The sequence below is a fragment of the Syzygium oleosum genome, unplaced genomic scaffold (assembly GCF_021117445.2).
Source record: "Syzygium oleosum isolate NSW1041296 unplaced genomic scaffold, Sole_v2.1 Sole_v2.03, whole genome shotgun sequence".
In the NCBI taxonomy this organism is placed as follows: domain Eukaryota; kingdom Viridiplantae; phylum Streptophyta; class Magnoliopsida; order Myrtales; family Myrtaceae; genus Syzygium; species Syzygium oleosum.
The window spans coordinates 20606828-20674722 of record NW_026607487.1 but is presented as its reverse complement, the minus strand read 5'-3'; the positions used below and the strand labels follow the sequence as shown (position 1 = coordinate 20674722).

Sequence of the window (67895 nt, the reverse complement as noted above, 5' to 3'; positions counted from 1 at the left end):
AGCAAAAGTTCTTTTCCAATTATAGTTGGTTCCAAATAATATTAAAATTAAAGTTGCTTCCCAATACACTTTTAAATTACTTTTTTCCGAACACTATTTGCATTTCACAAAACCCATTTAATCTAAAATCCTTTGCATTTCCCAAAAGGCTTTCCCCAAAAGTATAACCAAATGCAGCCTTAGGTTTCGTTTGTTACGTGGAAAATGAATAATTTGAAAAACATTTTCTTAAAAACGATTGTTTATATTGTTGTCGATAATTAAATTATTTTATATCGGTTAATTATTTCAAGCGATAGAAACTATCATTTTTTAAAAATGTTTTCTAATTATTTATTTTTCGTGAAGCAAACGGAGCCTGAATCTCTTCGAGTTTCTTCGTCCAAGCAAATAGAACGTTAGAAAACACAGCAAGATTGATTCTTGCTTCTCTACAGTGTTGTGTAGAGGGCAAGAACATCATGTTTGCGGGCGGCAGACCCACTTAAATAAGACAATCATGCTTTTGATATAAGAAGTGAAACTTTGATATATAGGACCACTTACCACATCGATCCGTAACATGTTTGACATGAGTGTCCGGAGGAACTTTCCCGGATTGGAGAGATGTTAAGCCCCTTGTCCTAACGGATAGACAAAACTCATCGAACGAGCAACTTTAGATGAATTTATATTTACAAGCAGAATTCCTGAGTAAGGTTATGACATTGACCGTCGTAGTCGTTTGATCAAATGCGGGGGACTGTTTTCCGACCGCGAGAGTGCATTGGAGGACGTGACATTACGTTGCTTATAATTAGTTGCCTTCAATATGACTCACCCTCTCTCTCTCTCTCTCTCTCTCTCTCTCTCTCTCTCTCTCCATCCGTTCAAAGAAACGTTTCTCCTTCTCCAATCACTTCTGCAGATTTCTCAAACATTCCTAACATTTTTCCTCCCACCATTGTCGCCAGGAACATGATACGAAGGGAGTTTGGTAGGAGATTGGCGGTTCAATTCCTGGGAAAACTGGCTGACCAGCAAGATGGCGATGATGATCAGGACGACGATGGGGTATCTTACACGTGTCAAATTGTTGGTCAGATCAACTCCAGGGGAATTTGGTTTGGAGATGACCCTTTTGCATTCTCCGTCCCTCTCCTCATGATGCAGCTCTCTCTCATCTCCATCTTCACTCGTTCCCTCTATTGTCTTCTCAAGCCCTTTGGCCAACCCTCCATTGTTTCTCATATTCTCGTAAGCTTCCGTGTTTTCCCTTTATTATCATCTCATCCTGGATTTTTTCTTCTTTTAGCTTCTTAGCTTTGATTGGATGTTCCAGTCTCTTTTTTCTTTCTGCTCTTTGCCCAAGGACAAAAGAGAGGCAGAGAAGATCTGCGTCATTGTTTTGCCTCTTTAACTTTCCCTCTGTTAAGAATTACCTCGACCATAATGTCCTGCTTTGCTTTCTTGTTCTTTTTCACAAACGTCAGAAGTAGTACTTGCATTTACGCTATGATGAATGTACGCTCTGAATTTATTGTGATTGATGATTTACTTCCTCTAGGGTGGCGTCATCCTAGGTCCTTCAATTCTCGGGCGCAGCTCGATGTTTGCATCTAGCGTATTTCCAGCTAAAGGAAAAGGTGTCTTTGACACATTCGCGCTGTTCGGTTTCATGCTCTTCATCTTCCTAATCGGTGTTAAGACCGATCCTTCCATCGTGCTGAAATCAGGTAAAAGGACATTAGCCATTGGATTCCTAGGCTTCTTTCTTCCATACGCATTGAGTGGCTTCACAGCATTCATGCTCAACCATTTCCTGAGTTTGGATTACGACGTAGCCAAGGTGCTTCCCTCACTGGTATCTATGCATTCCATGGCGGCCTTTCCAGTTATTGCTTGCTTTCTCGCCGAGCTCAAGATACTCAACTCAGAAATCGGACGCCTAGCATCCGCATCTTCATTAATCTGTGATGTTTGTCATTGGTCCATTATGACAGTCAAGTATGTGGTGCACTTAGCCACCACAAAATCATTGAGAACCTCTTTTGGATCCTTCTTCTCAATGGTGCTGCTCGTGAGTTTCATTGTGTTTGGAATTCGTCCGGCTGCCTTGTGGGCAATCCAACGCACTCCAGAAGGCAAACCTGTGAAAGAGAGATATATTTCTGCAGTTGTTGTTGCCCTTCTTTCTTGTGGGTTCATTGCAGAAACAATTGGTTTAAGTGCCTTTCTGGCATCCTTTCTTCTGGGTCTGGTAATACCAGATGGACCACCCTTGGGAGCTACATTAGTGGAGAGGCTCGACTGTTTTGTTTCAATGCTGCTAATGCCCGCGTTCTTCACCACAAGTGGACTAAAAATGGATGTCTTTGCCATAAAATCTCTAAAGAATGTCGGCGTCATTCAATCAATTGTTCTTGTTGCTTTTGTTGGTAAGCTTGTAGGGACGGCATTGCCCCCACTCTTCTTGAGGATGCCAATTAGAGACGCCCTGTCTCTTGGTCTTATAATGAATTCGAAAGGCATTGTAGAACTTGCTATGTTGAATAACTGGAGGATGACCAATGTAAGTCCTTTTTTCCCTCCATATAAATAGGGACACCAATTGCTTCGCCTTCTTTATTGTTATAATGAACAGTAGTTTGCATATGGGACATAATCTTCACATTTTCCCGGCAGAAAAAGGCGTGCAGCTGTAATCATGTTCATTAGATGTTAATGAGACTTTGATATAGGCCATTGCCTTGTTTTCTTAAATGACAATCGGTGTGCAGGTCATGAATGAAGAATGCTTCGCCATCACGATTATCTCTGTGGTGGTTGTAACAGGAGTTATCTCTCCCATTGTTAAGCTTCTATATGATCCTTCAAGGAGATTTGTCGCCTACAAGAGGAGGACTATACTGCATAACAGGCATAATGAAGGATTGCGCATTCTAGCTTGCATCCACAACGAAGAGAACATGCAAGCGACTTTGAGCATCCTCTACACCTCGAACCCCACGAAAGAGAGCCCCATCAGTTTATGTGTCCTCCACCTTGTCAAACTTGTCGGTCGTGCTTCATCCCTTCTGATTGCACACCCGCCTCGTGAGAAGTCCTCCGATAGCCCTACTGAGTCTGAGCGCATCTTTGGCGTATTCAGGAATTTCGAGAAGAAAAATCAAGGCAGTCTAATGGTGCATTGCTACAAGGGAGTTTCGCCCTATTCAACAATGCACAACGATGTGTGTTCCCTAGCTTTAGAGAAGAGGATCACCCTTGTAATCATTCCTTTCCATAAGCAGTGGAAGCCTTGGGGAAGAGTAGAGACGAGTCATGCTTTTCGGCAACTGAACAAAAATGTACTGGAGAAGGCGCCTTGCTCAGTCGGCATTTTGATAGAGCACAGCAGTAGGAAGAAGTACTATGCGGAGTCTTCCTATTACAGAGTCGCCGTGCTCTTCTTCGGGGGTGCGGACGATAGAGAGGCACTAGCATATGCCGGACGAATGTCGCAACACCCAAGTGTACTACTTACTCTCATAAGATTTTCCAGCTCAATGGATATAGTAGGGGGCACAGCGAGGAGCAAAATGCTTGATGGTGATATCTTGAAGGATTTCAGGAGCAACGCCCAAAGATACGAACGGGTTTCTTACCAAGAGGAGGAGGTAATGGACGCGTCGGATGTGATTCAAGTGTTAAGATGTATGGAAAATGGTTATGACCTTGTTCTGGTCGGGAGACGCCATGGAGAGTCGACACTGATGCAAGAAGTAAGGAAGTGCAGCGAGAACGCAGATATGGGAATGATTGGGGACATTCTTGTGACCGCGAATTTTAGATGCGGATCTTTGATATTGGTAGTGCAACAGCAAACTAAAGTATGGGGACTGCGTGACCCTGAAGAGTCTACTCGGTTGAGAAGAATAAAGTTGTAGAGTTGGGGAGAGATAGAGGCGACGGAGATGAAATAGTAGATGTACAGTAAATGCATTTTTCAGATAATTTCAATAGGACTTTCTTTTGTTTTCGACCTGTCAAACACAATACAGAGATGATTCTCCAACTTCCCGTCTTGCTCCGTCCCCACAATCTTTCCACAAGAACATACTTATGCTATAATGCTCGCAAAAGAGATATCGCCAATGTAAAATGATTATGATGCGGCTACGGATACGGCGATGGTGTAAAAGATACCGCAAGTTGATAATGCATGAGCAATACTAGGGTTACAGAAACTGAAATGTGACCCAGGTAACATATGTACAGAGGCTCAGGTCTTTGTTGAAAACCCACTTAATTCAATGTGTGTGCATTGTTGTGAGGGTGGACATTTTCTCCCTTTCATGCTAAAAGCATCAGAGAATCACCTGTTCATGTTCCCTCAATATTCATCCATGCATGACTAATTACCAAATTGTTAATGGACATGGCCGCTCCTTCTAGACTGACGATGGCATTAGCTAATGGCAACCGTTGGAGTCCATCCATGTCTCTCATCCATCAAATGCCAAAATTCTCTCTCTCTCTCTCTTCTAAAGCACTCTGCAATTTGCAAAGACCCAGTCAATTGGGCGTCTCCAATTTTAACAAATTAAGTTCGCTTTCTCAAAAAGAAGCACGGGGACATACATGGAGAATTCTGCGGAACAACAGAGGATGGCAAAGGCACACTCAATGGGCACAGAAGAGAACGAGAGACTTGCGTACCAACATGTGACCGTGGGGCCACCCGCCGGTGTCTGACTTCCTCTTTCGCTGTCTTGATGGCCCAATTTTCCCTCATTTACATCATTGCTCAGGTGATTCATCTTTTACTCCGACCCTTTCACCAGACAATGATCCTGGTGCAGATCGTTGTAAGCACCTTCTTCTCTCTATCCCCATGCTTCCATTACTTTGCTTGCATTTTGGTCAGATTCTTTGCAAGACATTATTCACATCTGGTCGTCTATAGCAGAAGGTATGAGCTTGCAGTCAAAAAAACCGGAAAAAAGAAAAAAGCTTTCACGAAACCCTGTTGCCGAGATTACATATAATCGTATTGGACAATTTTGTACTTCTCCCGATAAATTGTCCTATGGAGACTGATCACATGGTCGCCTTTTCTTTTTCTCCTTCTTTGTGATAGGCACTCAAGCATAGTATGGGTCCCTCGTTTCTTGGTTGAAACAGGTGGTTTACGTAGTCACTACTGAAACCTGGAGACAAATTAATCCTAAGAACCTTAGCTGATTTGGCTTCATGTTACACATGTTCCCGGTAGGAGTTCATGTGGATCCGAGAATGTGGAGGAGCATCCAGAGAAAACCCCTCCTGATAGCTCTCCCCGGTACTTTGATTCTTTTTGTGTTATTTGGCCTCACATTGGCCATCATAAATAAGATGAGCCCTTTCCACACTAGACTGGGAGCTCATGTTTGCTTACTCATTCCAATGAATTCGATGACTTCCTTTGTTGCCATTTTACTCTCCTTTACAATCTTAAGATCATCAATGCAGAGTTGGGTCGCTTGCGTCCTCCACTGCCTTCGTCTGTGCTGCACTTTCCTCGTTGACACGCTTTGTTTCATCCAACATCGGTGCAGTTTTGCAAAGCTCCATAGTGTAACCAATATTTGCATTCACCGCCACCTTTTTTTTTATTGGGTCCTATTCTTCCTAGTACGACCATTTGTTATAAGGATCGTAAATAAGAAATCCTAAGAGAAGAAGTCAATGCCGGAATCTCACTTTGTACTCATCCTCTGTACCTTTTTTGCATCTGGTTTTAGTAGCGAATACCTTGGCCAGCATGCGTCCTACGAGCCTTCTTCTTAGTCTTGATCTTGCCAGATGGTCCACCCTTAGGTCCAATTTTGGTGCAAATGCTCGAGAGTTTGTATCTGGTTTAGAGAGAAGAAGGTGCTTACAACGATCTGCATTAGTATCATGGTCTGGTAAAAGGGTCTGAGTGAAAGATGTGAAAGCATGTCCATTTAATATTGAAGGCTTTTAAGTTAGCGCGCGTTTGAGTAGTTAGCAACAACTTGCCTTATTTTGTTCTGTAGGTGATAGGCGCGCAGATTATTCTCTTTTGATAGTAAATATGGTGGCGATAACCAGAGTAGCCGCGAGTGTCGTGGGACATCTTTATAACCCTTCCAAAAGATACATGGCCGCTAACCGAAGGGGAATGATCTCGACCAGCAAAACCTCGATTTCCGGAGTGTCAACATGCATCCACAGTGAAGAGCATGTTCACCCAACAATCAACCTTGTTGAAGCCTCCAACCCCTCGAACGGCAGCCCTACATCTATGTTTGTCCTTCACCTTAGAGAGCTCTGTTCCCGTGCCTTGTCCGATGTGAAGCCATGCCGGCAGTCAGTCAAGGGCTCTAAACATATAATCAATGCCTTCAGATCATAATGAAAGACGTACCCTTACAGGGAAAATTACCAAAAAAGTTCTAAACTTTTTGCAATTGTGCTAATTCAGTCATAAACCTTTTGCAATTGTGCCAATTCAGTCCATCCGGCCACTTTTGGCCGGCCGGCGCTGACGTGGACGCCGGCCGACTGACGTGGCAATTTTTAATATTTTTTTTTTCTCTTTTTTTTTTTCGCCTATCTTCTTCCCCGGTCGCCGGACCGGCGACCGGCAAGAGGCTGAGGCCGGCGAGGTCCAGCTCGCCGGCCATGGGCGAGGTCGACCTCGCCATGGCCAGGGCGAGGTCGACCTCGCTAGATCTGGGCGAGGCCTCGCTCGGCGACGTCGAGGCCGCCCAGATCTGGTGAGACCTCGCCGTCGCCATGGCTTGGCGAGCTCGACCTCGCCCGGCGACGGCGAGGTCTCGCCAGATCTGGGCGGCCTCGCCCGGCGACGGCGAGGCTGGCCCTCGCCAGTGCCGGCGAGGGCTAGCCTCACCCATGGCCAGCGAGCTGTACCTCGCCGGCCTCAGCCTCTCGCCTATCTTCTTCCCGGCCGCCGGTCCGGCGACCGCAAGAGGCCGAGGCCGCGAGGTCCAAACGCCGGCCATGGGCGAGGTCGACCTCGCTAGATCTGGGCGAGGCCTCGCCGGCGACGCCGAGGCCGCCCGGATCCGGCGAGACCTCGCCGTCGCCATGGCCCGGCGAGCTCGACCTCGCCCCGGCGACGGCGAGGTCTCGCCGGATCTGGGCGGCCTCGCCGTCGCCCGGCGAGGCCTCGCCCTGGCCATGGCGAGGTCGGCCTCGCTTGGCGACGGCGAGGGCCAGCCTTGCCCATGACCGGCGAGCTGGACCTCGCCGGCCTCAGCCTCTCGCCGGTCGCTAGACCGGCGACCGAGGAAGAAGATAGGCGAAAAAAAAAAATTTATTAAAAATTGTCACGTCAGCCGGCCGGCGTCCACGTCAGCGCCGGCCGGCCAAAAGTGGCCGGATGGACTGAATTGGCATAATTGCAAAAGGTTTAGGACTGAATTGGCAAAAAAAAAAGGTTTAGAACTGAATTGGCATAATTGCAAAAGGTTTAAGACTTTTTTGGTAATTTTCCCTACCCTTACATGATAACATCAATTCGGTCCGGTCATTGTGGGCCGACGAAACGGGCCGGAATGCACGCAGACCACAGGCCTCTTGGCCTCCACGCCACCACGTGTGTCTTGGTGCCACTAGCTTGTTTTAGGTTTGAAGGGATGAGCAGGTTAATTAAAGCCTCTCTTCACTGCTCAGGAAGGTATTCCGCATCGCTAGCTGTTGAAGATTTTCGTTTTAAGCGCTCCCAGTTACTTTAGCAGTTAAGTTGGGACGTGAAAAGGTTTTTTGTTGACACAAGATTGACCGCTACATTCTGCAAACAGCTTAATCTGGACACGTGATTATCGCATTTAGATCAATTTTGCATTTAAAATTTGGATTCAAATAATACATATATTAACTATTCTCAATCTCACCATCTCGATGAAACCCTCAGTTTTTCCTGTTAAAAATTAACCCCCGGGAAGAGCGATCGAATCTGTTTGATTCCTTATTTTGTTTGATCTAATTGTTTTAGGTTGGGTTCGTTGATAAAGAAGGGAGTCGTACGCAAGGCTCAATGCCAAAAGTTGCATGGGGATCTGCTCACTTCCAGATGCTCGTTGCTTGGGAAAAAGGTGTTCATTTTTACGTGCCCATGACACATCGGGTGGATACAAACTTGTAATGAATCATGATTCGATCAGATCATCAGATTTTGCGAAGTGAAATAATCCTAGTAGTTTTTTGACGTTGGACTGAAGGAAACTAGCCAAATAGCATCGAACATATAGGTGTCCGTGACATGTGGTCCTGGCAATAGGAAAATGGGCAGCGGAGATTGCGAGAGGGATGTGGAATAGTTTGTCTAATCTAATCTCATTTTAATATAAAATTAAGGGACGGAGCTTGAAGGAAGGAATCCATGTGAAGTCTGCGTTACCCGAAATATATGCGTCAAAAGGGATATGCCAGGCTGTGTTTGCTTCTTATTTTTATGTTTGCTTGCACTTGTCTCCATCTCAGAACTCCATTTCAATACAAAAAAGTAATGGAGACACCTGTGCATGGTTTGTTCAAAGTTTTCAAGTCTTTTTCCTCTGATTCTTCTTTGTTTTGGTGGATAGATTTTACACGATCGGAACAACCCAGCTGAAGTAATTAATGAATTCCTCTTATTGCCACCTACATTATGCGTGATGCCTCTTGTTTATATCATATAGGTTTATATTAATGTCAGTTAACCGCATAGTCATGGCAGGCACAACTGCCGCTTATAATACGGTTCATGAAATGATAATAGTAGTCCTTTCCTACAAAGTAGTTAATGAATCGGGTTGAGGAGCTTTCTTATATATTACCTCTTTGATTAGCTGGCGCAGAGGCAGAGATTGATCGATTAACAAAGGTATATAATGGAGGAACATGGTAGAGCTATAGGCTATTATTGCACCTAATACTGTGTCAATGATTAGGAGGATCCGACCTTAAAAAACTTGTTGGCATCTTAACCCGGAGAAACCCAGAAAACCACAAGTTTTTCTGTAATTTTATGTGGTGTCTTCTCAGTTTACTGGAAACGGAAAGAGGCCTCACAAAAGCAAAATAACTAAAGGGATGGTGGAGGAGACGGGATTTGATCATTTTGAGGTCTTGGGCAAGAGGGAAAATCCACGTTTTTACAGAGTCTGTGTAGCTAAGATTTCAGGGTTCATATTTCCGTGACATGCTTTCGTTCAGTATGCTTTCAAGCTAAAGAATTTACCGCTTAACAGACTAGATTTCCCCATTCGAGAGGTCAAGTATGGCACTCAGTACCCGTGAAACACAAAGAAGCTGAAGCACATGCTCGTTTGAGTAACGTCTCGCGTTGACAAATACAGAGAACCAAAAGGTCACTCAGAGAGGTGATCCTTCATATTTCAGAAGAGACAAAACCGACTGCCCAAATCTTTCTTCTTCTCCATCAGCGAAGAAAAAGACAAGACAGTAAAAACCTGTACTTACAACTTGGGATGTATATACAAGTTGTTCAAACGGTACAAAAAGTAGAATCTCTGTCATAAGACTTGTTGCGTCATTGTGGGATGCTTCAACTCATCTTCGAGCCAACGTTTCTCCATCTGCCATTACTACACGCAGACGGAACCAACAAGACAGAAAAATCTTTGTATCCGCAAAAACCAAGAACTCCTCTCACCGAAAAATAACACGTCTAATGTGTTATGAGTCCTCGTGGATGCTCTCGAGGTGGGGCTTCCAAGCACTGTCGGTGCGGCTGTGCCGGCGCTCTCTACGGGAGGAGGAGGAGGATTTCTTCTTGGAGATGGCAAGGTGGTGATCGCAGTCGGGGACGTCTTCACCGTGAGGGTGCGATTTCTTGCGGGGAGCTTTGGTCTTGGAGGACACCCGCTTTTTATCTTGGGGAAGAGAAGAAGCGGGGATGAGGAAGTAGATGGAGCCCCGCTTGAGCTCGGAGTCGGGAGAGAGTATAAGGATGCGGCGAACCACGCCTTGCGCGCATGGCTTGCTCAGGACGTGGTTCGGGTGCGCCTTCAGGACCTCCCCGGCCGTGATGGGACGTGTTATCTCTTCGACGTAGCCGCTCAAGTGGACGATCCGGATCAAGTCGAGAGCACCGCAGGGAAGGACGCACGCCAAGCAACACCGCAGGCTGTTCCCCATAACTCCCTTCTCTCAACTAATGCGTGATCGGAGATGGGTATTGGGCGGGTCTTCCTCTTCCTCTTCCTCTTCCGCCGGGACTTTTTCTGCAATGCGTTTCAACTGGGTCCGGAACGTGGTTGAGGGTCGACCATTGTTATATAGGCCAAAGTCCCTACGAACTAAACCAATTATGCTTTTAATTTTTTTATAAGAATGCATGAATTGAGAAGACCGACCTAAGTGATATTATGATTGGTTGGTATTTTTTTGGGTATTGGTTGCTGCATAACTTTGACCTTCCCTCGATGTTTGGTAACTTGGAATAAACAAGATTAATATGTTATTCCTTGCATGTGTGATTAGCTTAAGCCGCAATACGCCGATATCATTGCAGTAAGTTAAGGCAATCGAGTCCCCTTTCTCTTAATCTAATGTTATTGCACGGTGTACTGTATTGTATTGTATTGTATAAAACAAAAGGTAAAAAGAAAACTCAACCATAAGAGAAAGAGGGACCAAATATCATTTCCCGGGGAAGATTAAATGTCAAGCTTGGAGCGCCGGCTGCTAACCTGAATGGCATCTTTCAATAGCACGCTTCAATTAGGCTAATGAATCGGAGATTCTCATGGTGAAGTGCATTCCTTGTTCTCCTTGGGATTTGATTGACTTTTGGACCCCCATGCATCGAAATTCTCCAACCACATTCGAATTTTTTTATTTACTTTTGCCCCATGTTTGCCCAAACAAATTATTGTCATTATATGGAATCAGGCCAATTTTGAGGGGATAAAAAAAACTAACGGTTAGCGGTTTTAGGTTCCATACAAGTTTCACCTGAAATCTGGAACCTATCCTTTGGAATAGGTTATTCATTTTTTGATACCTGAAACCTACCGTGCATACCCTGGAACCTAGAACCTACCCTATTACAGGTTCCAGGTCAATTCCACAGTCTATCCAAGTTTCATTTATATTATTAATTGAATGATTGTAGTGAATCATCACATTTAATGACTACCAATTATGCACACGAAGAATATAAAATATTAACAAAGTAAAAGTCTCAGTCATAAAATGGAAGCTCAGTTTAGTGATTCCAGATTATACACTCATAATCGGACGTCATGAAATACCTAGGATCGCGCAAAGATATACACCAAGAAAAACACAAAAACTTGTTTCAGGTTTACCGACCCTTGGAAACAAGTTTCCCAATTTTTGGAACCTGAAATCTGGAGCTTACCCTGTATACTCTGGAACCTGGAACTGACAGGTTCGTATCGGTTTAGTTCTCAGGTTCCAGGGTAAAAGAACCATGCTCACCCCTAAAAAAACTGAACTTGAGGAGATTAAAGAAATCAACACAATCGGAGTCAAACTGTCCAGAAATTGAGAGATCACAAGTAATGGAACTACAAAGCCCCTTGATTAAATGTCTAGGATGTTTGACGATTTGGACCATCCAACTAAGTGCGCGGTTGAGTCGATAGAGTTAATTGGATGTAGTGTCGAGGTTGACTCGACTCATCTCTACTCACATTCTCAGTGATCAGAATTTGACTGGAGCTCAATCTACTCACTTCTAGATTTAAGGAGGGAGTTGCGGTTGTGAGTCAGATTACAGGTGGAGACAAAGTACGGGAGGAACACATGGTCTGGTGGTGGTGGTGGTGCTGCTGCTGCTGCATGGGATGGATGTGGGGTTCTTTGCATTTTTCAACGATCCATAACGAGACAAAAGTCCAGATGAATGTACAGCTATGAACTGGGGGCCATCATGAATGATTCCTCAATTGCAATTATTAATGGTTTGGCTGCAACTAATCTGCATGGACCCAATTAGCCTCCGCTGCCTTCATTTATTCCGGTAAGTGATTTTGTGTTTCTGGTCATGTCCCATTATTTTTATCACCTCCTCTTGAATCTTGGACTCTTCCCAATCGCACGAGCTGTATTATCTTTTTCTTTGATCTGTCCATGAAAGGAAAACCCTGTTGCAGGTACTGCACTGCACTTCTCTAAAAGCATCTCTGTGATTTTCTGACATGAACACAAAAGGACAGATCTTTTCCTTTTCCAAGGAGTAAACACCGCTTCATGCAGAAACTCCCCTCTCTCCCTCCCACTCTCCCTCCCTCCCTCTCTGTGGGGTAGGATTTGTTTTACCTTAAGCTCAAGTATGAAAGGGGGGCTGTCCAGTTGGGGAAGAAAGCAAAGAAAACTAGTTATTTGTATTGCCAACTTCGGACCTTCGTCTATGTCCCTCATATGGACATGGTTGAGCCTCAGCATTCATCAGTTCGAATCACTGAAATGCACTTGCCTTGTGCTTACGCCCACGTAACGCAAGGGGCTTCTCGCTTGCTAGTTTCTATGTATTCCGAGATTACAACATATTGACCTCGTCCGTCATATCTATACGAGAACATCGTTTTCTGAAATGAAAAAATCTCTATAGTTTCCCATAACATGATCATCATATGTGCAGTACAAGTATGTAGATCTTCTTGATTAGGTATGATGAATCTTTTCTTGAAGTATGCTTACTTTAATTGAAAGGCTTGTTCGTGATGTTCCATGCTTACCGGGAAGAGTTGTTATCTATTTCGACTCGGAATGCCAGCAACTGAGACGAGGGAGAAAATCCAACTTAGATCACCATCTAATTGCTTATGAATTAACGAGAAGTAAAAGCTCCTACAACAGCTTTCAAACAACATATTGATCTGCCTTCCTAATTATCTCCCACATGTCTCGTCAACTCACGCGCGCTTATCTCTAGAGAGAGAACTTGCGTGGGGATCAACATTGGAAGAGATTATGAACATCAACGAATCATAGAACCAGATATGGACAAAAGATAGCTAACCACGAAGCTTCATGGAAGTAGGGTTTTTGGGGTCGGGCTACCGACCCATTTCAGCTGAAATCTTTTCAATCGAGGTTGTCCATGTAACTAACCCCATGATTAGCGACTAATGATATGTCATAATCAATACATACACCCAGGGAAACATGATTAGAGAGAAAGGCAAAAAAAAAGGGAATGCACGAGGCATGCCATATGATAGATTCTTGATGTAAGATTGAATCTAGAAAATACCGTAACGCGTACTGAAGAGAGGGGAGGCATTTGAATAGAGGTACCATAATAATTGAACAACGTGGACCGAGTCTGTCCTACGCTGAAGCCAAGGTGGAATCCATGATTAACTAATCTAATCCCCATTCATTTCTCGGTATTAAAATTTAAAGAGTATGATTGAAGCTCTTTCTCTTTTACCGTACCACTTCCTTTATCTCCTCTTAAATTTGCTTAATGCTATCTATAATGCCACATAAAGACAAGAATCCATGCATGTATGTTCATCGTATTCACCAACATTAATACTAACAAAAAGGGATCATAATCCCAAGGCGGAGAAAGAGAGATCGCGATCTTCGTGCTCGGCCATCCTCAACCGTCGATGATTTGTCATTTTAGCTGGCATCGCGATGTTGTCGCCCACACCCACATGAGTATTTTTATCCACATCCCCCCCATGTTGAATATGTTTTGCAATTTGGGTAATTGAAGATGAAGACTGTGTTATTGAGTTCAATGTATCCCAGCTTTTCATTGCTCATCTACATCCCCAGCACCATATAATAATAAGGCAATGCCTTTTTGTATTTAGGGTTAGGGTTAATATCACGCAAAACTCCAAACCGGTACCCTTGTGATAAATTTACCATAAATTAAATTGGTATACCTATGATAAATTTACCATCCATTAGTTTTCGTTAAATTTTATCGTTAAATTACCGAGTTAGATGACACGTGACAATTAATGATTGTACTAGTTTGAAGTTTTATCCTCTATTTGTCACGGGTGTACTAACTTGTGATTTTCGTGGTATTAATTCAATTTAACGGAAACTAACAGAGGGTAAATTTGTCACAAGCGTACCAGTTTGGAGTTTTTAATGGTAAAAAAATTAGCTTGGGGTAAATCTGTTAACGAGTATCTCCGATACACTTGTTAAACATATTTGAATACACGATGATCTAAACAGACGATACATTCGGTATTAAAGAACTTCCCCGCTTAATCTGTTTAACAAGTGTCCTCTAGACATCTTCTTTAACGAAATTCTTATTGTTTATTAGTTAATTAATGTATCTATCTTGAGAAGCTAGAGATCACCATCCCAAGTCTTTTAAAGCCTCGCTAATTGTACACATGTGGACGCCCGATGCGTGGGGTTGTCACGTAGATCCATGCTTCCGAGTAACGAATCAAGTTTTAAACTTTGAGCACTTGTCATGTTATTCTTTGCTTATTTATAGTATACTTCGATGGTCGTGTTGTTTGGAAAAGGAGAGAAAGAGAAGTTTAAACGACACTCGCGGTTGTCTTCCTTCTACTTTAGTGCCAAAAGATTTTGTCGGATCACTTAAGTGCCAAAAGTTTCTTTCGGATCACTTAAGTGCCACTTGTTTAAAAAAAATGATAGCTTAAGTGCCAATTTTGGTCTTGGTTGTTGGCGTGATTGGTGCTGGTCTTCCTATTTGGGAGGTTGACGTGATTGGTGCTGGTCCTCCTTTTTTTTGGGAAGAAATTATATAGATTTGTTTGATTTCTGTAATTCTGGGAAATTGCCTATTTTGGCTTTAGGCTTTCTCATTGTTGTCCTTTCTTGTACTTCATCAATAAAATGGCAGTCCCTCTCTCAAAGACGATATAACAAAAAAACTATGAGAGAGGATTACACGAGGACGTAGGCACATTGCTGAACCTCATTAAATTGTGTCTTCTTATCTAATTTTTACATGGTATCAGAGCAGGTTCGTACCTGTTTGTGTGTTTGATCCATCCGTGTCCTTCTTCTTGGTGTATACACGGTTGTTGTTCAAATCATGACTGATTCAAGTTCGAACAATTCCGAACCCAGCTCCACCGCCACCGGTCAACGACTCACAAACATATTGCTAAATGAGAAGAACTTTCTTCCATGGTCTCGTGCTATTACAGTGGCCCTCGGGGGCAGATCGAAGCTTGGTCATATCAATGGCCAAATAAAAGCGCCTCCTGAGAGGGATGCGAAATTTGATGAATGGCAAACCAACAACAGTTTGGTTAAGTCTTGGATTTTTAACTCTATGGAATCCCAAGTGTATGAGATTTTTGCACACTCCCCCTTTCATCAAAGTTCGCATATTCCCCTACAGCTTGAATGTCACGCCCCGTACCCCACGGCATGCAACATCCCTACCTCGGTCGACAAACTGCGACGTCCCAGGAAACGTCGCCGACCCAACGCCCAACAGAGATCAAGCACAAGCGGAAGAAATAAACAAACCCTGACAATAATAAAATACGAGCCAAGGATAGCCAAGCAATAAACAACGATCAACACAGAAAATATGTACATACTTATCTTACTATTTTAAAACTCTTTTTACAGCATTCACTACAACCAAAAAGGAAACACCAACAGCTGGGAATAACCAAACAGCCACTTCTCATTTCTGCTCCGTCTCCACCGGGGTGCATGCTTGACGACCGCTGGATAAAATGCGATATCCCAAAAAGAGGTGATGTCCTCGGCATCCTACGGCTGGGGGTCTGAAAAGTTTCGGTTTACACAACCGTGAGACGAATCTCAGCGAGTTCAACCCCTAAACCTAGGTTAAGCTAGCATGCAATCTCCTGACCGGAAACAAATACTTAGAAATCATAACACAACAACAATCAATGATTCTCTAACCCTGCATGTTAGACAATTCAATATATACATAACAATCACGGCACATACGTGGCACACATTATCACACGTACGCCAATCACATGCTCATGCACCGATTCTCACACTTTCGCATGCCAGTCCATGCATGTTCATGCATGCAAATGTCGTGGACATGTCACGTGTATTTTCCGGCCCACCCTGGCACACTGGCAATCGCCCAATTTATTATTCATTACGACTCGAGTCGACAATATTCACGGCCCGGTGCGTCTAGCCTGCTTCAAAGTGCATGAGGCGCAGCAACCGATCTAGCCCAATGTCTCTAGCCTGCTTCAAAGTGCATGAGACGCAACACTGATCTCCTTACGAACCAGAGCCTACTTCAAAGTGCATGAGGATGGTCGTCTTCCGGACGTACCGGGCATCGTCCTGCTTCAAAGTGCATGAGGACGGCATCGACCCGAAAGTCACGACCCGAAGGCCCTTAGGTGATCACACAACCCATTATTATCTGAATCCCGCGTAACACGCATCAGGGTATTTTAGGTGATCACATGCTCATAAAAGACACACAGTCTCACACAATTTCATCACAAGCCTCATTCTCGGCATTCATAATGCGTGCCACAAAATGCAACATGAGCATCCACATAACATAGGCACAGGCACACAGTTCAATCAAAGTCATTCCACAGTGCCTAATTCACAAGCCACGTGCTTACTTGGCCTATTAATACCGTGCGGCCCAATTCCAAATACACAATTCAAGCCATCAATTGGCCAATCACACTCCGCACGATTCAGCCACATAAGCACGCAATATAGCATTTCGCAATTAAACACAATTGATCACCAATCAATCAATAGCCAATCATTCTGGGTAATCCCGGCCATTCAGCTAATAATTTTTGCTGTCCATTATAATCCGGTACATTCCTCAAAAACATGGACAGCCGCTATTTCCTCAATCCGGGCCCAATAATTGTCCATAACAATCCCACTAAATTCCTCGGATTTTATTTCCACTAATCAGTCCTAAATCCAGGCCCAATACACACTGATACTATCTAAGCCAGTCCAAAATGTACCGATAATACCTAAACCAGTCCAGAAAAACGCACTAACAGTCCTAATCCGGGTTTAGGAATTTTACTCACTTAATCCGAGGTCACGACGACGGGGAACGGCGGCCGATCACTGGTGAACAGTGAAACCGGCGGCGGAATTCCCGGCGACGCGTGAACAGTGACCCCGTACGGGGGGACGGGATGAACAGTAACTTCCGTACGGACTGCTACAGTACTCCCGTACGGACACTGTACGGACAGGTACGCCCGGCGTCGTGCGGCGAGGCTGGACAGCTGGGTGGTGACGGAACAGCGATCCGAGCTCCGGCGAAACCCTGGTGGCTCTTTTTGCCGGACAGGAAAGAGAAAAAGAGGGAGAAAGAGAGAGAAAGGGTCGGCCAGGGCAAGGCTGAGGCTGAGGGGGCTGAGGTGGTCCACGGCGGTGCACGGTGGTCGGCGGCGGTGCTTCGGTGGCCGGCGACGAGCTCCGGCGAGCCAAACAAGAGAGGAAAAGAGAGAAAAATGGGGGAGAAAACTGAAGAGGGGCTGCTGGGGGTGTTCTGGCCGTGAGTGAGGGTGAGAGGAGAGAGAGAGAGAGAGAGAGAGAGAGAGAGAGAGAGAGAGAGAGAGAATCTTATCTGGTCAAACATGGCAGCCTAGGGGCGACACGTGTCGCAAATTCGACGGTTTTGACCAAAATATCCCTAATCTAACGGTTATAATTTAATCTTATCCAAAAATGAGGGGAAAAAGGGTCAATAGGGCCAATAATTGAGCTGATAACCCTCCATAAATATCCTGAAATTTTCCCAAAATAATTCGGAACTGAAAACGGCCCAGGGGCAAAACCGTCATTTTTCCGGTCCAGGGGCGAAATTCCAATTTTCGCAATTACCAACCCTCCATGAGCGTGGCCAACATAATGTGGCGTCAGAATCGCGAAATTCACTTTCTAAACCCTCGAAAATCGACTGCGAAGTTCCGGGAATAAAATAATATTATTTTTTCAATTTTTGTCGAAATTCTAATTTTTGGCCATAACGACTCCTGGTATGCGTGGCCACCCAAAAATGGCGCCGGCCTCGAAAAATAACCTCATTTGGCCTCGAAAAGCAACGCTGGCGTCCCGAGGGGCAAAATCGTAATTTTTCACCCCCGGACCGAAATTCCAATTTTTACTCGTACTAACTCCAAACGTGTGTGGCCAGCATAATATGACGTCAGATTCCCAAAAATAGTCTCTTAAGCCTTCGAAAATCGACATCGAAATCCGGGCCCAATTTCGTGATCAAAACTCGCTCGAGTTTCAATTTCAAGGTCTCTGGCTAACGGGCGGCTGTTTAGGACATACGCGTATCGACCTAGGGTTATTCGAATTACGACGGTCCCGATCATTGAGAGAATGAGAAATTATCATTAGTTCTAAAGGTCACGATCGTTCGGTTCAGGTTCAGGACTGGTTGGCCACGTGCACTTTCGGTCTTGCAGAATCACCTGCGATCCGATTGTACATCGTTGGCCTTGGCCAAACCAAATCCATCACCTTTCCTAAGATCGGCCCACGTTGGCCCAAAATATTCACTCATCGTATCTCGAGATCGGTGTCCCGTTCACTATCGAGTCCCTGGTCCACGTACCGTTTCCTAGTTAGCCATACCCCATTGGTTAGTATCCCGAGAGTGATCAGCTTTGGGCGAGACTTACTTAAATGAAATGCGAAATATTGTCAATTTTATTGATCCCGGAATTACGTCGAAATTCGGGCTGTTACATTGAATTTTGTGGGAATCGTTGAATAAGATGTATGGACAAGCTCAGAATGCATCGCGGGTATTCAAATTGCAGTAAGAGATTGCTAACTCAAAGCAAGAGTCCTCTCAATCTTTCACCAACCATCTTGGAAGTATGAAGAGAAGGTGGGATGAGCTTTGTCTGTATAGGCCAGCAACCCAAAGTGTGGCTGATTACATTTGACAGGAAGAGCAAGATCGCATCTTCTAGTTCATGGCCAGCATTCGGCCTGAGTACGAAGACATGAGAAGACAAATTCTGATGAGCCCGAACTTGCCTACGTTTGATGAAGTCTGTGGCTTGATTCAAGGAGAAGCGACGAGGCGTCGAGTGATGAGTGTCTCGCCTAGTCTTGATAAACCAATCTCTGAAAATTCAGCTCATAATGCTGTGATGAACAACCAACGTGGTGAATCTGTGACGAAATTGGTGAAGGGAAAAAAATAAAAGGCCCGTTCGATTTCATTGTGACCATTGTGATAGAGATGGTCACTCCAAAGATAGGTGTTGGGTACTCCATCCTCATCTTCGTGCTAACAAAGATAAGGTTCAAGAAGCAAAACTTGCTGTTCCAGGAAACTCTACAGAGTTTCAGTCGAAACTGGAGTCCTTGGCACAATAGTTTCAACAACTACTTCAAATGCAAGGACAGAGGGTGATTGGTTTGGGATCTTCTGGTCCTTTATCAGATTCGGCCAATATGGTTAAGACATTGGGTACTGCTTTTTTAACCCAATCTAGTACTCAATTCATCATAGATTCGGGAGCTACCGATCACATGTGCAGCTTTGCAGATTTACTTTTTAATGTCTCCTCAAGTGCCTAGCTCGTATCCACCCATTACTATGGCTAACGGAATGCAAGTTCCAACGCAATGGGCAGGACATCTTATGTTGTTCTCACAGAATTCTGATGTTTTGGTTGTACCTAATTTGTCTTCTAATTTACTTTATGTGAGCAACTGCACTAAAGAATTAAATTGCAACGTTGTCTTTTCTTCTTCAAAGGTGTTGTTTCAGGATTGCAACACCAAGAAGACGATTGGTGAAGGACAGCTGCAGAATGGTCTCTACGTCCTTGACTGTCATACGAATGCCTTGGTGGCAAGGAAAAATGCGATGGAACTTCAAGGCTGTGGCACATGGGCATGGGTCATCCTTCTGAGCGTGTGCTGCAAGCTATTGATAGAACTTTATTTCATAATTGTAGTGCTTGTGACTCTTGTCATTATGCTAAACAACACAGATTACCTTTTCCTCAAAGCTCTAATTTAGCTTATGAGGTGTTTGATTGAGTACATTCGAATGTCTGGAGTGCTCCAATTGATTCAAGAGATGGTTTTAAGTATTTTGTTTCTTTTATTGATGACAAATCGCGAGCTACTTGGCTATACCTTCTCAAAGCTAAAAGTGATGTGGTCACTGTTTTTCAAGAATTTTGTAGCATGATTCAGAATCAGTTCAAAACATGCATAAAGGTCTTACGCACTGATAATGGCACAGAATATTCCAATCAGACCTTCCAATCTTATTTGAGCAGCTTGGGCATTATTAATCAAACTTCATGTGTAGATACACCTCAATAGAATGGGGTGACCGAGCGAAAGAATTGGCACCTTCTTGAGGTGACTCGAGCATTATTATTTTTTGGAGGCATGCCGAAGACTTATTGGAGCGATGCTGTTTTAACTAGCTGTTATATTATTAATCGACTTCCTAGTCATGTTTTGGGTTACAAGATGCCTATGGAAATCCTTTACGGGTGCAAACTAAGTATCTTGCATTTGAGAGTTTTTGGGTGTGTCTGTTATGTGTACTCTCGAAGTGGTGGTAAGCTTGACCCACGCGCTAAGAAGTGTGTGTTTATGGGCTATTCATCAACAAAAAAGGGGTACAAGTGCTTTGATCCAACCACTAGGCGGATGTATATATCGCATGATGTTACATTTGATGAATCTACTATGTTTTTTTCATTCCAAGAGTCCAATTTGGGGGGAGTACAATGAGTTGGCAGTTGAATTAGCTCCTATTCCTATGGTGGATGAGTTGACCAATGGCCCTGGAATTGGAAGTAACCCGCGAAATGCCCCCGAAGGAATAGATGAGACCGAAGAAGTAATCAGCAATAACAGCCCTGAATCAATGCCCACACCAAGGACAGCTTCAGATGGGACAGCTACCGAATTGGTTCCCATTGCTTCTGAACCTATTCTTGCAGCTCCAGATCTTGTTCGGAGATCTACCCATGTGTCTAGACCCTCAACACGACTTCGGGACTTCACCAGTTATCACGCGGTACAGTATCCCATCCAGAATCACATTGGCTATGACAAGTTATCTTCTAGTTTTGTTGGTTTTTTTTATCTATTCTTAAAGAGACCACAGAACCTAATAGTTTTGAGGAAGCTAGTAAGCAGCATGTATGGGTTGAAGCCATGAAAGATGAGCTACAGGCGCTTGACAAGAATAATACTTGGGATGTAGTTCGCTTGCCTGATGGAAAGCGCACTGTTGGGTGTCACTGGATTTATAAAGTTAAATATAATAGTGATGGCTTGGTAGAGAGGTACAAAGCCATGTTGGTTGCTAAGGGATATACCCAGACTTATGGTATTGACTATAAGGAAACTTTTGCTCCTATTGTAAAAATGATGTCAAGGTTCTTATGTCAGTTGCAGTCAATTGCGAGTGGCCCTTATTTCAAATGGATGTGAAGAATGCATTCCTTCATGATGATCTCGAAGAGGAAGTTTACATGAATCTTCTGCCTGGGCACCGCTTACAAAGAGAAGAAGGGATGGTGTGTAGACTTAGGAAGTCTATATATGGACTCAAACAGTCCCCCCGGGCTTGGTATGGAAAACTCAACACCTCTCTTCTTAAGTTTGGATATAACCGGGGAGCAGCAGATTCCTCTATGTTTACCAAGGTTGATGAAAATGGTCCTGTGGTACTACTTGCATATGTTGACGATATTGTCATCACTGGGAGTAATCAGTCAGGGATTGATCCACTCAAAACTCAGTTGCGCCAGGAGTTCAATATTAAAGATCTTGGATGACTGAAATATTTCTTGGGTATTGAAGTGACAAATTCTAGCAAAGGTCCTTACCAAAAAAAAAAAATTCTAGCAAAGGCTTATTCCTTTTACAACGAAAATATGTTTTAGATCTATTGAAGGAGACTGGCAAGATAGGTGCAAACCAGCTAGTGTTCCTATGGACTACAGCAAGAAAATGGTTTCAGATGACTTTCCTTTGCAGGATGTGGGTCGATTTCAGTGTCTTATTGGCAGACTGATCTACTTAACTATTATCAGACTTGATATTACTTATGCTGTTAGTTTCGTGAGTCAGTTCATGCAAAATCCTACACAAGGACATATGTGTTTAGTTGATTATCTGCTGAGGTACTTAAGGGCCACACCAGGGAGAGGTTTATTGATGAAGAACAATGGTCATACAGAAATAGTTGGCTATACGGATGCAGATTGGGCTAGAAGCCCTCATGACCGAAAGTCCACCTTTGGATTTTGTATGTTCGTAGGAGGTAATGTTGTCACATGGAAAAGTAAGAAACAATCTGTGGTTGCTCGGTCAAGTGCTGAAGCTGAGTATCGAGCAATGGCATCCACTACTAGTGAAATCGTTTGGCTACGACTGCTACTTCAGGAATTGGATTGTAGGCCTTCAAATTCACCTACGAAATTATTTTGTGACAACCAGGCCGCTACTCACATTGCCTCGAACCCCGTGTTTCATGAAAGGACTAAACACATTGAGGTGGACTGCCATTTCGTATGGGAAAAGGTTCAAGACAAAACCATTGAGACAACTTATATCCAGAGTGGAGAACAATTGGCGGATGTGTTCACCAAAGCTCTTCCTAAGGGGCCATTTCAAGATATAGTGAGCAAGTTGACCTTTGATGATATTTTCGCTCCAACTTGAGGGGGAGTATTGGCGTGATTGGTGCCGATCTTCCTATTTGGGAGGTTGGCATGATTGGTGCTGGTCCTCCTTTTTTTTGGGAAGAAATTATGTAAATTTGTTTGATTTCTGTAATTCTAGGGAATTGCCTATTTTGGCTTTAGATTTTCTCATTGTCTTCCTTTCCTATACTTCATCATTAAAATGGCAGTCCCTCTCTCAAAGACGATATAACAAAAAAACTTTGAGGGAGGATTACCCGAGGACGTAGGCACATTGCTGAACCTCGTTAAATCGTGTCTTCTTGTCTAATTTCTACATCGGTCGCCGGAAATCTGACGTGGTTTTATTTTATTAATTTCTCAGTCATACATGGCTTGTTGGTGACCTAGTCAGTATATAACCCCTAAAAACAACGTTATGTAGATGGTTTGCCCCAAAATAAGAACCCTCAATTGTGAAATTGATCCAAATTCTCAAATTGAAAACCTAATCACCATTCCACTGAGAATCGAAACCCTAATTTGAGTTACCCCAAATTAACATTCGAATCTTGCAAATGGAGAGCGGGAGCTTCACGAGCGACTCAAATCCATTCCAACAAAGTGAAGAAGTTGAACATTACTGTTTTTTTTTTCTATACTGTAGGAATGACGAAACAGGAATGCTTCCAAGCTTAAACATGAACTACTCGTCTATGGCGCCGTAACAAAACTTCCACATTGAGAACACCAATTTGAGTTTGGATGACTCCATCATGCCATTAACACAGCGAGCAAGCCTTTAGTTATCAAATATGGGCGAAGGAGACGAGGTTAATGAGGAAGAAGGCGTTGCATTCTTCCTAGATCTGGAAGAGGAGTTGAAGGCAGAGGAAAGAAGGAGCTGAAACCCAGATCTGGAATATTTAAGTGATTCTGAAAGTCTGAAGCTTCACGAGCGGCTCGCAACAATGGCGACTAAGCGAGCGACGGTGAGTGAGCGATGAAGAGTTCCCTGAATGAAAAAGAGCGAATCCTTCCCGTGCTACGTCGTGTTGCCTAGACTTGGTACGACGTCGTTTTGCTTTAGGGAGCCATGTAGGATTGTGCGACGTCGTTTTAGACGTCCACATGGATTAGAATCTTAAAAAAATATGACAAGTCAGATAAAGCTTTTATTTATAAAAGCCACGTAATCAATTTGGTCAGAATTTTTCGCCGATGGCAATTAAGAAATCGTTTTTTCTCCGATTTGGCACTTAAGTGAGCCAACGGAAACTTTTGACACTAAAGTGAGCGCCGTACATAACTTTTGGTACTTCTAATGTACTTCTCCCCCCAACAAGAGTAATGTATAAGCTTGACAATTTGAACTATGTACGAATGAATATACCGATCAGGGCCATCAAATGGATGGGTCAGGTTGGGTCGAGTCGAAAAAGGTTCGACCTAAATTGACCCATATATATGCAATACAAATTTAGTGACAATACACAACTCGACCCAACCCGACCCATTTACTGATATACTTACATATCTAATCCATCATATGAAAATCCGTATCCACCTAATTAACCCACTTTAAACTCTTCATGTGTATATGCTATTTGGATGAAATAACTATTTTGACTATAAGATGCTCAATAATTGGCTTTCAACATTGCATAGAATTTTCAAATCTTTGTATCAATTCACAATGAAGATTTAGAGAAAGTTAATACTTGGTAGTGAATTTATAAAATTACAGCAACAAATAACATGAAGGAATTGAAATTTTAATAAAATGGAATGTACGATATTAAAAAAGATGATTTATGCTGATCATGGATTGCAATGACAAGAACTAAGATTAGAATATTACGTTAAAATAACAATGCAATATGTAATCACGGAAAGATATACTACATATAAAACTTACAAGATTAATAAAAATAAAAAAAATTCGCCTTGATATTTTTTATAAGGGTGAAGTCGGGTCTATCTTGTCGGCACCACTACAAAAAAACATGAATTTTGTGACAGAAATTTGCGACGGAAATTTTTCGTCGCTAATTTGCGACAAACTTTGCGACGGATTTCTAATTCCGTCGCAAATTTGCGATGGTAAATTTTCGTCGCTAATTCCGTCGCAAATTAGCGACGACTAATTTTTCGTCGTAAATTTGCGACGAATTTTGCGACGGATTTATTTTCCGTCGCTAATTTGTGCAACGAAATTTACCATTTTGCGACGAAAGTAGAGACGAATTGGATGATTGTCACAAGTTCAAATTCAAAAGAGATTGGACGATTTGCTACACGTCCAATTCTAAGAGAGATTAGATATTACAAATTCAAATTAGATAAGAAGATCTATTATAAACTCAAGATATTAGATAATCTCTTAAAATGTTCTCGTCCCAAATAAGCTTTTTTAGATTCGATAGGTGCAAATCTTATCTTCTTTTTTTTCAAGACTTAGATATATATAACACAGATATCTATTTAGTTGAATATGGCGGTTTCCTCCGCACGTAGCTCTTATGTATGCGTAAATATATGGGTAAATAAATTATAGCAATTTTCAAATAGATCGGAATCGGGTGGATGTATGAAATGTAAAGTCAATGTATCTATATGGGGATATCTATAGGAGATTATATAAAAGAGATATTCTTATTTAGACCTAACCAATTTGATCTAACTAATTAGATGAATTATTCCTAAAGGGTTACATCCGAATGAGTGAATAGAGGGTATGCATTCTATTAGAGAAATATTTAGAAGATTCCATATATTTTCTTTAATTGATTGTAATTGATATTTTCCCTTTTAGATAGTCATCCTATAAAACCGGTAAATAGGTTCGTATACTCTTCATTTGACAATAATATATATATATATTGCTCTTAATTTTTTTTATCACATTCTTGACTTGGTATCAAAGCCCTATTGTTATTTGAGAAAGCGTCAATCGAGTCTGTTTGTAACAACGACATCCACATCAGTCATGTTTCTCCATAGTGTTCGTAATGCTAGTCACATCGGCCCATTTCGCAACAACCTCCCGTAGTTGTTTGACATTCCTCCGCTGCTCTAATGAAAAAAAAAAAACATCACCAGACTTGCCGCCCTTAGACGAATTAGATCATGACATTTACTAATTCGTCAAATATGAGTAATGTGTCATTGTAAGAAGCATATCTACTCAAGGTTCCGACGGAATTAGCGACGGATTCGAAAAATTGATCGGTATAAACATTTCCGTCGCTAATTCCGTTACAAATTAGCGACGGATTTGAAAAAATGGGCGCCATGTGCCGCGAAGATCACTTCCGTCGCAAATTTACGACGGATTTGAAAAATGCCCTTTATTTTTGGAATCCGTCGCAAATTTTAGCGATGGATAAAGAAGTCCGTCGCAATCGCTAAAATTTGCGACGGACAAAGAAGTCCGTCGCAAATTTCGAGTTCCCCGCCCTTACTCCCAATTTGCCCGCCCTCTCCCCCCATTCTCTCTTCCGCTTCTCATTCTCCTTCTCCTTCTCCTTCTTCCGTCTCCCCCACACCCCCAGACCTCTCGCGCTCGCTAGGGTTTTCGGTACCCCCTTCCCCCCCCCCCCCCGCGCTTCCTCCCACAAAGAAGCTCTAGCAAGTAGCGATTCGACCCGCACGCGAAGTAATTGGGGGCGAAGGACGGACGGTGGTCAGAATTCGTCGCGAGCTTTGCAGGGAAACGCGGGCAGCTTCGTCCCTGTAGCTCATTTCGTCATCGTTTCGATATTATCCGCTTCGACACGTCTATGAAGATACACCGAGGAGGGGGTTGGAGGGGGGGTTGGCGGCGTTTGATTCTCTTTTTTGTTTTTTGGTTTTTGTTGTTGAGTCCGTTGTGTATATAAGGAGCTTTCGATTCGTGGCCCTTTCGTGTGGGGGGGGGGGGATTTGAGGATTTGTCTGGCGCCAAGTCCGGCGGGGGCGGTCGTCATCAATTAGCCAAGGAGCTGTCCGTTCTTCACCTTATCGCCATTGGTAATTGCTGAATCGAACTGAAGTTCTTCCCCTTTTTCCTTTTTTGTGGTTTTGTTGGTGTGGGTGGATCTGTGGTTTGGTTCTTTGGCCTCTTTTTGTGTGGTCGATGGTGTTGCTGATGGCAAAATTGTTTGTTGCTCGCGTTACAATGTTCCCTATTGGCCGTTGGAACTCGGAAGCTTTGTTTTTTTTTTGAGATGAGGCTGATCGAACTTGACATTCCCTGATTGATGAAGTTTTTGGAGTTCGTTTCATGGTGCTCTTTGCGCTTGAAGATGATTTGCTCTTCAAATATCTTCTTCGTGGACCGATTTACTCTTTCTTTTTCATTCACGATTAGCAATTTCTGGTCTTTGGTTCTTTTTTCAGTTTAAAAGTCACTGAACTTAGCATTGACCGTATTATTTTCCCTGTACATGACGGCGCCTCTTATGTAGTTATTTGGCCTATTCTTTTGCATCATTCCTATTTATTATCGAAGGTCTCAGTAGCTTACTTTGGACTTTATGTTTTGGTAAGGGGTCGGATCTACGATCGGAGCTGGAGTTTACATTCTTGTTGGGACAGTTGCTAGAGAGCATTCTAGACCGGCTCTCACCTTCTCGTTCTTGATAGCTGGAATTGCAGCAGCTCTTTCAGCCTTCTGTTATGCGGAGCTTGCAAGCCGTTGTCCATCTGCTGGGAGCGCGTATCATTATTCATACATATGTGTCGGAGAAGGGTAATACTTTGTAGAACTTTTTTGAGAATTATTCAGGTCGCGGATAATCTTTAATCGAGGCTGTGTTTGATTAGTAATTTCTCTTTTCACCCTTCCTGAATTATGATGATCAACATTTTTTCCTTCTAATCTCGACTGCTTTCGTTTGTATGAGTTGGCTTTGACTGTGTTGAAATTGAATTAGATAACTAGACTTGCATCCACCTTTTTAAGAGTTCTATTGTTTGTTTGAACCATCATCTCAACATGGCTTTTTGCTTGACAGTGTTGCTTGGCTGATTGGTTGGGCGCTGATACTGGAATACATAATTGGTGGCTCAGCTGTAGCTCGTGCCATATCTCCTAACCTGGTCAGGATTTTGTCATGAATCAATGAGTTTTGCAGGATTTCCTAGCAAGTTCAGATAGGGTGGCTTTGTGTCCTTTTTCGTTCATAGTTTAGACTGCTTTTCTTCCGAGATGAGGTTTATTTTCTTTTAAGATTTTGTGGTGTTGGTAGCTTGATGGATTCCACTTTGGATAGTTAAGGATTACGAGTTATTTTAGCACATTCCAGCATTGTATTTTGCTAACCGCAAAGTACTTCCATAAGGAAAGATTTCTTGGTTTTTATTTTTAAATGTCGGTGCTTTTATATTTGACTTTGAGATCGATTTTTTCTAGGCATTGCTCTTTGGTGGAGGGGAGAGTCTTCCTGCGTTTTTAGCTCGTCAGTACATCCCTGGGCTTGATATAGTGGTAGGCCCATGTGCTGCAGTTCTAGTAATTGTCGTTACTGAGCTGTTATGTGTGGGAATTAAGGAGGTAATCCCTCTTGTAGATTTATTTGATGTGGAAAGTGCCTTTACGAGCTAGTATCTATTGTGATTGTTGGTCTTGTGCCTTACTTTGCAATGGACCCTGACACCTCCATCTCCTCTGCATTTGCAAGCCATGGGATGCATTGGGCAGTGTAAGTGTATAATTTGTATCAAAGTGGTTGTGGCAGCTTCTCCTTTTGTTGGGGATGACGGATGTGCACTCAGAATTTTGTTTGTGATGCTTGCTTATTTCGTTGCAGGTACATAATCACAGCTGGAGCTATTACTGCTCTCTGGTCCACACTGATGTGCTTTGTAAGTGCAATCCTTTTAATTTTGGATGTGATATTTTGGCAATGTAGGTATATCACTTTCTTCTCTGAGTTTGTGGGACTTTGAGTTTCCCTTGCTTTTGGGAATTTTATGGTTTTAATTAAGAATATTAAACAGTAGATATATTTTGTTTGGCAGTCAGGTTAGTTATTATGTGTTAATGTGCGGAGGGGGAGATTTGCCAAGGATGGTCTGATTCAGTATTGCATTGTATGTCAACAAGTGAATGTCACTTCTTTGGAGGAGGTGATGAAGCACTTCATGCAAACCTTATAGGAGAAAGCAGACCAGGCGCAAGATTGGAAGGATCTTTTCATATCTATCGGGGATAAGCTTTGCTTCAGCTTCTTCTGTGCCAGAAGTGCAGTTGGCACAATATGTTCCTGCCCTCGAAAGAATTGCCACCTTGAGGTTGCTTAAGTAGGTGCTTTAATATGCAAGATTATTTATTCTCTCATTATGTGTACTATAAAAAAAAATATTTATCGTTTTTGTAGAAAATGTAGATGAATGTATTTCATTTTCATATTATTATAATATTTTGATGTTATTAAGTGCTTAATCAATGTTAAATATAAATTCTAGAAATTAATTTTGTTGTTAATAGATTTAAAATTGAAATCGTCCCTAAATAATATTTGTCGCGGAGTTCGTCACTAAAAAATTAATAAAAATTCGTCGCTAAATTCATTTCGGAACAATGTTCGTGGCAAAAGTTAAAATTTTTTGCGGCAAATTAACGACGAATTTTGCTACGAATAAGTTCGTTGCAAATTACTGACCAAAAACAAAAAATTCGTGGCAAATTAGCGACGAATTTTTTTCGCAAAATTCGTCGCTAATCTCTTGTTTTTTTGTAGTGGAATTTCGTGACAAATTTTGCGACGAATAAAGTTCGTGGCTAATTTGCGGCGAATTATTTGCGACGAAACTTGCGACGAAATTTGCGACTATATTTGCGACGAATTTTGCAACGGATAGTGTTCGTGGCTAATTTGCGACGAATTTTTTTCGCAAAATTCGTCGCTAATCTCTTATTTTTTTGTAGTGGAATTTCGTGACAAATTTTGCGACGAATAAAGTTCGTGGCTAATTTGCGGCGAATTATTTGCGACGAAACTTGCGACGAAATTTGCGACTATATTTGCGACGAATTTTGCGACGGATAGTGTTCGTGGCTAATTTGCGACGAATTTTTTTCCGTCGCAAAAATTTGCGACGACCTATTAGCGACGGAATTTTTTCCGTCGCAAATGCGATTTGCGACGGATTTTGCCTTTTTTTTCGTCGCTAATCCGGCGTTTTTTTGTAGTGCACATTAAAACTTCTCTGAACTTGGAATAGTATGAGGAGTTAATTATTTTCTCATAAAGGGTGAAATGAAAATCACAAATGTGGGTTGAGTTTGGTTAAACTGTGAACCCATATGACAACCATATATTTTGGGGTTTTGCTATTCTAAACCCATTTATAAACTATTTATATAACATCCATCAAAGATGAGTTAAGAAATGGGTTTATCATATATTTTAACCAATCTGATCTGCCAATCATGTCATGCACAATCTTATTATATGTACCTATAGATATCGTGCCTAGGCAATTAATTGGCAATGGGTAGAATATTAACTATGTTATTGACCGATTATTAATAAGTTAAACGGTCGTTTTTTGAATCAATATCGTTAGCTGCACCTGGTTTAAGTGAAAAAAAAATATTGGCTACACCCGATGCATGTCAACTCATATAGACCGTCATATGAGATGAGTCTCGTGTAAGATTTATATATATGATCTAACGGCGGATGCGAGCTAGATCCATGTTGTCCGAGTACAACTTGCTGCTTGAACAGAATTTGGAACTGAGTGGAGGCATGTGCTCGTGGTGGGGAAGCATCGGGTTTACAGGAAGGTAGGAGAGTGGCCTTACGTACTGTACGGTCTCCGAGGGCTTAACTTACGTATTGGATGTATCATAGATGGGTGGTGGTGGTGGCCATGTTCCTCCTCTCTTTTGCCCCCCCTAAAAATGGAATAATTTGGTGAGATATCAGACCGGTCACCGACCACGTCTTGCCCCATTATCTTCAGGGTACGAAAAGGACATGGTACCTTATCATTGTACCGATCATAAGATTGCGAATGTATTGGTTACAAGACAAGATGGGGGATCAGCTCGCGCTGATGTGAAACTGTGGGACACTTTCTATCAAGATGATTAAATCACCCCTGATGCAAATTCTCCTAAAATTGCTCCTACTTTCTTTCGAGCTATTCCCTATGTGTGATCCAAACTCATTTACGTGACACTCCGATCAGATGCAACGGCAAATCCCCTTCATCACTTTACTCCTCCATAAAGTTCATTATTTTTACGGGACATTGATGCTAAAAAGATTAAGCCACCGATTCGTTTTTCGACTATTCACAACTCCAGGATCTTTCTTTATTACGATGCTATAAATCTCGGGATTGATATTTCTCTGTGAAGTATGTTGTGTCGCAACTCTAGTGTCCTGATCCAAGTGCCTTTCTAAGCTTGTGTATTTGCTCTGTGCAAATGGAGAGAAAAGGAGAAAATGAAAAAGTATTATATGCTTGCCGAATATGCAACACTACCAAGATGCGGTTCATTTCTTAATGGGACTGCTGAAAGAAGGCTATTTTTGTGAAGATATTGCAGATCTCCAATCCATGAACCATAAATTTTCAGACTAAGAAGAGAAAAATCTGGAGGCTGGTGAGATATGAGGTTGCTGGCTGCAGATTCAGTCAATGTAGTGTCTTACGTACAAGCTCTCATCCTCCAGCTTGGAATGTCTCCTCATGAGGAGGTAAGATCTTCATTTTTCCTTCTTTTCAAATGAGGGGTGTAAGATGTCATAAACGAATATATGCCCATATTACACATGATCATCAAACAAAGAGACGTGCCTGATAGATGAACTCGAGCTCACAACATAGTAGCATGGTCTCCATACCTCTCTAGACAGCCGGAGCAGGTATACGTAACACACTTGTGCATGAAATGGGTTGGAGATGGCAATTTTGAAGGAATAATTGTCCAAAAGGCACTAAACCTATCGAATGGGGGCCAATTTAGTTATAAACCTTTCGACTGTGCCAATTTAGTCTTAATCATTTTGACAATTTCTCAATTTAGTCCTAAACCTTTCAATAGTGCCAATTTAATACTAAACTTTTTTATAATTTCCCAATATAGTCATAAACCTATTATTTAGATATTTGACCAGAAGGACTACATCGGCAAATCGTTAAAAGGATTAGGACTATATTGACAAATCATCAAAAAGTTTACAAATCATCAAAAAGTTTAGTACTCAATTAGCACCACTAAAATGTTTAGGACTAAATTGGCAAATAATCTAAGGATTTATGACTAAATTGGCTTCTGTACAGTCGGTTTGAGACTTTTTGGATAATTTTCCCTAGTTTTGAACCGAATCTATTTTGCATGAGATTGCAGGAATCACGCTGATGCCATTTGGAGAGTCTTATAAGTTTCCTTCGGTGTGTTAAGGAAACTATATCCTATTTTAACTTGATAATAGTCTACAGGCAAAACCTTAAAATCAAATAATGACATGCTTTGATCCATTCATCGTGGATCTTTTGGATCATTCACTTGTTTGTCACTAGACATTATACTATGGATTTGGAGAGCATTCTGAGCATTAGTTAACAGATGAGACGAGCCATCTAAATTATGATTCCCTTATTTACCAACTCTTCAACCGGGAGACTTCACCTCTAATTTCCCCCTAAGACGCAAGAAATCAAATTCATGGGAGAACGAAGCAAAAACTTAAACTCTCTGTCAAGTTTCAAGCTTCTACTGACAGAGCTTTGTGTAGGTAATGACAAACTCAAGTATTCCCTATGTCACTAACAAGTTCGCTTCACATAAACATCATTGGTCGACGGGACAGGAACTTGATGTGATTTTTCAAATTCAAGAACCCAAGTTGAGTAAATGTAAAACAAAACAGCATTTCAAACGCTTGGGAACTCTATGCACGTGTCCTTTAGTATTTATTAAGGTAAAAAGAGGAGTGCCTTAACCTCTAGGTTAAGTATGCTTTTCCAGTACGAGTCACCAGCCAACATCTTCCTATATATCCCGGAACGAATCAAGGGCCATCCTAGTCGATTAGTCCTCCTTTCAGAAATATATGTAATGGCACCGGTCGTGCTACTTATCTTAGTAATACTACTTCTGGTGAATACTGGCTCCAGCATCCTCAATGCCACGTCCAAAGCAGCTAAACTATTCCCGGCAATCCTAATATTGGGGGACTCAACAGTAGACACCGGTAATAACAACTACATCGCGACTTTGTTCAAGGGCAACCACCTCCCTTATGGTCGCGACTTCCCTGGTCAAGTTCCCACGGGTAGATTTTCTAATGGAAAACTCGTTACTGATTTCATCGCTTCTGCGGCTGGTATCAAGGAGACAGTTCCTCCGTTTCTAGATCCTGACCTAGAGGACGGACAACTCTGCACTGGCGTTAGCTTCGCCTCGGGAGGATCTGGGTTTGATGATCTGACAACCGCGGTTTCTGGTGTAATCCCGATGTCAAAGCAACTTGAATACTTGAAGAAGTACATTCAGAGGCTTAGCAAGGTGGTAGGGGAAGAGGAGGCAAAGAAGATTTTAAGAGGAGCGTTGGTCATCATCAGTGCAGGAACCAATGACTTCATATTTAATTTCTATGATATTCCCACGAGGAGAATCCAGTTCAATATCAGCGAATACCAAGACTTTCTGCTGGGAAGACTACGAGAATTCATATTGGTGAGATGAGAAACTACCTTTCCCACAGCTATGATGTTTCTGTTGTAGTAGTAATTTCGGTCATGAATGAACTCATCTGACTGCTGAAAGTTTACTTACCCAGGAACTCTATGATCTCGGATGCCGTAAGATAGCAGTGGCGGGGCTTCCTCCAGTTGGTTGTTTGCCCATTCAAACGACCGCAAAATTCAAGAACCCTGAGGATCGAAAATGCATAGAAGATGAAAACCTAGATGCTCGAACCTACAATCACAAGCTAGCAAATCTTTTGCCTCAAATAAAATCAGTGCTTCCAAAAAGCAAGATTGCCTACGCGGATGTGTACAAACCAATGATTGACATGACCAATCATCCTCAGAAGTACGGTATGCCAAATAAAAGTTCTTATCTTTAGTCACATTACAATGCTCTCGTTTCTCCACTCTCTCCTCAGCTTTCAAAGGATACGTTTTAGTCATGGGCAATTATCTGTCCAATTGATGTTTTACTTGCTGAGATTATGGGTGACAGGATTCCTGGAAACAAAGAAAGGATGCTGTGGCACTGGATATGTAGAAGCAGGACCTCTGTGCAACGAACTCACACCAACATGTCCTAATTCATCGCAACACTTGTTCTGGGATAGCATCCATCCATGCGAGTCAGCGTACTACTACATCTCTCTGTTCATAGAGGAGCAAGTTCTTCCTCAATTATTCTTTGGCGACTCTACCAATGTATACTGAAGATCCATTGATCTATATGCCATTGTAAAAAGAAAAAAAAGGGAGCAGGTATTACACATGATTAGCAAATATTAAAGGAGTAAAGGAACCGTTCAAGATTCAACTTTATGAGGGTAGAGCCAGATCCTCGGATATAGTAAATAATACGATGTTGATCGATCCAATCTGTACAAGGCTAGATTGAGTAAGCGCCGGCTGTCAGCCAAGGGTATGAATCATTTCTTTACAGATACATTATGAACTAGCATTTGAGGATCAGTTACCAAGGCCAAATGAACGATCCATTCTCTTGAATGCTCCCATTTTTCTTCACGCCATTAACTCAAGATCAAAACTGGGAACTTAAATATCCAAGTATCAAAGGACAAATCAAATTTACAACTCCTCTAACAAATGTGAGTAACAGCCCTTGCAACAAAATAAATCCCTTCCTTAATCAGTACAGGGCGAGGAAACATAAAAACTTCATCCATTTTCTTTATTAGTTAAATATATGAATCTTGAGCGATTTTCCTAGAAGTGCAATGACCAAGATACAGTTAAAGAGTAAGAAAACCTGAAAGATTTGAATTTACAACTGCATAATTCAACTGCTCTCTCTCGCATATGCGCTCGTCTCCTCTGCAACCTTCCCCCAAACATTGGCAATTTTCTCAGCATACCCAACCTGTGAATTTGCGCAGGTAAAAAAGACATGATCCGACTAGAAAGCACTATGAACGAAAAAAACAGATATCTAGGTCAGGTAAACCGCATAAATTAGGCATAACGATTAATTTAGGCTGACATGTTATCTGGCATAGAACCTCCAACAATAGAATTATCAGATTGCGAATCTAAGAAAACCACAATCCAACAACTTTACTCCAAAATTGATCTCAGAAAGCCTAGTCTTTTGTTCATACCATCCAGTTTCTTCGATTCGGAAGCCTTTGGGGACAAATTTTTTTACCGTGGAGAAAATTTTCTTTTTTATACCCTAGACATAATCTAGGCATAGGTAGCCAAGGCAAAAACAAACAAACAAACAAATGAATGTGCATCACTTATTTTGACTATGTGAAAAAGACACTACATTAAAATTCACTTCCTATGAAAGGAGAACTTTGGCTCCAACTGCAATCTCTGTCAGTAGACCTCATGACCTGCCAACATTCTGGTCTGGGTCTCTATCCTGATTTTGTCTGTACATTACTTTGAGAACCTGAGATTAACCCTGCCTGCTATTTTAAGCCAGATAACTACCTATTCAGATCCAAATCCCACATAGTAGAGGCCCAGTTGATACAGGTAATGGCAACCTGTCCTGGCGATTGTGAATTCAAAAACCTGGGCTTGTGAGGCAAGCACAGAAACAGGTAAAAACTTGATAGGCACCCACTATCTACCATGACAGATGCATTGTCGCTGTAAGAGGCACTCAGCAGAGCCTCCTACAAGGCATACCTCTTCCTCAACCCCAAATTTAAACTTAGGGGCCATTATGGCATTATGACTCTTATTTTAGCCTGCACCTTCCTTTTAACCATCTGTTGCTTCAAAACTCAAAACTCCAATCAATCATGCCACTGGTAATTACCGAGTTGATGGAATATTGCATAAAACTGACTTTTTAACTTAGACTCCCTCTAAAGGTTGGCGGTGAAAGGCATTTCCAGATTCCTACTCCATCCATGCAGTGCAACTTCAGTAGTACTACCAAAAAAAATACCCCTTGAAATAATCTGCCTAGAATTATGTGGCATTTGACAAGAATGGATCTGCCTGACACTATTTCTAAAGGGTTATCAAGAATTACAGCCTACATGGAGATAAGATGCAGCTATAGAGTCGAAAAATGCTGTGCGATAGATCTTATGCAGTTGACAGCCCTCGACCAGGACATAAAAGTGATCGTCGAATTACCCAGCCAAACGCTGAGTATGTGCAGTACTCAAATCTGACCAGAAAATAGACGCTATCTTTGAATTCTATTGTACTTGGATAACACAGCCAGCGGTACTTAGGGTCATCTCTGCTTTGCTAGCATCCACAAACAGCAACCAGTGGCGGAGAAACAACAAAAAGAAGCCACATGCTAGACAATTGCAGTAATTCTTGCAGCAGCTGAGATCATCGCAGTAAACAGGAGGAGAAGAGACAATGTACCTGATTAACAACAAACCCCTTCAGCATATTCAAGAAGTCTGCATGCCTTTCCTTATCCAGCCGTTCAAGTTCAGTCCTGTTATTTTCCTGCAACAACACTGCCTCAGTTGAAGGTGAAAGTGCTAAAAACTAAAAATATACTAGTGCCTCTGCCTGTCAAGAAAATTTCGAAAACAACGCCGCATATCTTAAAATTCAACCTGACTCTACACAAACAAGTTTCTTAGGAGGTATTGAAGTGACCCTAACAGTCAACAGAAGCTTGAACCTCAGAAACAAAACCAGAAAATTCAGCAGCTCTTGAAATCAACCAGTGGAGTCTCAATACAATCACTGGAAGACAAGTGAATAACGATGCATGTTACCTTAATCCGCTCGTATTCTCTTATTGCAACATTCTTGGCATCCTCAGTGACTCTTATAGTTTCCCTCAATTCCTCCATCTTGCGTATTCTTGACTTGTCGCCACCAAATATCTTCGATGATGCAGCTTCCAGTTTTTCAGCTCTCGATTTAAACGAAGATAATTCTGATAAAAGAGTCTGCACTGTCAATAAAGCGCTAGTGCGATCTGAGAAGGCACCGTGTACTGCTAACATGAGACCCAAGTACTCGTGAAGGGTATCCTGCAATTCATATTGAGATAAAAGATCACCAAAAATCCAGGACATTAGTTGTAGTGTCCTTTTAGTGGGGAGTTCGACAAAAGGGATCAACCAGGGGAAATGAAATTTCCATGCTCGAGTTAAGCTTTACCTATGAACCTTCATAACATCATAGATAAACTCTCTCATAGCCTGACTGATATACTTAAAACAAGGAGGAGAACCTACCAAGTGCTTCACCGTATGCAAATTTAATTCCCGGTAAAATCTGCTAGCTTTAACCGCAGCAGTTGCCAAATTTTTCATATCAGCTGCCCGTGATCTCTGAGAATTGAACACGGCCTCCTCATTCTCAAACTTTGTCAGTTTAATAAACGCCAGCCCCAGTTCTCCCATTGTTTCCCCCATGTCTTGCTGAGCCTTAACTAATGATTCCGCCTAAGCACGTACACATAACATCAAGCAACCAAAGATCAGTTTGAGATACAGCCAATACTTGGCCAGGGGCGAAATTTCATTCTGGACATAAATGACAGCAAGAAATTACCTGCTGCGAGGCATTGCTTAGTTGTTGCTCCATATCATGCATCCTCTCCTTCTTCTCCAAAAACTCTTTATCCTCTTCAACCGCGGGGGGTTTGGAACCTCCCCAGTCATTGGCAACCGACTGCTTCAACTCCTTAAACAGCCTCAATAAGTCCCTCCCCCCTTTTGCCGGCTGCACGACCTCATGCGGAGCCACCACACTCTCACTGAGAAGCTGCTTTGGAAGCTTAACCGCACCATCGAGCATCCTCGAAGCAACATCCGTGCTCGTCGGCAAGGGAAGCTTCCCCTGCACCTGCAAAAACACCCTCAACTCATCGCTCTTCTTAATGATGGGATGAGCCGCCAATCTCCTCAGATACTTCTCCAGGGCCACCCTTCGCTGCTCCACAAACTCCTGTTTCTGCATCACCTGACTCTCCACCACGCTCTTATCGGGCCTCGGCGGTATAAAAAACCCTCGGTACGACTCGGCCAGCCTATCGGATAGGGTCACCACATCCCGAAACCGCCTGCGGACGCTGAACTCGGGGCCCCCAAACTCAGGTATGTTGGTTCTCGTCGTGACTAAGTAAGTGACATAGGTGTTACCCCCGGGCACGATGGAGTTGGTGACCTCCTGCTCCTTCTGGGGATTGGACACGGTAATCTTGATGTACTCGGTGCCAGAGGAAGAAGATCGGGAAAAGCTGACGGGACTATCGGAACTCGGGCTGGGGCTATCGACGCCGTTGATCTCGGAGGAGGAGTCCCCATCGAAGGGGCTGAAGATGACATCGGCGTAGGAAGGGGGCTCGATGTAGGAAGAGCTGTCGTGGGAGCTAGGGTTTCGGAGCTCGGGGTAGGAGGAGGAGGGCGGCGGCGGGGGGGCGAGCAGGGGATCGGAGTCGGCGGGGGTGGCGAGGATCGGAGGGGAGAGAGGGTGGTGGGAGTCGGGGAGGGAATTGGACATGGCGCTACGGTAGTCGGAGTTGGCGTAGGAGGATCTGGAGGGGTCGCCGAGGACGAGGGACTCCATCTCTTCTTTGGAGGCGTAGAGGCGGGCATCCTCGAAGCCCTGGTTCTCCGACCCCATCATCTTCGAATCCCGATCGGAGGAGGCTGGAATGGAGGGGGCCGAGCGCTGCCTCGCCGCCCTGATCTGGCAATGAGAGACGCGCCGGGGGGCGGTTCAGAGGAAGTGGAGTGAAAAGAAAGTCATGATGTCAGGGAAGTAAGCGGTGGTGGTGGTGGTGGGAAGGGGCTTAGCTTAGCTTAGGTGGGAGGCGACGACGGAGGAGGGGCAGCACGTGGCTATGACTGGGACTTTGGACATGGCGGAAGAAACCAAGTAAAACAGACGGCAAAAACAACGAAGATGATGCAGCAGAAGAAGAAGAAGAAGAAGAAGGAGAAAGAGGAGAGAGAGAGAGAGAGCCGTGAGTCGTGGGAAAGGAAACGGTGGGCAAATTTTCACCGGTCAGTCTCAGTCTGCTAACATCCGATAAATCACACGGGCCGGTTCGCTCTTTGCTTTGGTTTTTTTTTCACTCCATCCAGTCCGTTTCGAGTTTGGATAATGTGACTTGGAAGTGTGAACGTTTTTGGATTCATGCTTATATGCTAATTTTATCCTATATGGATTATGAGATAGTGTAACTAAAACCGATCATTTACTGTTATTAGCTTGAAAAACTATGATCGCTTCCTTTATTTCGAATCATTTGAATAAGCATATATTGTTATCGAGTCTGCGATTCTAATGCATTAAAATATAAGTGCTAATGTTCCTAAGTTATGAATAATGCGTGTACAATCGCTCTAAACATCTTTTATTGTTAAAGTACCCTAAGAAGATTGCTCATTGTTCCTTGGATCTATATTTTGAATTCCTGGATTGGACCACCTTAGTAATTTAATACCGAGATATATAAATTTAATTCAAAAATTAGGTGCATCCGAAATTCACAGTGCTGGGCGCTAAACCGGGTCATCCTATTCCGGGACCGGGATAGGAGTTGGGGACAAGGACGGACGATGGCAATGGGCACGGCCATCCAAACGCACGGACGGATACAACCTAAGGGTAACCGCGAAGTCACGTCAATGGGTTTTTGTTTTTCCGACGGAAAGAAAAAGAAAAGACAACTGAACAAACAGGGCATTCAAAATGGAAAAAAAAAAAATAAAACAAAAAATAAAAGTAAAGAAATAATCGGAAAAATTTGGATTTCTGGAGTGCGGACCGAAACCCTAGCCTAAACCCCTGCTGCTGCTGCTGCTGGCTGCTCAGCTCCATCGGTCAAATACCAGGTATAGTCGAAGGGGATCGATCATCCTCGAGCCGGTCCTCGTTGCGATAGCCATGGCCTCCAAGTTCGGCCTCGCCGGCGGGATACCGGAGCGGCGGGTCCGCCCGATATGGGACGCCATCGATTCTCGTCAATTCAAGAATGCTCTCAAGCTCGTCTCTTCGCTCCTCGGGAAGCACCCCAATTCTCCTTACGTCCTTGTAAGACCTCCCCCCCCCATCGAATCTCCCAATCACTCCTTTGTCCTTTTCTTCTTCTTTTCGAGTCTTCGTCTTTGCTTATCGAGCTATCCAGGATACATTTCGACTTTCTATTGCCCTGTGATGCTGAAACTGCACCTTTCCTTGTACTTCGGATCATCGATTCGGACTTGATCCTCTTTTAGCTGATTTATAATTATCTGTGTAAGGTTTGTAAGCTTAGAAAGTGCCCAGTTAATCAGCTGATTTTTAGCTGATTTATACTTCGGCTTACAAATATAGTTCGGTACACGGTGAAGCAATGTGGGAACTCCGGCAGCTCAGACGAGAGTGTCGTGACTGCCTCATGGATTCTCATTTCTTGTTGTGTTCTCTGTATCCGACGGAGTTGCTCTCGGTTTTGGGCGATTAACATGCGGCGCGTTTGTGCAGTCTCTTAAAGCTCTCGTTCTGGAAAGGATGGGAAAACCGGATGAATCTTTGTCTGTTTGCTTGAGCGCGAAAGAGCTGCTACATTCCAATGACTCCGCGCTGATGGATGATCTCACTCTCAGTACATTGCAAAATGTCTTCCAGCGGCTTGGTCACTGTCAGTATTTCAAACTTTCTACATGACTCGTGCCGTTAGAACTATACGATGCTTCCCGCGGTGCCTTACTTCTTTGTTATTCTATCAGCGGACCTGGCTACTAGCTGTTATGAACATGCTGCTGCAAAATTTCCAAATAATTTGGACCTTATGATGGGGCTTTTCAACTGCTATGTTCGCGAAAGCTCATTTGTGAAGCAACAACAGGTTTTTCTTTTCATTATTCTGAAATTTGCATTCTCGGATCACGCTATCTGCTTCTACATGCACTTACTGGCCAATCTTTACTTCTTCTATCCTGCCTTTTTACAGACAGCTATCAAAATGTACAAAATAGCCAGTGAAGAACGATTTTTGCTCTGGGCTGTTTGTAGCATCCAACTGCAGGTTTTGAATTTTCTCCTCCTCCTCTGTAGATAGTTACATATATCGATGAACATTAGTTGACTTTCCTGCAAAGATCACTTATCTAACGGGCGATATTATTTGCTTCTATTTCAAACCCCAAGTAAGATAAAGAAACAGGCTTGAGAAGGGGTACAAAAGCAAACGGTGGGCTTCAAATTTTGAAATTCCAATAGCTTGAACAAACTTTTGAAGACAAGGTCTGCTAGGCATGATTTGGTTGGAGGCATGGTGAATCAATAAAGTTCGCTTGCTTCTGAACATGACTGATCTTGTGATTTACTTTGAGTGTTTATAAATTTAAGGTGTTTGGAATATGACTCTTAGTCCACTATTGGCCATTTCTTCTCGTAGATGACTTGGACATTGGATGTTTTAAATCATTGAAAACTAAGTATTTGCATTCTTCTCCTTCATTGTCCTTGGATGGGAATGATATTGCTTCTTATGCATGTACCAATCTAACTTGGTTAGGGTTTACTGAGCAAGAATTATGGGCTCGGCAGGGCATCATTCATCTGCATAAGTTGACTTTTGAGGTTGTCACTCATAACCAATGGTGCTTTGGCTCATGTATAATTTCTCTGTCAATGTTGGGAAGAGCTCGACAACATATATATGTACATGCAGTAGTTAGGTTTCCATTGCCAAAAACTTACAATAAGTGGCCGTACTACTGTTTTGGGAACTTTGTGCGTAAAAAGAACTCTATAACACTGAAATAGATGCAAACTCATCTCCTTATCTGGATTTGACTATGAAAGCCAATACGGAAAAAGAGTTCTAAGATGTACTTGCTTTTTAAGGATCTCTGAAGATTCCCTTTCTTGAAACGAGCATCTTTAGATGGCTGTAAACGTGGGTTTAGGATAATTCTTATCTTTCTGAATGTATACCGAGGACCTCTTCATACAGGTTCTTTGCGGCAATGGCGGAGACAAGCTGTTGCTGTTAGCAGAGGGCTTGCTTAAGAAGCATGTTGCTACCCATAGCTTGCATGAACCTGAAGGTATTTCTTATGGGTTTGGGAAATTATCCGCTATACCTTGAATATGTATTTGCTTCCCTAATACTAACTTTAATCTCATGGCAGCTCTTTTGGTCTACATCTCTTTGTTGGAACAGCAAGATAAGTATGGTCATGCTCTTGAAATTCTATCAGGAAATTTGGGATCACTTCTGATGGTTGAAGTTGATAAGCTACGTATACAGGTACTCTAGACAGCTCTCTGACCTCCTGAACTTCCCTCTTGTAGACCTATATATAGTACAAGGCTATAATATTGATGAAATGTACTAAATGACTCTTAAAAGAGTAAAAGGAGAAAAACCTTGCATCATTGACTTAGAGGTAGAAGTGGCTCCAGGATTATGAGAATGATAAGAAATTGAACCCCCACCGCCCCTCCACTTTATTGTTTCCAAAAATGTTCTTCTATGCAACTGTTCTCTGAAATTAGTTCTATTCAACTTTTCTCGATTCATCATGTAAACTTTGGAATTTTTTTAAGAGGCTTGACTATGGTTTTATTTACATGTAAAGCTGCTTTTTGCTGGGTTTATTTCTTTTCTTTTTTTCCCCAGAATCTTTCTTTTGATCACTTTCCTTTTTGAGAGCTGGAGCACAGAGAGAATAGAGGGGAAAGAGGAAAGATTTAAATCTCTTGAAATCATATCTATGTGAATTGATGCTTTGAAGGAGGTCTTTCACCGTGTTTGTAGAACTTGCTAACATCAATTGAGCTTGCCACCCATGTGTTATTCATTTGCCTTCTTATCATCTTGCACTGTCTTTAAGTTGACAGGGGAGACTTCTTGCTCGGACAGGTGACTATAAAGCTGCGGCCGATGTGTATGAGAAGATCTTAGAGTCATGGTATGATGTGAAGCAATATCAATTTCAAAACAAGTTAAATTGTCACGTCCCAGTAAATTCAGCTTTGCGGTTTTCTATCTACAAGCGAGAAGGGAAAGCCTCTGTGGCTGTGTACATGCATATATTGAGAGTGGTTTTATGTGCTTGTAGTGATAAAATCCTTGCGTGCAGACTTTAATGTATTCTTTGAGTCTGTAAGATTTTTTCTTCCATTTTCTTGAAGGTTGTTCTTTTTGTTTGGCCCAGTTTGACCTAGCAACAATGTGTTATTCTTTTTCATCCTCAAGTTCTGCAAATGACTGAAAGACCGTTTCTGAACTTTAAGTTGTGGTCTGTCATATCATAGTTGTTATAATGTGTAAATCTGAATGGATCTTTACTAATTTAGGTGCAGTTAAATACTTCTTTTACTCTGCTTCTTCTATCGTCTGGCTTTTCACCTAGATTTTCTTAACTAAATTTTGGAAGCCCATAATACCATCTATTTCTTTTCCTCATATCAGAAAAGCTTGCCTACATGACAATGTAGATAGTTGTTAATGGCTTTAACTGAAGCCTGGTCCGCTAGCATTTTTAACTGAAGTTCTTGTTTCGTTTATTTAAAAATCACTGTGAAAGTAATTGTCTCGTGTTTAAGGGGAAATCATTCTCATTAGCAAGCTATCCTCCTTACATATACTTATAGCCTTTAATCTTGTTTGTATATTCTGGCAGCCCTGATGACTGGGAATGTCTACAACATTATCTAGACTGTTTGCTGGAGGATGGCCCAACCTGGGGCAATGAGCCCATCAAAAATAGGATTGATGCTATTAAATTTGCAGACTGCAGATTATCTCCCTTGACAGATGAAGTGGTACTTGCTCACTCCGCTTAATAATGATTTATTACTGTTATTATTCTTATTGTTGTTGGTGTTGTTAAATTGCGAACTTCAACTAGTGTTCATGCATCAAATGATGCAACTTGGATTCGCAGTTTAATTCTCGTATTACAAGAGCGTCAACTTTTGTGCATAAGTTGCAAGAGAACCTTGGAAATGATATTGTAAGATGTCCATACCTTGCCAATCTGGAGATTGAACAAAGAAAGCACTTATATGGCAAAGGAGATGAGCAAAAGTTAATGGAGGATCTGATACAATATTTTTTTAGGTATATCGCTACCTTGTATCGTTTTAGAATGGCTTTGTTTGTGTGATGATTTTAGACAGTTTAAGTGCTGCGAAGTTCAATATAATCATGAATTCTTTGTTTAATATCATGAGTCAGAAGATTCAAAGAAATGTGTCTTGGATTCTGCACATTTTTGTTTGTGGATTTATTGCTTATGGTGTGGCTATTTCTTGTCTGCCATTTTGTTTGTCTCTGTAACAGGTTTGGCCACTTAGCATGCTTCACTTCTGATGTCGAGGTGTTTGTTCAAGTCTTATCATCAGATAAAAAAATGGAGCTGTCTAAGAAATTGATGGAAAGCTCTTCAACAATTTCTCAAGCGCCAGCGAAAGCATTGGGGCTGTCAATTACCATATTTAAGTTTCAACAATTAGTAGGAAACATGTACGGGCTCACTTTGAGTGGTGCGTCCTACATAATCTAATTTTATATGTTTGTGAGTCATATTATTTTTTTTCCAGCATTCCCTTTGTCTGGTCTATATGGCAGATGGTATTGAACTTTTATACAGTGATACCATGGAGCATATTCATTTTTTCTTGTGTATATAGGGATGGGATTAAAGTTTGAACTTGTTACATATCACAGAGCATACTGCTGAGTTCTTCACTTTCTCTGTTGATCAATGAGTGCCTTGATACAGGAGATTTTATTTTGCACACGAGTTATTTCATTCAAACAATTAGTAGTTAACTGGTTCAATGCTAACTTTACCTGATCTTTCCAGGACTTGAGGATCTTGCGGTAAAGATGGTAGAGATGTTCTGTCAGAATCTTCCTCTTTCAAAGGACTTGGATCCACAAGAGAGCATGCACGGCGAAGAGCTTTTATCAATGGCGTGTACTGTGTTAATTCAGGTATTTTATGTTGACAAATTAACCCATTTTTGAGGTCCGCATGTTCGGTTGACATGTTTGATCAACTAAGATATGAAAGATTTCATTTCATTGCTGCTTATAAAATTCTTTCTGCTTTCTTGAACTAAAGAATGCAGGGAGCACCTTCCTCAATTGCATAAGATTTTTACTCATACTTAGAAGAAGCAGAATCTGGGGAAATTAGAATCTTTGTCTTGTGGTGGGCCTTACCTGTTAAGTTTATTGTGCTCGTTTGCTTTCTCTTTTATCTTTGTCCAAAAATCTGCTTAAAAGAGTAGGATACGATAACGAAAATTATTGGAATTAACATTCAAGATTATTTTATTTGATTGGAACTTTGTAGGATGACCTCCTCCCTTGAGGAACTACTTGTGACACCTAGTTGCTCTAATAATAAATTGGATACAGGTGGGACTGGGACAAAGATAATTGTGTTTTCAACTATTGAGATGCCGGATATTGGGTTCTCTGATTATTTGACTTTATAAATCTAATAAGTGAATTAGAGAGAGTTATTAAAACTGCAAGCATCACATAAAGTTGAACAACCACAAGTGTTTAGTATTAGCCAGCGGCTAATTCTAATTGGTTCTTTGGATGAGCTGGCATGTTTAGCATCGTGTATCTTTCGTTTGCTAGGTAGCTGTGTGTTTTAAGTTATCTTCGTGGCTAGATGACGGTTCGATGATGAAGATTGTAAGTTAGTCTCTAGTCTCCTGCAATGAATGGAAAATGGGTGGTACTATGTTTTGTCGGCATTCTCTATCTATTGGTTAAGGGGATCAATGAGATATCTAAATCTTTTCATGAAAAACTTCCTTTGTAATTTCTGTTGCGCTGCACATTGTTGCTTGATTGGGTGCAGATATCTATTTGTTGACTGTATATTATAAGTTGCTTGACAAGTACCATTGTATGCAATATATAAACGGATTTGATGGTCATATACCACTGACTCGCGATTTTATTCATGTAAGACAGTGGTAACACCTGCAATGTTGCCTTTTGATATAGTTATTCTGGCGTACACAATATTTTGGCTTCATCCTGGAGGCAATTATGGTTTTAGAGTTTGGATTAACCATCCGAAGGTAAAGTTTATATGCTTTTTCTACTTTCTTGCCATGTTGTGTCTTCAAATTGGTTGCAAAGTATTCAGCTTTTTTTTTTCCATGTAAATTTTATATAAATTTACATTTTCCTTTTATGTATAAAAAATGGTTTCATACCCTTAGTTGTGAATGAGAAGTAAAGGTGAGGTATACCTCGATTCATATGGGAGATTTTAGTCGTATATTCATGTCTATAATTCTTATTGGTTGTATGTATTGTAGTTTCAGTTATTGATTTATGTTTTTTGTGAGAAGAGAGTGAAGTGGCAGGATGTATTGGCAACAGCCACTATGTGTTGGCTTTTCATGGAGCCTCTGGCTACATGGTTATGCATTTGTTACTGATATATTGGTGGTTCTTCAATTTTTCAAATGTGAAAATAAAAAATACATGCTTAATTGCCTTTTAAAAGTGTAAGACAGAGATTGGTTGATTTAGTGAGGAGCAGATTAAAATGGCCTTGATTCAAGGAAATGTGAGAGGGAAAATGCTTTTGAAAATAGGTTTTTATATGTGTGGAGATAATTAGCAAAAACTGCTAGTGGAAACTTTTATAATAGCCTTATGAGTCTAATCATGTTAAATTTACCGTTTTGTACTAACAATCCAACTTCATGGTACTCCCAAGAAAAAACCAATTTTATGTTGACAAATTATCCCTTGTTAATTCAGATACTTTGTGTTGACAAAGTATCCCTATTGTGAACTCTCATTTGTCATTCATCTCTCATCCAAAAGTAATATTTGTTTGAGCTGTGGAGCAGTGATGTCCTCAGTTAACTTTGGATTGGCCACCTGCCTGCTCCGTTGGTGTTGCCTTTCGTCTATTCTTAGTGTGGGATATCTTGTTCTTAGTGAAGAGGTTTGAGTCAAGCTGGCGCTCAACTAGCTTGTATAATCCTTTTGACTAGACATTTTTTGGGTGGGAGGCTGTTTGTACCTAGTGCCTAGAAAATATGGAGGTCTTCCTTGGATCTACAGATATAGTATACTTGCGATTGCTGCAGTATGCTGTAGGGGGTGGAGCATTTTTCTGCTGCGATTTGTTTACGCTCAGTTTGTCCAACTGTTATGTCTACAAGTTTCAGGTGATTGGAAATTTTTTTTAGGATCTGTCTCCATGTGATTTTATAGAGCAGCATCTGAGAAATCTCTCATAAACTCATCATGACCTGCCTCTGAAGCATAGTTTCAAATTAAGTTCTAGCAGTTGAAGAGATGGAAATGCTCTAAGTTTCTCAAAATTACATCTCCTGTTGAAGCACATAGGCTCAAAAGCATGTTGCTTCCTCTTGCTTTTGATCTGTTATTGAAGCTATGTGCTTGTACTTGATGTTCTTGTTATGTGTAAGAAAGCAAATGTACATCCATTGCACAGATTTACTATAAATAAGTCATTTATTTTTTGGGTAAGCCGAAGCATGAAATTTCCACCAGTTGTCTTCATAGGAAATGTATGATAATTGAAGTCTGGATACTCTTACGTGGAGTAACTTGAATTTGTTATGCTTGCAGGCATGTCTGGCAGTACAAGATCTTATTATTGCATTTGTATTCTCACTTGGGTGCCATTTCATTAGCATATGAGCGGTAAGGTCTTGACAAGTTAACGACTCATTTCTTAATCAAGGCAGCTTCTGTTTATATTGCATTTGAATAACATGCACAATATTCCTTCCATGGTCAATTCTGAAAATGATCTTGCTTTATACATAGGTACAAGTCTTTGGAGGTTAAGAACATCTTGCTGGAAACTGTTTCGCACAACATTCTTCCACAGATGTTGGGTTCTCCTCTTTGGGTAGATCTTAATACTCTGTTGAGGGACTATCTCAAGTTTATGGATGATCATTTCAAAGAATCGGCAGATTTAACATTTCTTGCGTATCGCCACCGAAATTACTCAAAAGTATGTTTTAACTTTTGCAATATCTTACTCAATAAGGAGTTCCAATTCCTCTGCAACAACGAATTACTTTGAATGAGTAGTTTGTATGGATGAGAATGTGTTTCTTCTTCCTTGATCGTACGTGTATTTCTTCGTGTGATTGTGTGGAGCGCTCTCTCTCTCTGGCACGGGGGCACACATTAGGACACATTAATTGGTATATCCTTTAAGGTGTGCTTCTGCATCTGTGGGTCTTGCGAGCGCTCTTTGCATGAATGCTGGTTCTTTATTGTCAAATAATCAAAATGACGAGAAACTTGTTTCTGATTTTTTGTTTGACTTTAGCAGAGCCCAGATAAGTAGAATTGTCTTTAACAAAGTTGCTGATATTGGTCCTGAATAGAAATGTGAAGTTTTCTACCAAAAGTGGGAGTGCTGAGGAGGAGCTTGGTGGTTCCATTGGCAGGAACATATTTTATAAAATGGTTTGGCAGATGTTCATGGACCTATTGGTTCTTATACAAAAGTTAAGAAATTTTTCATACTTGTCTCCATCAAATAGGGTCTTTAGTGTTCCTAGCTGAGAATGGTCTGTGGTGGTTAGGATCAACTGAATGAAGCTTCCACTCACTCATGGTACTCTTTTTTTTTCTTCAAGTACTCTCTCATTCATTCACCAGTGTCAGTTCCTGAAGGCTCCGCAAGTGAGCATACAGCTTGCAGATGATATTTGTGACTAAGTTCTGTTAGTTAACAAATTTTAAGCTGAATTAAGAATAGAATTTCAATTGATAAAGGTTAAGAAGTTTGCAATGTAAAAGATCCCTAGCAACATGTGATCTGTCACTGCTTACAGCATGTTATTTTTAACCGATCCTTTCCACTGTAATTTCTGTGCAACTTATTTTCAAGGTCAAATATGTTATGTACGATATCGTAGTTTCTGATGACATACACGTGTAAACATCCGAATACCTTGCTATGCCTTTTTAATTCTGAGACTAGGCATTGTCGCCTGTCAATGGAGAATTCCTTGATTTACATTGGATGGACATTGTATTTCAGGCAATTGAATTTGTCCAGTTCAAGGAAAGGCTGCAAAACTCCAATCAGTACTTACTTGCCAGGATTGAATCAGCAATTTTGGAGTTAAAGCAAAATGCTGGTAACATTGATAAAGAAGAGGTATAGCTCTAGTGGAACATGCCGGGTTGTTATAATTTGTGAATGCTCTGGTTCCGTGTATTTTTTGAACCTGAAATGGGGGATGCATTTTGTGCAGCTCTCTAGTGAGATTGGATCTAATACTTTGACCTCTAATGAAATTTGACAATTTTTACTCTCTTATTCAGTGTATTCTCGTGAATTTAAAATATGGAATGCATTTTTCTGAGCTCTCAAATGAGATTGGATCAAAGTCTTTGACCTTTAATGAAGATTTAGAGTCTCGGCCTTGGTGGACGCCAACACCTGAGGAAAATTATCTTTTAGGTCAGTCGATATTCATATTGTTCTCATCAAATTTGCTATTTATTCTGCAGAAGATACTTTCACGTGCTTCTTGACTGTGCATATGTTTCCCTTTTAATTTACAAAGATATCCTCTTTCCTTTTGAATAAGATAAGTTGAATTCAAGTTGTCAACTTTTTATCAGGTCCAGTTGGAGAGATTTCCCATTTTCCCAAGGACAACTTGGTATGAATATTTTCTAAACCTTTTCTTCTGCAAGTTCCTTTTATGAATACTCACTTCTCTTAATTAAAGGTGGATAACATACTGCTTTTTGTGGCTAAATAGTTGATCTCTTCAGTGAATGAATCCTTGTTGAGTGTTTTTTGACATACTCGCTGTTCCTCAATAGTTTTTTGATGGGGAAGGCATTGTGCTTGTTTATGAAAGTTTCCATTCAGCATTTCTTCAATCTACCGACTGTTACATGAGTTTCCACTGTATTATCTCATGCAATTGCATCTGAGAACGTGCCCAAACTCAGTCTTTCCTCGAGCTTTGGTCGATCACTTTGGGAAGTTTCATAGTTAATGGAAGAGTTGGCAGATTAGCCCTAGATGCAGATCTTTTCCAAATCACTGCCGTGTTTCTTTTAGTTGAGAAAGTTGGTTTCTTTGGAATTTGGATGAGGATTGTTCGGATGTGTAGTGACGAACTTGAGTTACAACATAGAAAGCGATTGACAGTTGTTAGAAATTGAATCCAAAATGAAACATTAAATGGGGCATGAACAATTGAAAGTTGGCTCTAATACCATGTCAGAACATCCTATTGAGAAGTTTAAGCCATTAGGTGGAGGGTGGCTACATGTATACAAAGCCAAGACAAACCCCATAGGAAAAAAGATGGTCTGTAGGCAGGGATGTGGAAAAAAAGTCAAAATGTTAGAGCTGATGTAACATGAGACTGCAGCTTTTTGCTGATGTGAAGTTAGCACTAATTTTTAAGGACTTTGACTTGTTTGGTTCATTAATAAGTAGCAGTAACGAAATAAAAAAAACAACTTATTTTTTATATGAGAGGATAAAAAACTTTACGAGCATCAGCCTCAGGAAAAGTGGCATAATCTAGTCTCAAACATAAGCAACCATGGATTTCCGTAGCATCGTTTAGCTTTATACACCAACTAAAGCATTTACTTCAGATAGACTTGGTCATGATGTTCTGGTCAAGCAATCTATGGTTATTCTAGAACTATTAGAATAGATCATGGGCTTGGCAGCTTTCTTTGCCCAGCCTCTCAAAGGTCATACGGGCAGGCTTGGAGGGGGTGTGCATTGAAAAAGCCTGCACGGCCCTATTTGGCACAAGCAATCTTTAGAGGTTTGTATCACCAATTTATGCAGGTTACTAATTAATGGACACATTGTGTGACCCAATAAAGTGAGATCCTTTTGGTTGGAATTTGTGTTTTAGGAGCACTGACTAAACCAACAACCATAAGTTCATGTTTTAGAACATTGACAACATTAAGTGCAATAGATTCACTTACCAAGAGAAAATTGAATATGAAAGCAACATTTTTTACATCTCCAAAGTAATTATGTGTCGAGAGTGCTCAGGGTTGATCACCTGCACTAGTCTTGTAGTAAATGGTCTTAGTAGTTCACATATTATAGAATTTAGGGGACAAAATAATAAATGAGATATATGATTGGTCATATAACCGTGGTTACATTATGCTTTTTTTAGCGCAAGAGATCTGGATGCAGAGCCTTTCTAAATCAGCACCACATTTCTTTTAGTCGATAAAGCTGTCTTCTTTGGAAGAGGACTGATGGATTATAATGAAGAGCTTTTGCTACACTGTTGGAAAATCAATGATGGGCAAAAGGCTGGTATGTGCGGAGATGTTAGGTCTCATGTAACATGAGACTGCACCTTTTGCAGACTTGAAGCATTTTTTAGAAGAATTTTTTACGATTCTGACTTGTTTAGTTTCTTGATGAGTGGTAAACACCAAATAGAAATTCAATTGTATCTTTGTACATGTGGGCTAAAAAATTCTGTGGGCATCAGCTCCAGGAAAGTCTAAGTATTCAATCTTCCACATGGATCTCCCATCACATCCATTAGTTTTATGTGATCAGTGAAATCCTCTATCAAAAGGTATGTGGTCAACGAAAAACATGAGTTTAGAGAGATGTGACTGCAATGGAGCAATTGGTGGTTTTCTGATATGCCTAAATTTTTGCACAATATTATGACTTAGAAGCCTAATAGACCAAATTGGCACACAACAAAGTCAAACCCTTTAGGTTGGGATTATATGGGCTAGTTAAACCAGTGACAGTAAGTTCATATTATCATGATGTTAGAAAGTCCGGCCCAAAAGCTTAAGCTAATAGGTGGAGGGAGACCACATAAATATAAAAAGCATTTAGGACCCGTTGTCAAGCGATGTGGGACAATACTTCAACATATGATATTAAAAATGAGTTAAAGTGCAGATTCAGATATCACAATTTTTGCTTCCCCCAAGTTAAACAATTCATAAGAGGTGCTTCGTACACACTTTTGGAAGGAAATCTGAAAAATCTATAATTACATTCAAGACAAGCATGATTTTCATAATTGGTTGTGGTGGTAGTATTTTCCCTTTTTTTGGAATGATAAAAAGCCTAATATATAGGGTATCACTATCAAGTTCTTGCCATTTTTGGCAAAGAACTAATTTTATCTGCTTTTCTGTCTTATAATGCCATAGAGCATCGTTATAATCCTATTTTCCTCTAAATCTTCTGGTATGCCAACTATTTTGTCTGGACTGGGAAACTAGATTTTTGGCATATAGTTCTTGCTCAACTCTCTTTTTACTCTTTTGACAAACTGTATTTTTGGGGAAAAGTGGTTGGCATCATGAAGCACTGTTGCTTCCACATACTAAAATTTCACGGTCCTGTTAGAATGTACTTCCCTTCTTCCCCCACAGGTCACTATAATTTCATTGACATAAGTACATAACTCCAGAATCTGAAAAAGTTCCTCCATTGATGACATTCAAGTTAACTCATATAAATTCTGGTTGCTCTCTTCGTTGTCCCCCTAGATGTGTTCTTTTCATTTGTCCTTGTCTTCTAGGAATAATTCTTATTGGCTGAACTGTCTTCTATGAAGGATCTTTTTGCATGATCAATGCGTTCATTTTCATCCTTTCAAGTACTTCGGACTAAAATTTGGTTTTCTGCCACTAAACTAGATGAAGAAAAGGGAAGCCAACATGCGGACATTGATTGAGAAGAAAGCCCTTCTTCCACGAATGATATATCTCTCTATCCAGAGTGCCTCAGTATCCTTCAAGGATGGCATTGAAGTGAACGGGTCTGTATCAAATCCTAATGTCTCATCAGAGATGAAGCTCCTGCTTGAACACTATGCAAAGATTTTGGGTTATCATTTATCTGATGCGTTGGGAGTGCTTGAGGAAGTGTGTAGAGGTTTAATATCAACTGAGGTATGATTATATTCTTTCTTTAGAATTTCACTTATGCTGCTTGTGAGAAGGGGTACCTCATACTGGCATACAAATAATTCTTAGTGAAAACTGACAGCCACTCCTCATGCTTAAAAGAACATGCACTCTTAGATTTTGCAAGTACTCCTAAATATGTAATCCACGTCTTAAACTTGGAAGGTCGAGGACATAGTGTTTTGCTTCCTTTATTGAAAAAATAAAAAAGAGAAGCCGCGAATCTCACCCAACCCTTATTGGTTTCATCATCTTCTTATTCTACCCCTAACTTGGGCAGGTATTTGGTATGGACACGATCGACTGGGTTAATTTTGCTGTTTTCTCTAATGCTTGGAAGTTGAATTCTAATGAATTTGACTCGCAAGAGAGAGAGGCTCATAAGTTTGGAAGTTGGCATGATGTTGACACCCTACTCAAGAAGTGTACATTAGAGCGGCTTAAGTTCCTGAGTACCCCGATATCTCTTCACTGTACTAATTTTCATATGTTAGTTCGGCTGATTACAGAGCCATTGTCTTGGCATGCTCTTCTAATCCAGTCTTGTGTCCGAATTTCTGTTCCATCTGGAAAGAAGAAAAAGAAAGGCGGATCCGTGGATCCATCAGTCTCGACCCTATCCAGTGTAGTTCACGCTTCAATCCGATCTCTATGTGGTACGTTTGAAGATATTATGAAATGGTTGAGAAATCAGATTAGGATGTTAGAGTGTAAGGAAGAGACTCTGGAAGGCATTTCGCTGTCCATGAGGAATGAAGTACAAAAGGGGAGGCCTGGGCGAGTTTTCCAGATTTTAGAGACTGCGCGCTCTTCAGGCAGTAAAGAACTTGGTGATAGAATCTCTGGAGCATTGAAATCTTGGGATTCTAATCATCTTGTTAGGAAAATAGTAAGTGGTCAACGTGCAGTTCTTTCTGAAGCTCTTTCAATTTGTGAATCAAAATGTAGAACGTTGAACGCACTAAAACAGCAGATTTCACAAATCTGAACAGTTTCTGTACTGCCAATTGTGAGACTTGAAATGTGTTAAGCGGATTCCATTCACTTCCACGTGGATGAGAGATTTTCCATCTCAGCAGAGACTAGCTGACAAGGGCTGCAAGGGACATTATCTCTGATTATGCTTTCGGGTCTCCCATGATGTCAAGATTTCACTGCAGTCACTGATGACATAGCCTTCTGAGCAGTCTCGGGGTGGTTTGAGAGTTTGCTGGATTGTGTACCCTAGATGAACTTGAAATTGCTCTGATGCCTTTTTGTTTTTCAAAAGATTTTCACAAGCAAGATCATCTTTCAATTCTTTAATATTATTTGGGCGACATTACATCCTTTTTCATTGTTAAGTAGTGTAAATATTCTATCTGGAATAAGATGCGCATCATTTCATCAATTTAATCGAACTGCGCAGTTTTTTTTTTTTTAATGTGCTTTAGATGGAGATCATCAAGATATACCTCTTTGGATGCACTATTCTTATTATTTTGTAATATTGTAATGCTAAGTCATAGGCAAGAGGACACTCTGGGGAAACGACTGCGTTTGATCTGTGCCCCCTCAGAAATCCTACAAACAGCCTGTGCAGCAGAACCAAAGATATTGGCTGGTTATTTAAACAAGTCTGAGAATTTCATACATGTTTCGAGCCTCCCTGATTTTGTTTTGTTGTCCATTGGGTCTTCCAGATGTTCAATTTCATCGCGCAACCCATATTGGGAGTGATATGACTCTGGTCTACGTAAATCCTCGTACAGCCAGTGGTAATGTAGATCTTCAACTGGTGTTTGTTTTCTGGAGCTCAATTATTTATTGATCCAGCTGAAGCAACTGGTGACGTTACCTGCTCAAAATACAGGAAGAACTGGAAGGCAATGAAGTTGCTATCATGCTACCTAATTCAACACTGCTGACATACGTCTTCTAACCATATTTTTAGAAACAGAAATGCCTATGTTTCAGTTAGTCAAGTAGTTACGGGGAAACATGGGAGTAGACCTACAAAACCTGTCTCCTTTGCTTCTTCTGTTGACCTTTAATAAAAAAAAAATAAAAAAAATAGAGAAAGTGGCGGTCGGCATAAATCATCGGCTTGATTGGTGTTTGAAAACAAGACGCGTACCAAAAGCGAAAGGGAGACATTTTTGGCTACATGCAAACAGGATCACGCCACGTCGTACCGTTTAATGTTTATATAATTTGCAGAAACTTAAGGTGGCGGGCTACTCCATTCATCGTACAAGAACCGTAATGATTCTTTTGTATTAATGTGCCTTTCTATGACAAGCATGGAGTGTCAATCCTCAAGGTAAAACAACCAAAGAGCTATTATACTTTTTGGGGCTGCGTAAGTTGGCCGCTGTGCTTTTTGTTTATTTCTAGTGAGGGTGTTCATTCAAACGGACAGATAATTCATGAGGAACAACACTAGGTTTATATCCTTGACTGATTTACATTTAGTGATGTGATGAACTCTTCTCGAGTGTATCTATTTAAGGAACACATGATTTCTTTTGACACCTTCACTATCGCCATAGAACTTGGTGGTCATGGCTTGCGCTCTCTCAAAAGCATAAAATACGTTTTGCTCTTTGCTTTGTTGACCGAACCCGACCAAGAGCTGAACCTGCACCTGCTGTCTTACAGTAAAATCACTCCAGCTCAAAGCGCCAGAAAGAAGAACAATTTAAATTATGAAGGAACTCTTGAAGAAGCTCTCAGATAGGGTCCACGTGCGGTTAAATCGTTGAGCAAACATCTGATGTCAAATGTCGGACTAGTTCCTTAGCTATCAACAATTGAATATGAGCGCGTAGAGAAACCCACGTCTTTCCCGTTGATAGTAACTACATGGTGTTTAATCTTAGCATCTTAATGGACTAATCGTGATTCTTGGGATTCGAGCCTATTTTCTCTTGTTTGGCCCTTAACAAATGACTTGGTGGGACATGTTATTGTTTGTCCTCCCACTCACAGGCAATGGTAGGGCGGTTTTACTGACTTAAAGTTAAGAGAGCGTAATCAAATCTTGCACCTGCCCCAGCCACAAAGTCTAATCTGAGAAAACGAAGTTCGTTGTACCCAAGTACAGAATCTCTTTCTTTAGAGAGGCAATTGATCGGGCTAGTGGGTGTAACAAATCCTCTTTACGGTTGGACTAAACGTCCTTCGATCTAAGCTTCGCTGCTGACTCAAAACCTACTTTTGCTAACGTTTTTGTTTATGTTTGTTAAGGATTTGTAATTTGTGGTAAAGAATAACACCAGTAGTCTTTCCTTTCCCTCCCATAATGATGTATAAATAGGAGGTCCTCCTGATCAGTTCAATGCATACCCACTTCCAGTTCAAGCCCTTTCTGATAGAGCCATGGACTCTCTCAAGCTTGCTAACTTCTCGATGTGTTCTTGCCTTCTGTTTGCGACACTACTTGTGTCCTCGGTTTCTTTCTCAGCCGCCGAAGTTCACTACCATGAGTTTGTGGTACTTCTATTTGATCTCCACATGTTACTTTTGCCCCCCTTTGTTTGCATTTTTTTGGTCATTCAAGATGACGGGCTTTGCGCAAACCTTTGTCCGTCAATTTGCTTGATTTATTGCATTGGTACAGATCCAAGCTAGGCCAGTGAAGAGGCTATGCAGAACCCACAGCACTATCACAGTTAATGGCCAATTCCCAGGGCCAACACTGGCAGTGAGAGATGGAGATTCTCTGGTCATCACAGCCATAAATCGGGCCAGATACAACGTCACTCTGCATTGGTAATCTATAGCAAAAAAGCTACATTAAAACTCTTTCATGTAACACTATGTATACATTGGATCTTTCGACGGACAGAACTTACACTACTCAAATAACTTTTCTCATGACTTGTCTGACCATTAGGCACGGAGTGCGTCAAATACGAAACCCATGGGCAGACGGACCTGAATATGTGACACAATGCCCTATCCAACCTGGAGGAACATACACATATCGATTCACCATCCAAAACCAGGAAGGAACATTGTGGTGGCATGCTCACAGCAAATGGCTTAGGGCCACCGTTTATGGAGCTCTCATAATCTATCCCAAATTGGGTTTCAATTATCCATTCCCAATGCCCAAGCGAGAATTCCCTATACTTCTCGGTAGATTTCAATAGTTCCATGGCAATTTGTTTCAATTCTAGTTTAGTTTGAGCAACAAAATGAGTGATTTTTTTGCATCCTTGAACAGGTGAATGGTGGGATCGAAATCCAATGGATGTGCTCAAACAAGCATTATTCACAGGCGCTGCTCCAAATGTATCTGACGCGTATACAATCAACGGTCAACCTGGAGATCTGTACAGATGCTCTAGCAAAGGTAGTCAATTCGAACTACTTCACCCCTCTATTTAAGACTCATTGGATGGTGAAGAAGGAAATGTGACCATGCATCTAAAATGCAGGAACCGCCGTATTTCCAGTGATACCAGGCGAAACGATTCTCTTGAGGATCATCAATGCTGCACTCAATCAAGAACTCTACTTCTCCGTCGCAAACCATCAAATGACGGTCGTGGGCGTCGACGCCGCCTACACCAGGCCTTTCGCGACCAATGTCATCATGATAGGACCTGGGCAAACCACCAACGTGCTCATTACGGCTAACCAAGCCCCGGGTCGTTATTACATGGCAGCACAAGCCTACCAGACTGCTCAAAATGCAGCCTTTGATAACACCACCACCACAGCAATTCTCCAATACATATCGACATCTGGTAGTAGTGGGAAGGGACAATCCTCTAGGCCAATTCTCCCAAGACTACCTGCCTTTAATGATACAGCCACTGCAACTGCATTTACTTCGAGCTTGAGGAGTCCTGGGAAGATCCAAGTCCCGACTCAAATTGACGAAAACCTATTTTTCGCTGTAGGATTAGGACTTATCAATTGCTCCAATCCTAACAGCCCTCGATGTCAAGGTCCCAATGGGACTCGGTTCGCTGCCAGCGTGAACAATGTTTCTTTTGTTTTTCCTAGAACAAATTCCTTGATGCAAGCCTACTATCAAGGTGTTCCCGGAGTCTTCACAACAGATTTTCCACCCGTCCCTCCAATTCCATTTAATTACACTGGCAACGTGAGTCGGGGTCTATGGCAACCTGTAAAAGCAACTAAGCTTTACAAGCTAAAATATGGTTCCAGGGTACAACTTGTATTTCAAGATACAAGCATTGTTACAACAGAAGATCATCCAATGCATCTTCATGGATATTCCTTCGCCGTGGTTGGGGCGGGATTTGGGAACTTCGATCCAAGAAATGATCCGGCCAAGTTCAATCTTATCGATCCCCCAGTGAGGAATACGATTGGAACAACTCCAGGTGGTTGGGTAGCGATCAGATTCGTGGCCGATAATCCAGGTAAAATAATGAAACAACCAGTGTACATGAATCGAAAAGAAAAATAAAGAAAAAGCAAAGTGCAAAAAGACAACGCAACCTCATATTTTGACCATTTCTCTTTCCTGTGTTGTTCATTACAGGAGTGTGGCTGCTGCATTGTCACATTGACTCTCATCTGGTCTGGGGTCTGGCCATGTCTTTCCTGGTGGAGAACGGTGTTGGGGAGTTGCAATCTGTAATACCACCCCCACCAGATCTACCTCGCTGTTAAACCAATTGCCGGTTACACTGCAAAAGTTCCAGGATTGGTGGATATCTCGAATCCAGTCATTATGTTCTATGATTGATTGTTCTCCCAGATCTGTCGTCATTGTTTTTCCTATGATTTGATGTTAATTGGATGAGTTAGAAATTTGTGATGTTCCATTGAACAGCCGCTTTGGCATAGTTCCAATGGTAGTGGATTCCATATGGAAAATAAAAGTGTGAAACCAATATCGGAAATTATATTCCAAGATTGTCATTTTCTACAGTATACGGTTGAGTGCTGACTTACTGGCAGGCATCGGATACATACACTGATAGACAAAGCACTGGAAACATTTGGCCTGTGCCGCCTGTCGAGTGGCAAGTACTACCGGTAGCAAGCTTTCGCCGCCAGCTATATGAAGCAAATGATGTTATCCAGAGACAATTTACCCCCTGAATCTACATACTAAAAATCATCCTCTAACATTGACAGTCCTTGTGGCACCAGACAACCCAATACTCATGCCAATCAGATCCGGCTTAAAAGATACATTGGTTACAAAACGCCTACAAAGGAGACAAATCTGCAAATGAACCTGCCATGCAACAATTTGAATTAAGAGCGTATCCCCTGCTCAGTGCAAAACCTCTTTGCTGACAGTTTCCCAGCTAATCAGGCCACAAATTTAAGACAACGGGTATCGTTATGTATGTTCTGGCATCGGCGAGAACAGAAGCGTATCCCACACCTCACACATGTATAAGTGGCTGTGAACCCACAAACGGTGCAAAAATGGCGACGGGAGATAGAACTTGGAGGCCCAACCGCTGCCCTTGAGTATGAGGGAATATGAGGAGGCAAGGATTCGAGGTTCGCCTGTATTCAGAAGGATGTCGTTATGAGAAAGAAAGAACGTCTAACTCATAAAGATAATAGCCAAAACGAAAAGCATTTGCACCAATCTTATACCTCATGCAGTAGCTCAAGGAATGTTCTAGGAGCTTTCCTGGCATTTTCAAGAGCTTTCGCTTGACGTGTTTTACGTTTTGTGCTCTTCGATTGCTTTTTGTGCATATAACCTGCGGCCGAAAGTCCAAGAGAGCAAATAGTTTCTAACATGCACCTGCATGTATTAATAATGCACATAAAGCCACCATGCACGATCAATACCAAACGATGGCTTTCCTCACAAGGTCTAGCTTAAAGACCTGACGAAGAAAAACGTGTTTGATATATCTCCATAATGCTTTCCAAGGAAACTACTGTACATCAGAGCGACCAAATTCATCTACCAGTCAAGAAGGAAGGAAAAGCCATTGATCCTCATAATCATTAAAGGGAACAAAAGCAGAAGCATTACTTCACCAACGGGGTGGACATGACAAGAACATTGAGAGAAATCAAATCGACAGAAACGGATCAATACATAAATATCATTATTCAGGCGGCTCCTCGCGGTGTGGAGACAGGTGGGTTTGGGTGGAAATGTGTAAGTTCTCAACAATTTATCCCATTTCTGAAGACTAATTCTCCTTAGCCCAGCCAAGCACACTTGTCCTACGTACATCGCATAACTCATGATCACTGAAAAGAACACATACAGGGAGAGGAGCCAAACAACACAAGCCACCCGAAGTCTGGTGATTATGGATGAGTAGGAGTAGGGTAATCTTGACAATGCAGGCGGCACTCATCATCGGTTTGATTTTGATTTGGGGCGAGGACGTTAATAGAACGAGGGAGGGAAGAGTCAGCCCAAGCATTTTCACCTGGCTGGTTATAAATGTATGAAGTGGAACACTCGCACAAACAAGAACATCAAATCATCACAAATTTAGCCGAGCTACTCAGAATCAACCTAATTGAACCAAAGTTATTATGGACTTTAAACTATGGTATCGGACTCGAGGGAAATGCTTTTTAGCTTGAGTGCAGAGCTAGAGCTATGAGTTAGATACCAAGATCAAGGAACGCATTGCACAGCCTAGCATCCAGAAGGGATAGCCATATTACTTTCACCAGCTAACAGTTGGCTAATGAGAGACTTCACTAAGGATAAGGAACTCCACTGCCACATGGATTAGGGGATGATGATACTAAAGTAACTTATTAGCGACCGAAGAGAATTAGCATTGAGCCAAAAATAAAACAGAGCAAAGAAAACCCAGGAAGAGAATTGGCAACAGAGACTTGGCTATGCTATACAAGGCCAGAAATGAAAAAGTACCGTCGTCGTCGTCGTCGTCCAGGGAAGCTTCGTCGTCGTCGTTGGGATCCGCCACTTCGATTCCGGCATTGTCATTCTCCAGAGCTTCGAGTCGAGCAAGCACGGCCTGAAGCGAGAAGGGATTCCAGATCAACAAACTCTCAAACCCTTTTCTGGGTTCTGGGTCTGTGAGCTCAAGATCAAGGGCACGACATCGGAGACGGATAAGACGGACCTGAGTTCGGTTGTCGCTGCTGGCGAGGGCAGCCCCCATCTTGGGAGCGACCTTGCGGGTCCGGCTGGACATGCGACGAAGCGGGTTCGACGGCTCATCTTCCATAGCTGAGAGCACAGCGACTGATTGACCTCCGATGGATCTGAAAACTGCCGCCAAAATTTCTCTCCTTTACCCGTGCTTCCGAAGCAATTTCACTTTCGCTTCTCTGGTAGGCTATGGCACTTCCCGCTTCTGCTTTCACTCTGCGATACACGGAGAAAGAGAGAGGGAGACAGAGAAGGCCTTAAGGTTCAACTATTTGAGCCCAAAAGAAGGAGCAACGAAGACCCAATTTGTCCCGAGCCCAAAAATAAAATATGTGATATGTTCGCTACAAGTCCTAAAAATTGTCACTACAGTATATTTGAGTCTTAAAATTTGCAAAAAATATAATTACGTCCTAAAACTTTTCAAATCGATTCAATCGAGTCCTAAAGTTAGCACCGTCCAATTTGGCTAACGAAAAATGCTGACGTGGCTTTTTTTTTATTATTTTTCAATTCGCTAAGTGGTGATGATGTGACTTTTTTTAAATTTTAATACTAATTTTTATTTAAATTAAATTTAAAAAAATAAGCTAAATATTAGGGGGAAAAAAAGAAAAGAGGAGGACAGGCGAGGAGGGCTGCATGCCCTCGCCGCCACAGCCCCACCATCACTGGGAGGGACTAGCAAGGGTGGGGGACGACAGGAGGGTGTCGCCAGGCCTCGGCCAAGGGCCGCCGACCCCCGCCGGCCCCTCCCGGCGATAGTGGGGCAGCGGTGGCGAGGGCTCCTCCTCTTCTTTTTTTTATTTATAAATATCTAGCTTATTTTTTTAAAATATAATTTAAATAAAATTAGTATTAAAAATAATATTTTGGTCAAAACGATGTTGTTTTAGTCTTATATTTCATAATTTAGCTACGTCATCGCCATTTAGGAAAGAGAAAATATTAAAATAAGTCACGTCAACATTTTCCGTTAGTAAGTTAGACGATGTTAACTTTAAGACTCGATTGAACTAATTTGACAAGTTTTAGGATTCAATTGCATTTTTTTGCAAGTTTTAGGATTCAATTACACTTTCATGACAAGTTTTAGGACTTTTAGTGAACATTTCCTTACGAAAGAGAGAAAGAAAAAGAAAGTGGGTCGATGCAATGCTCTGTGTTCTTCCAATTGATGATGCACTGGCGTGCATTTGAACAGAAGATACTATGTTTCATTAGGCCACGACAGTCCCGGACAGAGGTTGCAAAAGCACTGTCTTATATCTCACTCTATGAAAATGCATGGAGCATCCAACATGGAACTGCGATTTCAGCACTTCAGACAATGATCGTATCGAGCGACATCTCTTCCACAGAAGAAGGCATCATCATCATTCATGCTTCTTCCGCTTGGATGCTTTTCCTAATAATCATCCTGAACAAACTAAGACTCTACAGACCATCTGTTCCTAAGGTTCTGTTGTGTCACCCGAAACGCCGGAGCCAATGCTTTTGCTCCCTCAGAACTTGTTGTTGGACCACTAGCACCGAAGCTGCCGCATTGCAATCCATGGACGACACTAAGTCTCCTATCACTCCCAGGTCGTTGTTGTCGCTCCAGTCCGTCAACCCTTGCAGCAGCACCGGGTTTATGCCCTGCTTCCTCCCCACGATCCAGAGATCGAACGTGTTGTCGTTCATCGCGTGGACAGTGGCCACCGTTTCTTCGCCGTTCCTCACCTCCACCTCCCTGTAATGTACCCTCCTGTTCACCTCATTCTTCATCCAAAACCAGGTCACCACCCCGTCGTCCAGCTTCTTTTCCATCTCGTCATCCCCGAGCCCGTCGTGGGCAAGGAATCGGATCACGGTGAGACGCACGTTCAGGTTCCCCACCATCCGATCTGCGTAATAAAGCGCTTCTCGAGCATCCGCGCCTCCTAAAAATAGGAGGACTAATTGGTGGGACTGTGCTCGGAAGGCAGAAAGGTCGCCCATCGGCATCGAGTTGCTTCTAAAATGGCCCTTGTCCAAGAGAATGCCCACGGAGCACGGTGCGTTATCCAACACGTTGCTCACAAGCACAGTTCTATGATGGTTCCGGGGGAGATTTTTGTGGTATGGGAGGAGGATCAAAGTAGCCTTGTTAATGAGGGCGAGCTCACATATATCTCGAAACATGGTTTGCTTCGGGGACATGGCCGTGTAGGCGTGGTAGCTGATGCACTCGCTCTTGCTTTCCTGGTAGAGTTTCATGGCTTGGTGGATGGTCTCGTAGATGGCGTACTTAGAATACTGCTCCAGCTTTTTGTGGTCGAAGAGCCTAGGGTACCCGCGACCGACCAACTGCATGAGGTGCAGACCATAGATTGAGATCGGAGTGCTCACAGTGGGATTGGAGACTTCTATGAAGTTGATGAACCTGGCTATATCTTCTTCGTCGTGGATTTTAAGCACTACGCCGAATTCTGTGGAAGGAGGAGTGTGTTGGATGGTTCGCCTTCGGTTCACCATGTAAGGCTTTTTGGGATCGTACAGAATGCCGATCAGCGGTGTGGATATTGCACTGACCACCGCTGAAAGCATCACCATCATCGTGTACACCTGAGGTTGTATGACCTGCATTTCATTTTGGAATCCGACGACAAACAGAAGTTAAAGAATGATATTGTATATGCTCACAAATAAATTCGATTAAGTTCTTGTACGCGATGTGTACCTCTTTTTCCGACCAATGAGCAAACAACAAGACATCAACCTGACCCCTCAGAGTCATGATGAGGCCAAGGGCAAGACCATCCGCGACGGGCATGTCGATTAAGAGACCGGCCAAAAGACTCGACACCACTTTAGTAAAGTGCCCAATTGCAACAATGGCCAATATTGGTTTCAGGTTCGACCACGCCTTCCCCATCGCAGCCAAATCCGTGGACTGGCCGATGTACATGAAGGAAAACGGCATAAGAAGCTCCATGATTATAGTGTCGCTCCTCTCCACCAAAGTTGTCCCGAGCGGGGGGCCATCAGGAATCATCAACCCCAGCCACAGAGGCCCGTTAGCGATGCCCACGCCTAAGAAGTCGGTCAGGAACCCCGTGACCAATACCCCAACAAGGATCACTATGATGTAAGGTTGGTCGACGGGCTTGCCTTCTGGGGTATTTCGAATGATCCAAGAAGCTGCAGGCCTAATGCAGAGAAACATGATGGCCATCGTTACCACCACTGTAGCCAAGCACCACAAGCCTTTGATGGAACCGGTTTTCGCTTGGATTGCTGCTTCGAATAGAATGACAACGACGATTCCTATCATATCCCCGACTATTGCCGACGATAAGGCCAGGCGTCCAACCTCAGAATTCAGAAGATTCAGTTCCTTGAGGATGGGATACAGAACGGGGAATGACGTTACAGCCGTGGACGAACCAAGAACCGCAATGGAAGACGAATTTCCATAAGCGTCATTCATGGACCGTCGCATGATCAGACCAACTACTATCACTACGAACGAGGGAATGAACACGCCTGTCAATGCTAGGTACACATGTTTCTTCGCCGACCTCCTCACCATGGACATATCAGTTCTCACACCCGCCATGAATAGGAAATACATGAAACCGATTACGCCAACGTTCCGCACCACGAAATTGGCGCTACCTGGATACACATATTTTACGAACTTGGGAATGTGGCTCAGAATGGAGGGTCCGACGAGCACTCCACCCTACAGAATATGGAGGAGACAACAAACAGAAAATCAAAGTGAGCATTGCTTTGGGTCCATTTAATCATATTGTTTCATTTTCTTGAATTGCCATTGTCACCACAAGGCGTTAAATCACAGGAACATAGAATAAGTTGGAAGAAACCGGAGGGTGAAATACTTACGAGGATCTCCGAGACAATTCTAGGCTGACGAAGAGGCTTGAGGAGAAATCGGATAATCCGAGTGACCACGATGACGAACGACACTTCTAACAGCACATGAGAGAATAAGTTATTCTCGGCGGTGTCGTCAAAGGAGATGCCGAAGAGATCGTCGCTGGTCGTCTTGACGCACTTGATCAGGAAACCCGAATCGCCATGGCTGGGCGGCGGGACATGGACAGCCCGACTTACATGGGCAATGTTCATGGCAGGGGGAGGCATGAGCACCTTCAGAGTCCGCATGCTGCCCAATTTTCTGGCTTAAGACCATGATAAGAACGAGCAGCCGAGGAGCAACCGCCGGACATCCAAGGCGCCGAGAGTTATATCGCGGCCGAAATTTGTTCAAGATGCAGATTCATGCCATAGGAGCCCTCACTCCGCTCTCTATTGGAGCTTCAGATTGGTGGACATGCTGCTTGCGAGTTTCGATTCCCCTTTTGGTTACAGCAAGTTTTGAGCTATATTGGTCAAAGCACAGACCAAATTGCCCCAGTATAACCGTCTTTAACTAACTTGTGGAAGTTGGAAGCCGGTTGAGCTACGGTTAAGCCCGGGAAGCCGCGTGGCAAGACCTTTGCTATAAAAAGAAGAAAGAAAGAAAGAAAGAGAATGCCTGCCTTCACTTCTATTTCTCGAATGTGGATTGCTTTGCACGTGTTGTCGTCACGTTTAATATCTTATTAGATCTATCTAGTCAGATTCATGGAGCATTTGCGTGGAGTACGGAAGTTTTGATGGTCATTTGTCGATATGACAGGCATGCAAAAGACAGGGTTAATATATGTAATGCAATCTCCCAAACCCTTTTTTTTTTTTGGTCTCGTCTCATCAAGTCGGCTGATCAAAGAAACGGACTCTCGCTCAGATGCTTGGCTGCTTGTTTCATGAATTGGATTCGTTCGACGTCACAATTTGTCCGACACTTCACATGTCGTGGATGAATGATATGCATGGGGCTCGATGCCTATCCTTACCCTAATCAAATAAAAAAAGATATTCTATTTTTCGTCCATTTTCTAATTAAGTCTCTAGATTCTCGGTTCCTCTTGTCGAGTACTTCAACTTTCACAATTTGTTTAATCAAGTCCCTCCAATACCAATTCTGGCTAAATCCAATTGATGTTGCCGTTGGAGGACATCGTAGTGTGACGCGCATAATATTTTTGCAATCCAGACTGCTACGCGAGCATCCATATTGGCTAAATTTTATTCACGTCATACTCATATGGGGTTCACACTAGCTGAATTTTAATGGACGGTGCTAGTGGAACAGTTGCAGTTACCTAGAATTTCTAACGGTGGAATTTTGACTACAATTTTCAGTCTGTAAGAGATAAGCAATAGAAAGTGGTATCTTTCTAGTTTATTTAAAGAAACAAATAAAAAAAATTGAAAAGAATCAAGCAATAAAAAAAAAATCGTAAGTAATTGAAGTGCAAAATTTAAATGCACGATGGATGTTGATCGTTCAAATAATAACAACATCTAGTGTACTCCAAAATTTAAGTTATTTTAAGATTTTGAAGTCCGTTAAGTATACAAATGTAGAACATTTTTTCTGTTGACAAATGAAAATACAAGTGAGCCGCTAATGTTAAAGCAAGAAAGATTCATTGATCAATTCCTTGATTTTGATTGCGAGAAAGTGATGTATTTTATATCAATTTCGATTGTTCTCCGTGAAAATGTTATTTTTAGAAATACAATACTCGATCGCTTTTCTTTCAAATCCCTTTTAGATAGATGCAGGTTAAGTGGTGGATGAAGGCAATGCCAATGAGACCAAAAATATGCTAGTGAAGAAGGAATCATTACACCAAAAGAAATGGTGAAAGGGAGTCGGTTAAGTTAACGCGGTTATCCAACCAAAAAAAAAAAAGTTAATGCGGTTATCCAACAATGGCGAGAATTTCTTTACTTGAGTCTCAGTAATCCAAAATAACAAGAGCACATTCCAGTTCAATTTAAGTTGAGCACAAAGAATGAGGTGCCATGTAAAGTACAATAATATTTTCATCAGTCTCGAAAACGACAATTGTAATGTTTTTTCCTATTTTAACAAATTAAAGGATATTTTTAATAACATTAATAATCTCTCTTTAGCAATATTATTTTCATGATTTTGTAGATTAATTTTGTCTTGCTTTCTTTCCTTTTCATACATAAGGAACTGCACTTACGCAAATCCCAACTGAAATTTTCTGTTCCTGATTTTCCAAAAAAATTGGGTAAAAAAGTTGGTGGCGGAGACGGCACCGTTAGTAATGGTGCCATTAGTTCATCATTTCCCAAATTTTATGACAATGGTCCACGTGGATATCCACATCATACTTTGCATCGTCTGACAATCACGTCAGTGGAGGAGTATGATCGAATTTGGTGTCGGAGAGACTTGATTAGAGACTATAGAGACTATGTAGAAGGCAAAGGACTTGATTTAAAAAAAAAAAGCGTGAAAGTACAGAGACAAAAGGTAAAATGGGGGTGGGGAAATCCATTAAAGGAGGGTGCAGCTACATAAGCTCCGCCACATTGGCAGGGCATGAAATGTAAGTTTGGGAATTAAAGGCATAAACCAAGGGGGTCATTATGGAGTCGAAGGGCCCAATGGGCCCACGGTTTTATGTTGCTTCTCAGTCTGCATAAGTTATGGAGTTGGACCACCTTGATGGAGGTGGAGGTGGAGGTGGAGGTGGAGATTCAGGCACGACATCCTCATTCCTTCAATCCTCTTCTTCACATACCTGACGCTTCAGTTAATGCCCCCCACTTATACTCTCTGAAAAGGGCTCTCTACCAGCTGTTCCATCCTAAAAAATATTTGAAAAGTGTCCCAAATCACTAAGGTTGTCACTACCATGACATTTATTCGTAGCTTCTTGTACTGCTGTTTGTTTTGTGTGTTTTCATTAGGGAGTGTGCTTGATTTCGCTGGCCAAGAAGCTGCTTGTCATTGTGAGCTCGTTTGGAGTACATGATGCTTCACTGATCATATCTGCGAAATTGCCCCGAGCCAAGCATGCTCACGGTCGGGGTTTTTCCGGCAAACTATGATCGAACCAAAACAAATTCAGTCAGGGTACACTTTGTCGAATGGTAATTCTGACTTTTATTCATTCGGAAAACACGATTGTAATATTCGTCGGTCAAACGCGAGAACGAAGCTACAATTATTATTCAG

At 41.9% G+C, this 67895-nt stretch overlaps 9 protein-coding genes and 1 long non-coding RNA gene across 13 annotated transcripts; 6 read left to right on the top strand and 4 right to left on the bottom strand.

The window, feature by feature from the left end:
• The first annotated feature begins 594 nt into the window (after positions 1–594).
• Positions 595–4034, top strand: LOC115683779 (cation/H(+) antiporter 15-like). The gene is made up of 3 exons (XM_030608386.2): positions 595–1236; positions 1547–2551; positions 2760–4034. Exons 1-3 carry the CDS (start codon positions 733–735, stop codon positions 3906–3908), a joined length of 2658 nt encoding a protein of 885 aa, XP_030464246.2. The 5' UTR covers positions 595–732; the 3' UTR covers positions 3909–4034.
• Positions 4035–9330: 5296 nt separating this feature from the next.
• On the bottom strand, positions 9331–10260 carry LOC115683903 (uncharacterized). The gene has a single exon (XM_030608551.2). It carries the CDS (start codon positions 10129–10131, stop codon positions 9670–9672), a length of 462 nt encoding a protein of 153 aa, XP_030464411.1. The 5' UTR covers positions 10132–10260; the 3' UTR covers positions 9331–9669.
• Positions 10261–21921: 11661 nt separating this feature from the next.
• On the top strand, positions 21922–22653 carry LOC130134548 (secreted RxLR effector protein 161-like). Its single transcript, XM_056309658.1, has one exon. The coding sequence runs from the start codon at positions 21922–21924 to the stop codon at positions 22651–22653; it is 732 nt and encodes a 243-aa protein (XP_056165633.1).
• A 3578-nt stretch (positions 22654–26231) lies between these two features.
• Positions 26232–28941, top strand: LOC115668871 (uncharacterized). Of its 2 annotated transcripts, XR_008816240.1 has the most exons (5): positions 26232–26624; positions 27144–27345; positions 27611–27695; positions 28009–28297; positions 28406–28941. It is a non-coding gene; the product is annotated as an uncharacterized LOC115668871 (long non-coding RNA). The 2 variants fall into 2 exon arrangements; XR_008816239.1 differs by having other exon boundaries at positions 28009–28941.
• A 3476-nt stretch (positions 28942–32417) lies between these two features.
• LOC115683911 (GDSL esterase/lipase At2g30310) lies at positions 32418–34295 on the top strand. Of its 3 annotated transcripts, XM_056309495.1 has the most exons (4): positions 32428–32893; positions 32975–33297; positions 33401–33662; positions 33808–34295. In XM_056309495.1, the coding sequence occupies exons 1-4, from the start codon at positions 32575–32577 to the stop codon at positions 34020–34022; spliced, it is 1119 nt and encodes a 372-aa protein (XP_056165470.1). In that variant the 5' UTR covers positions 32428–32574; the 3' UTR covers positions 34023–34295. The 3 variants fall into 3 exon arrangements, with proteins under 3 accessions (XP_056165471.1, XP_056165470.1, XP_030464422.1); XM_056309496.1 differs by having other exon boundaries at positions 32418–33297; positions 33401–33657; positions 33808–34125; XM_030608562.2 differs by having other exon boundaries at positions 32442–33297.
• Positions 34296–34306: 11 nt separating this feature from the next.
• LOC115683910 (sorting nexin 2A-like) lies at positions 34307–38768 on the bottom strand. Its single transcript, XM_030608561.2, has 5 exons — positions 37323–38768; positions 37004–37213; positions 36536–36796; positions 36171–36257; positions 34307–34689 (listed from the first exon to the last, which is right to left on the bottom strand). The coding sequence occupies exons 1-5, from the start codon at positions 38397–38399 to the stop codon at positions 34609–34611; spliced, it is 1716 nt and encodes a 571-aa protein (XP_030464421.1). The 5' UTR covers positions 38400–38768; the 3' UTR covers positions 34307–34608.
• A 747-nt stretch (positions 38769–39515) lies between these two features.
• LOC115683909 (N-terminal acetyltransferase B complex auxiliary subunit NAA25) lies at positions 39516–54135 on the top strand. The gene is made up of 19 exons (XM_030608559.2): positions 39516–39812; positions 40245–40401; positions 40490–40608; positions 40714–40788; positions 41722–41815; positions 41900–42018; positions 42612–42682; positions 43397–43538; positions 43661–43836; positions 44059–44261; positions 44585–44715; positions 45751–45827; positions 47365–47439; positions 47566–47758; positions 48803–48922; positions 49090–49228; positions 49393–49433; positions 52447–52701; positions 52997–54135. The coding sequence occupies exons 1-19, from the start codon at positions 39666–39668 to the stop codon at positions 53702–53704; spliced, it is 3042 nt and encodes a 1013-aa protein (XP_030464419.1). The 5' UTR covers positions 39516–39665; the 3' UTR covers positions 53705–54135.
• Positions 54136–56058: 1923 nt separating this feature from the next.
• LOC115683929 (laccase-3-like) lies at positions 56059–58502 on the top strand. Its single transcript, XM_030608592.2, has 6 exons — positions 56059–56190; positions 56318–56469; positions 56594–56838; positions 56927–57055; positions 57141–58097; positions 58220–58502. The coding sequence occupies exons 1-6, from the start codon at positions 56077–56079 to the stop codon at positions 58348–58350; spliced, it is 1728 nt and encodes a 575-aa protein (XP_030464452.1). The 5' UTR covers positions 56059–56076; the 3' UTR covers positions 58351–58502.
• Positions 58503–58745: 243 nt separating this feature from the next.
• On the bottom strand, positions 58746–61007 carry LOC115683930 (SWR1 complex subunit 6). The gene is made up of 4 exons (XM_030608593.2): positions 60771–61007; positions 60557–60662; positions 59299–59408; positions 58746–59205 (listed from the first exon to the last, which is right to left on the bottom strand). Exons 1-4 carry the CDS (start codon positions 60873–60875, stop codon positions 59002–59004), a joined length of 525 nt encoding a protein of 174 aa, XP_030464453.1. The 5' UTR covers positions 60876–61007; the 3' UTR covers positions 58746–59001.
• Positions 61008–61946: 939 nt separating this feature from the next.
• LOC115683774 (cation/H(+) antiporter 24-like) lies at positions 61947–65103 on the bottom strand. The gene is made up of 3 exons (XM_030608382.2): positions 64673–65103; positions 63504–64508; positions 61947–63403 (listed from the first exon to the last, which is right to left on the bottom strand). The coding sequence occupies exons 1-3, from the start codon at positions 64952–64954 to the stop codon at positions 62270–62272; spliced, it is 2421 nt and encodes an 806-aa protein (XP_030464242.1). The 5' UTR covers positions 64955–65103; the 3' UTR covers positions 61947–62269.
• Between the last annotated feature and the right edge of the window lie 2792 nt (positions 65104–67895).

What these genes read in the sequence shown, in the direction of transcription:
- LOC115683911 (XM_030608562.2), top strand. Translation starts at nt 32,575, where the DNA reads ATGCTTTTCCAGTACGAGTCACCAGCCAACATCTTCCTATATATCCCG. An exon ending in GACTACGAGAATTCATATTG is followed by an intron (nt 33,298 to 33,400) that starts GTGAGATGAGAA and finishes TTACTTACCCAG; the next exon opens with GAACTCTATGATCTCGGATG. An exon ending in CAATCATCCTCAGAAGTACG is followed by an intron (nt 33,663 to 33,807) that starts GTATGCCAAATA and finishes TATGGGTGACAG; the next exon opens with GATTCCTGGAAACAAAGAAA.
- LOC115683903 (XM_030608551.2), bottom strand. Translation starts at nt 10,131, where the DNA reads ATGGGGAACAGCCTGCGGTGTTGCTTGGCGTGCGTCCTTCCCTGCGGT.
- LOC130134548 (XM_056309658.1), top strand. Translation starts at nt 21,922, where the DNA reads ATGGACTACAGCAAGAAAATGGTTTCAGATGACTTTCCTTTGCAGGAT.
- LOC115683910 (XM_030608561.2), bottom strand. Translation starts at nt 38,399, where the DNA reads ATGATGGGGTCGGAGAACCAGGGCTTCGAGGATGCCCGCCTCTACGCC. An exon ending in TAAGCAATGCCTCGCAGCAG is followed by an intron (nt 37,214 to 37,322) that starts GTAATTTCTTGC and finishes GTACGTGCTTAG; the next exon opens with GCGGAATCATTAGTTAAGGC. An exon ending in AGGGGTTTGTTGTTAATCAG is followed by an intron (nt 34,690 to 36,170) that starts GTACATTGTCTC and finishes GCAAATTCACAG; the next exon opens with GTTGGGTATGCTGAGAAAAT.
- LOC115683774 (XM_030608382.2), bottom strand. Translation starts at nt 64,954, where the DNA reads ATGCGGACTCTGAAGGTGCTCATGCCTCCCCCTGCCATGAACATTGCC. An exon ending in GAATTGTCTCGGAGATCCTC is followed by an intron (nt 64,509 to 64,672) that starts GTAAGTATTTCA and finishes CATATTCTGTAG; the next exon opens with GGTGGAGTGCTCGTCGGACC. An exon ending in CTCATTGGTCGGAAAAAGAG is followed by an intron (nt 63,404 to 63,503) that starts GTACACATCGCG and finishes AATGAAATGCAG; the next exon opens with GTCATACAACCTCAGGTGTA.
- LOC115683779 (XM_030608386.2), top strand. Translation starts at nt 733, where the DNA reads ATGCGGGGGACTGTTTTCCGACCGCGAGAGTGCATTGGAGGACGTGAC. An exon ending in CCATTGTTTCTCATATTCTC is followed by an intron (nt 1,237 to 1,546) that starts GTAAGCTTCCGT and finishes TACTTCCTCTAG; the next exon opens with GGTGGCGTCATCCTAGGTCC. An exon ending in ATAACTGGAGGATGACCAAT is followed by an intron (nt 2,552 to 2,759) that starts GTAAGTCCTTTT and finishes ATCGGTGTGCAG; the next exon opens with GTCATGAATGAAGAATGCTT.
- LOC115683930 (XM_030608593.2), bottom strand. Translation starts at nt 60,875, where the DNA reads ATGGAAGATGAGCCGTCGAACCCGCTTCGTCGCATGTCCAGCCGGACC. An exon ending in GCAGCGACAACCGAACTCAG is followed by an intron (nt 60,663 to 60,770) that starts GTCCGTCTTATC and finishes TTCTCGCTTCAG; the next exon opens with GCCGTGCTTGCTCGACTCGA. An exon ending in TCCTTGAGCTACTGCATGAG is followed by an intron (nt 59,206 to 59,298) that starts GTATAAGATTGG and finishes TTCTGAATACAG; the next exon opens with GCGAACCTCGAATCCTTGCC.
- LOC115683929 (XM_030608592.2), top strand. Translation starts at nt 56,077, where the DNA reads ATGGACTCTCTCAAGCTTGCTAACTTCTCGATGTGTTCTTGCCTTCTG. An exon ending in TACAACGTCACTCTGCATTG is followed by an intron (nt 56,470 to 56,593) that starts GTAATCTATAGC and finishes TCTGACCATTAG; the next exon opens with GCACGGAGTGCGTCAAATAC. An exon ending in GTACAGATGCTCTAGCAAAG is followed by an intron (nt 57,056 to 57,140) that starts GTAGTCAATTCG and finishes TCTAAAATGCAG; the next exon opens with GAACCGCCGTATTTCCAGTG.
- LOC115683909 (XM_030608559.2), top strand. Translation starts at nt 39,666, where the DNA reads ATGGCCTCCAAGTTCGGCCTCGCCGGCGGGATACCGGAGCGGCGGGTC. An exon ending in GCCACCGAAATTACTCAAAA is followed by an intron (nt 47,759 to 48,802) that starts GTATGTTTTAAC and finishes ATTGTATTTCAG; the next exon opens with GCAATTGAATTTGTCCAGTT. An exon ending in GAGGTTTAATATCAACTGAG is followed by an intron (nt 52,702 to 52,996) that starts GTATGATTATAT and finishes TAACTTGGGCAG; the next exon opens with GTATTTGGTATGGACACGAT.